Below are 72,089 nucleotides of genomic sequence, written 5' to 3' on the forward strand. Positions count from 1 at the left end.
GAGAGGGGGAGAGAGAGAGTGGGAGAGAGAGAGGGGAGAGAGAGTGGGAGAGAGAGAGTGGGGGGAGAGAGGGGGAGAGAGAGAGTGGGGGGGGAGAGAGAGTGGGGGGAGAGAGGGGGAGAGAGAGAGTGGGAGAGAGTGGGGGGAGAGAGGGGGAGAGAGAGAGTGGGAGAGAGAGAGTGGGGGGAGAGAGGGGGAGAGAGAGAGTGGGAGAGAGAGAGTGGGGGGAGAGAGGGGGAGAGAGAGAGTGGGAGAGAGAGAGTGGGGGGAGAGAGGGGGAGAGAGAGAGTGGGAGAGAGAGAGTGGGGGGAGAGAGGGGGAGAGAGAGAGTGGGAGAGAGAGAGAGTGAGAGAGAGAGGGGAGAGAGAGAGAGAGAAAGTGGCAGTTACATTTTCAAAGTGCAGGATGACACTTCCTCTCAGTGTGTCGGGGGGGAAGTGGAGCGTGACGGCTCTGCTGCTCTCAGCTCATCTCACATGCGGAGCAATTAGCACACTGGCACATCCTTTCCTTCCCTCGAATCCACTGGAATCAGACCGGCGGACTCTGTGACTCATCATTCAGAGGAACAGGCCCTCAGGAGCCTCTGCGCCTGCAGAGGGGGCTTAAGGAGCGTGGGGCGATGACTAAACACAGCAAAGCAATCTCCTTACAGGAAGGGGAGGACATCACAGAGAGCACCCTGCTCATCATGCTTATCACATCACAGAGAGCACCCTGCTCATCATGCTTATCACATCACAGAGAGCACCCTGCCCGTCATGCTTATCACATCACAGAGAGCACCCTGCTCATCATGCTTATCACATCACAGAGAGAGGACCCTGCTCATCATGCTTATCACATCACAGAGAGCACCCTGCTCATCATGCTTATCACATCACAGAGAGCACCCTGCTCATCATACTTATCACATCACAGAGAGCACCCTGCTCATCATACTTATCACATCACAGAGAGCACCCTGCTCATCATGCTTATCACATCACAGAGAGCACCCTGCTCATCATACTTATCACATCACAGAGAGCACCCTGCTCATCATGCTTATCACATCACAGAGAGCACCCTGCTCGTCATGCTTATCACATCACAGAGAGCACCCTGCCTGTCATGCTTATCACATCACAGAGAGCACCCTGCTCAGTATGCTTATCACATCATAGAGAGCACCCTGCTTGTCATGCTTATCACATCACAGAGAGCACCCTGCTCAGTATGCTTATCACATCATAGAGAGCACCCTGCTTGTCATGCTTATCACATCACAGAGAGGACCCTGCACTACACTCCAGCTCTTCACTGTATGTTAGGCTGAACTGCACTACACTCCAGCGAGGCGTGTCTGAAACGCTGTATGGTGTGTGCTCCACAAGCCATTGTTCCGTCAGACCCTCTGATTCGCAGTGGGTTGCCATGACAACCTTTCAGTATGGATGGAGATCTGTTTCTTTTCCAATAAGGACGATGATCACTTGCATCAGTGGAGGGGCATCGTTAGCAGGCGGCTAGCAGGCGGCTAGCAGGCGGCTAGCCCCTGGGGCTGTGTGATCACAGCCTGCGATGACACACAGAGGATGTGGCCTTTATCATCAGCAGGGCACTGAGCCGAGACAGGCCTCCAGGGGCTCCTTACCTGGATGCTTTTCTTCTCTCTCTCTCTCTCTCTCATGCATTCAGCCCCGCTGGTCTCTTAGGCAACAGTTTCCAAAGCCTGTCATTCAGCAGGGGCCCCTCCTCTCTGCAAACGAAGGAGAGAAACAGTGAGGGAGGGAGAGAGAGAGACAGAGAGAGAGAGCAGCCCACATTCCTGCCTGCCTCCCTCCCACATTTGACACCGTTCAGAGGGTTTAAAGAGCCTCCTGAGGTAGACACTTCCATGCTGGTGTCTGAGTGGAAAGATGAGTATCCTGAGGTAGACACTTCCATGCTGGTGTCTGAGTGGAGAGATGAGTCTCCTGAGGTAGACACTTCCATGCTGGTGTCTGAGTGGAAAGATGAGTATCCTGAGGTAGACACTTCCATGCTGGTGTCTGAGTGGAGAGATGAGTATCCTGAGGTAGACACTTCCATGCTGGTGTCTGAGTGGAAAGATGAGTATCCTGAGGTAGACACTTCCATGCTGGTGTCTGAGTGGAAAGATGAGTATCCTGAGGTGAGCCTCCTGAGGTAGACACTTCCATGCTGGTGTCTGAGTGGAGAGATGAGCCTCCTGAGGTGAGCCTCCTGAGGTAGACACTTCCATGCTGGTGTCTGAGTGGAGAGGTGAGCCTCCTGAGGTAGACACTTCCATGCTGGTGTCTGAGTGGAGAGATGAGTCTCCTGAGGTAGACACTTCCATGCTGGTGTCTGAGTGGAGAGATGAGTCTCCTGAGGTGAGCCTCCTGAGGTAGACACTTCCATGCTGGTGTCTGAGTGGAGAGGTGAGCCTCCTGAGGTAGACACTTCCATGCTGGTGTCTGAGTGGAGAGATGAGCCTCCTGAGGTGAGCCTCCTGAGGTAGACACTTCCATGCTGGTGTCTGAAGGGAGAGATGAGTCTGCTGAGCTAGACACTTCCATGCTGGTGTCTGAGCGGAGAGATGAGCCTCCTGAGGTGAGCCTCCTGAGGTAGACACTTCCATGCTGGTGTCTGAGTGGAGAGATGAGCCTCCTGAGGTGAGCCTCCTGAGGTAGACACTTCCATGCTGGTGTCTGAGTGGAGAGATGAGCCTCCTGAGGTGAGCCTCCTGAGGTAGACACTTCCATGCTGGTGTCTGAGTGGAGAGATGAGCCTCCTGAGGTAAACACTTCCATGCTGGTGTCTGAGTGGAGAGATGAGCCTCCTGAGGTAGACACTTCCATGCTGGTGTCTGAGTGGAGAGATGAGCCTCCTGAGGTGAGCCTCCTGAGGTAGACACTTCCATGCTGGTGTCTGAGGGGAGAGATGAAAGTGGCTCTGACAGCCTCGGCAGCGGGAGAGAATTTTGTCAATGGAAACAGAGATATCAAAACACATGTCAGTCTGCAATCCAAAGCACTAACATGGGGCTTTCTTCGTGCTTGCAATTGCCCTGGCAATTGTATCATGTGCGTGAAAGGTGCATTTACCCCCCCCCCCCCCCCCCCCCATATATTGATGTAATATGACATTCAAATAAAAGGTGGATGGCGTTAAGAGGTGGAGATGGGAGTGCTTGTCTCTCCTTTTTCTCTGCAGTAGGACACAGAGAGAGAGAGAGAGGCAGAGACAGAGAGAGAGAGAGAGGCAGAGACAGAGACAGAGAGAGAGAGAGAGAGAGAGAGAGAGACAGAGACAGAGAGAGAGAGAGAGAGAGAGAGAGAGAGAGAGGCAGAGACAGAGACAGAGAGAGAGAGAGAGAGAGACAGAGAGAGGCAGAGACAGAGAGAGAGAGAGAGAGAGAGAGACAGAGAGAGGCAGAGACAGAGACAGAGAGAGAGAGAGAGAGAGAGAGAGAGAGAGAGGCAGAGACAGAGAGAGAGGGGGGTTATGGAGCTATAGTGATAATAGGCCTATGTATGAATTAGGTAAAGTGCAGTGATTCGTCTGCTGTCCTTAACCCCGCCATGACAGCTCCTGCATGTTGTGAAGTCTGCCAGCTGTTCCTCCCCTCAGCTATAATAAATGCACAGCGCCATCAGGGCTCTTAGAGGCTGCTTGTGTCTGACCTTTATGTCAGCCAATAAAAACCTGCATTGATCCGATCAACACTGGCTCCTCTTTCTCTGACTCACTGCCAACACGTTCCAGTGGCTCGTCTGAGAAGCAAGGAGGAGAGAATAGGCTGTGAACAGACAGCCAGGCAGGATGTAGTGATGTCCAGGCTGTGAACAGACAGCCAGGCAGGATAGAGTGATGTCCAGGCTGTGAACAGACAGCCAGGCAGGGATGTAGTGATGTCCAGGCTGTGAACAGACAGACAGGCAGGATGGAGTGATGTCCAGGCTGTGCACAGACAGCCAGGCAGGATAGAGTGATGTCCAGGCTGTGAACAGACAGCCAGGCAGGGATGTAGTGATGTCCAGGCTGTGCACAGACAGCCAGGATGTAGTGATGTCCAGGCTGTGAACAGACAGCCAGGATGTAGTGATGTCCAGGCTGTGAACAGACAGCCAGGCAGGGATGGAGTGATGTCCAGGCTGTGCACAGACAGCCAGGCAGGATAGAGTGATGTCCAGGCTGTGCACAGACAGCCAGGCAGGGATGTAGTGATGTCCAGGCTGTGAACAGACAGCCAGGCAGGATAGAGTGATGTCCAGGCTGTGCACAGACAGCCAGGCAGGATGGAGTGATGTCCAGGCTGTGCACAGACAGCCAGGCAGGGATGTAGTGATGTCCAGGCTGTGCACAGGCAGGCAGGCAGGGATGGAGTGATGTCCAGGCTGTGCACAGGCAGGCAGGCAGGATGTAGTGATGTCCAGGCTGTGCACAGACAGCCAGGCAGGGATGGAGTGATGTCCAGGCTGTGCACAGGCAGGCAGGATGTAGTGATGTCCAGGCTGTGCACAGACAGACAGGCAGGGATGTAGTGATGTCCAGGCTGTGAACAGACAGCCAGGCAGGGATGTAGTGATGTCCAGGCTGTGCACAGGCAGGCAGGATGGAGTGATGTCCAGGCTGTGCACAGACAGGCAGGATGTAGTGATGTCCAGGCTGTGCACAGACAGGCAGGATGTAGTGATGTCCAGGCTGTGAACAGACAGGCAGGCAGGATGGAGTGATGTCCAGGCTGTGCACAGGCAGCCAGGCAGGGATGGAGTGATGTCCAGGCTGTGCACAGGCAGGCAGGATGGAGTGATGTCCAGGCTGTGCACAGACAGCCAGGCAGGGATGTAGTGATGTCCAGGCTGTGCACAGACAGACAGGCAGGGATGTAGTGATGTCCAGGCTGTGCACAGGCAGGCAGGATGGAGTGATGTCCAGGCTGTGCACAGGCAGGCAGGGATGTAGTGATGTCCAGGCTGTGCACAGGCAGGCAGGATGGAGTGATGTCCAGGCTGTGCAAAGACAGGCAGGATGGAGTGATGTCCAGGCTGTGCACAGGCAGGCAGGATGGAGTGATGTCCAGGCTGTGCACATGCAGGCAGGCAGGCAGGGATGTAGTGATGTCCAGGCTGTGCACAGACAGACAGGTAGGGATGGAGTGATGTCCAGGCTGTGCACAGGCAGGCAGGCAGGGATGGAGTGATGTCCAGGCTGTGAACAGGCAGGCAGGATGGAGTGATGTCCAGGCTGTGAACAGGCAGGCAGGATGGAGTGATGTCCAGGCTGTGCACAGGCAGGCAGGATGGAGTGATGTCCAGGCTGTGCACAGGCAGGGAGGCAGGATGGAGTGATGTCCAGGCTGTGCACAGGCAGGGAGGATGGAGTGATGTCCAGGCTGTGCACAGGCAGGCAGGCAGGATGGAGTGATGTCCAGGCTGTGCACATGCAGGCAGGGATGGAATGATGTCCAGGCTGTGCACAGACAGCCAGGCAGGATGGAGTGATGTCCAGGCTGTGCACAGGCAGGCAGGGATGGAGTGATGTCCAGAGGAAGCTGCTCAGCCCATCTGTTCATCTCTGTGTCCTCTCTTCCACCTCATCTCCCTTGTCTCACCGCTTTAGTGCTGACTGCAGACTGGCCACCGGCTGCCAATAGAGAGGAGAGATGCAGGGTGTGTTACAATGAGCTGCAAAATCCTCCTGAGTACCAGGCTTCTTCAACGGGCGGGGAGGCATGGAGGACGCTGATACCACAGCGCCCCCCTGGGGACAAATAAAGGTACGCCTCATCATCTCAGCAAACGATTCAGTTCCCCGACAAGTCAATGCACATTTGTTGCTTAGTTTCACACAAGCTTTTACACTTGTTGGTTGAGGCAATGTCTGCAAACGGCCACGGTCGGGAAGATGCTGCCTTTAACCCATTGATACCTGATGCAGCATTTGTGTGTGTATCCCTTTAAGACCGCGAACCGCGTGACGCGGTTCGCGGTCTTAAAGGGATACACACACAAATGAGGGATATACACGCAAATGCTGCATCAGGTATCAATGGGTTAAAGAGCACGGTGCAGGTTGGAGACCACATTGCATTAATATAAGGGTATATAGCGATGGAATATAATATTTCAATGGTGATTTATTTATTTTTCAATCACTGCTGCATCTAGACTCATTTTTGTAAACTGCAGGTGCAACTGTACACCTGTGTGATGTTAGGTGACGGTCACGTTTTTCGTCCCAAAATAGGTCTGCTCACCTTTTTCACTCTCCATGAGTTTGCATCCCTGCTATCAGGCCCAGCAGAACGTTCAGCAACAAGTGATGTCAGAGGTGTTACGTGAACGCCAACTTTTTCTCCAGATTTCTGCAAAGACCGTCTTTTTTTGCAGGTATTTTCATACTAATATCATGAGCCCAAATGCACCACGCTCTTAACATGCAGAGTGTCTCCCTCTGGCTCTTTTTGCCCTAGAGTCTGAATGCACTTAACTGTGCTCTGACATATGTGCCCGTCAGCAGCCAGCAGACTCTGCTGAGCAGGGCTTTCTCCTCTACATGCCGTCCTCACAGTCACACGCCACCTTGTGGCCAGACGCTTCACAAACACATTGATCGCCTGCCAAACCAAAACACTCATTGAAGGTGAAGGCTCGCTGCAGCCTGTGTGAAGGCGGCGGCCATTTCTGCCGTTTGTCAGGTGACCTCAGTTGAGACACTGGTCCAGAACACAACCGCCTGCCCTCCAGTACTTGTCTGACAATAAATTAATTATTCAGATCAATAAAAAGGCTAAAAGATTGTTGTGGCAGATGTGAAGTATTCACAAGACTATACAAATGACTGACCAGGGATTTAATGAAAGGGGAAAAAAGATGAATTTGTGTATAAAAACAAAACACTTTATTACAATTAGGCTGAAAAAGTCCAATGAAAACACAACTACTTTACAAGTACAAATGTTTTCCATTGTTATTTACAGGTTTTTTTGACATCAATAAAAAAAGACAAATTTATGAGAAAACACAAAATACTAAAGTACATGTTTACAGTGTATTTGTTACAATAAAAAAACATAAATGATGACTAAAGGAACGTGCATTATTTTCCATTCAATATCTATAAACAACAAGGGAATTACAGACATCATAAAAGGGACTACGCATGAATACACTTATTCTAACGGACAGTTCGTTCCCCCAGGGTAGAATTACCCATCGGCCCCGGCAACAGGAAATCTATGGAGCAATAACGTTTATAATCATCAAGGTGAAGGCATGACTCTTATCTCTCTCTGATCTTATGACGTTGTATTGGGCAGTAGATCGGATTCTGAAATAAGGGTGGGGAGAAATTTGAGTAAGATTGTGTACATTTTCAAGGAACGTTCCACATTTCCTCAAATGAGCAGAGATCAGAAGTAACACCGGTGACTCGGTTACGTCTTTCAGCGCAGCCACATCTGTACTGCATCAAAGTGTGAAGACTCTCCAGAGTTCCATTGAGCGTATCGGTGCCAGTGTTCCCTCCAGCCGCTCCTAGCCGCTCCTTCCAGCCGCTCCTAGCCGCTCCTAGCTGCTGCCCCCACTGGGCTTGGTGGGAGCTTTGGCCCTCATGCCACCCTGGCGAGCCTGACCCTTGGCGGGCTGCGGGGCCGGAGCGGGCTGCTGTACGGGGGACTCGGCAGCAGGGGGCGCCTGGGCGGGGCTGTGGGGGGGAGGGGTCTGGATCTGCGGGGAGGCGGCTGCAGTCACCACCATCTTCTGCTGCTGGACCACCTGGGCCGCTGCCGACCCGGCCGAGATCATCTGCACCTGGGCAGGGCCCGACGCGCCCGCCTGGGTCAAGGCCACTGTCTGAGGCTGCGCCTGGATCTGGGAAACAACCAAGAAGAAAAATAAAGATAGACCCCCCATTTACACCTGCCATTAAAATGTGTTTTGGGTGATATCAGTTTGCAATTGGATAGTGCTTGACCACATTAACCTGACTACATTTACACCTGGTATAAATGTGTCCATATTGAGATCCGATTGTGATCGGATACGGCAAGCTCCATAACGTAGAGTAGCAGAAAAACAGCGGTGACTGTTGTTGTATGTGGAATGAAAACGCATTTGCATTTCCACTTGTGTTCACTGTGGTCACAATGTGTCCATGACCTCTTCCAGAGGTGGTTTGGCCGATCAGATTACAATCTGTCCCCAATGTGTCTTGGATGAATTTACCCCTTTACCTTCATGTGGTCAGGCACTATTCCATTGCAATCTGATCACGCAAAACACATTTTAATGCCAGGTGTAAATGGAGTCATACAGATGCAGAGGTTTCACGCAATCTGATCCCACTGCATCGCAAAACCGCTCATGTGTCATGCCAGAGAAATAATACACCTTTTTATGGCAACAAATAATAACAAATCAAGAAAGCACCACAAGATATGAAGACAGTGAACATGATATGAAAGTAAAAACAATAAGGGTAAAGGGGGTCATCCCTATGTTCCCCGGGTCCTATGTTCCCCGCTTTTCCCAAATGGTGTCCACGCGCTATGCCGACCACCCGCAATGCCGACCTTAGGTTTAGGCGTGGGGGTGGGAGAGGTTAGGTTTTGGGTTAGGGTCTGGGGGAGGTTAGGTTTAGGCATGGGGGGAGGTTAGGTTTGGCGTGGGGGCTGGGAGAGGTTAGTGAAAAACGGGGAATATAGAACCCGGGGAACATAGAACCCAGGGAACATACCGTAGACATGATCCTGGGTAAAGGACATCTGGAGAAGTGATTTAAAACGATTCTCAACCACTGGTCCATCTACATGTAGTGGCAGTGCAAGACTAGAATGGCTCTGCCTGAGGCTGCACACCAGCTCATAAGGAGTTAAATGTCTGTGATATAGCTTGATATAGCAGACCTAACAGACAAACATTGCCCCCGGGAGTAACGCTCTGGCTAAGACGCTTACCTGCTGAGGAGAAGACACTATTTGCTGAATGTTGGCCACAGTGGGTTGCTGCTGCACTATCTGTGGGAGCTTAGCCACCTGATAAGAGAAGTCAACAAGAAAATCACAGATAAGCCTGCAACTCCACCATGTATTTCTCAATATGGATTGTGAGATGGTGACGAGGATGGACCTGGATCTGCTGGGCTCCAGTGGGTTTCTGAGCCTGGGCGATGGAGGTAGTGAAGAACTGCGTCTTGATGCCTTGTTGAAGCTGGGTGGTGGCAGCGTAGGTCACCTTCTGCTGCTGCTGGGCTGCCTGCACCGTCACCTGTAGGGTGCCAAGCTAAGGGTCACAACACAGACACTGTCACCTGTAGGGTGTCAAGCTAAGTGTCACAACACAGACACTGTCACCTGTAGGGTGACAAGCTAAGGGTCACAACACAGACACTGTCACCGCTAACTCAAGATTGACATTGACTGTCACTTCAGAAGAGGACACTGGACAAGTGCACGGCTCTGACAACAGGTGTGACACCATGCGAGTCAGTCTGCATCTGGAATAGAGATTCACTCCTAACAATCTAAAGCCATTGTTAAGGTACAGACCCTGCTGTGTCTGGCTGTGTGTGGCGTGGATACCTTCTGCTGGACAGTGGCCTGTCCTTGCTGTGTCTGGCCTGCTTTCTGCTGAGCTGCAGCCTGGACCTGCTTCTTCATCTGCAGCAGCTGCTGAACCTGCATCTGGGGGTAGGTGGTGGGCGTCAGCACAGGCCCACCTGACGAGAGGAGAGGAGGAACAAAGACACAAGCTCACATGGGGAACCTTGGGACATAGAAGGAGCTACAAAATCCACAGGAGTTCAAGGAACAGCCCACCAATTAACTGCCAGCTTTGTATCGTTACAAAATCAGTAGTATATCCGAAAAAGATTGAATCACTTTTGCAGGCATTCGTTTAGTTTGACAGTTATTGATTTCAAGATTTTTATTGTCACTCCGAAGTACAAGTATCACGTGTGAAATTCTTGTGCTGTAGACTCCGTTACAACATAGTGCAAAAATAAAATAAAACAATAATTAAAAACAAGAGGCAACAAGCAATAAAGCAGTAAGACACGCCACAGACAGTGGCACATATGTGCAAATGGCATGAACATACTTTAAAAAATAAATAGAGTCCGCACACTGAATTAAAGTAAGCTCCCAGGTCAGTTTATTTTAACGTTTCGACTACAAAGTCTTCATCAGAAACATGAACATACTTTAAACATAATTAAACATAATAACATTCTGTGAGAGTTGAATTGAGTTAAGTTGTGGACCAGTGATGTCATTCATGCACAAATGACATCACTGGTCCACAACTTAACTCAAATCAACTCTCAATAACTGTCAAACTGAAGGAATGTGTGTAAAACTGTTCACGCACAATAGTAAAATGTTTAGTCACAATGTTCTCTTACTTTTATAACACCACCGTTAACTATTATGAAGTTTGATAGCTCACAGGAAGAGAGGAATGAAAATAATCAGCAGCAGCTTTTTTCATATAAATAAGTATTTCTTTCGCTTTCTCCATCACCGAGTGATACCACACGATAGTGATTCAACCTATTCCCAGTTCATGAAAGCGTTTCCATTTGCTGTCTAAACATCTGATGTGTGGAAGGTCTTTCCCAGGAAAAACAAACAAACTAAATAAGCTTTTCACTTTCCCTAAGGTGTCTAAGGTGAGTCAATAAGACACCCACCTGCTTTCTGGGCCTGGCCAATAGCCACACTGATGCCTGCCACAGTGACTGGCAGTGTGGTGACTCCAGCAGTAGTGACGACGGCGGGCACAGAGACCACAGGAGGCTTGGTGAGGGTCACCTGGGCCGTCTGCCCCGCCTGGGCCTGGATCTGACCCTGAGTGGGCACTCGAGTCTGGGAATGGAAACGTCACCAGTATATTAGTGCGTTTCATGTTCAAGTAAAACAATAAATGGGAGAAAAAAGGTTGCATAGCTGACTTGCACAGTTCTAAATCTTTTCTGTGACTATAAATTTAGAACACAATTGTGTGAATGTGGTGTCTTACCAGTCTGGCCACCTGCAGGTTGGCCACAGTAGTGCCAGTCAGCACAGCCCCGGACCTGGGCGCTGCCACGGCTGCCAGCTGGGGATTGGCCTGCGCCGCCTGGGCAGGCTGCACCTGGGATGCCTGCTGGGCCCCCACTGCCCCCTGCTGGCCCTGAGCTGCTGCTGCAGCCACTGCTGCTGCTACCTGCTGCTGCTGCTGCTGGGCCAGCTGCAGCTTCTTCATCTTTAACAGCTCCTGGAAACACAACAGACATGTTCACCAGACGCTTGCTTTTTAAATGCCATCTGCATCCGGATAAGTTATTTGGATAAGGAAAAACGCTTGTTAATGCAAGGTGCAAAAGCCTCGTGATCAGATCTGCCTGACCACATCTGGAGGTAGTCTGGATCACATGGTGTTCATCAGATCTTTCACCCCATTCACACCTGGTTTTTAAATGCGAGCATTATCCAGATAACATGGCCGGATCCAGGTCGCATTTGAAAACCAGGTGTAAATGGAGAGTCACCCATATAATTCTGAATACGTCTGCCCTGTAGTTAAAGGCATACTACACAGCATTTTCAAAAAACAAATAACAAAAAAACAATGTATAGACTCATAAAAAAGAATCCCTCTCAATTATCACTTATGACCCACTAGAAGTGTGGGGCGGTGTATTTATTACATTACATTTACATTTACATTACGTCATTTGGCAGACGCTTTTATCCAAAGCGACTTACAGTAACACACTTTTTGTCAGCAATAGAGCAATCAACTATGGAGCACAGTCTATGACAACTACAAATCCTGAAGGAACAGTGGTACGAGTTTTAGTTTAGGGTTTTTTTTTTTTAATATTAAATAAAGAGAGAGAAAGAAGAGAGAGAAAGAAGTTAGATCAAGAAGGGCCCAGGTGGAGCCTGAAAAGGTGAGTCTTTAGTCTTTTCCGAAAGATCGGCAGTGATTCAGCAGTCCTGACCGAAGGTGGCAGCTCGTTCCACCATTGGGGTGCCAGGGAGGAGAAGAGTCGAGATCGGGATGAGCGACTTTTGAGCGCCCGTAGCGAAGGAGGAGCGAGGCGCCCTGCACTGGTAGAGGAGCGAAGGGAGCGGTGAGAGGTTTGGAACCTGCCATAGATTGCAGGTACAGGGGAGCTGACTGGTGTACTGCCCTGTAGGCCAGTACCAGTGTCTTGAATTTATCTGCCAAGACCTTTGGTCAGTGGGGCACGTGAGGTCTATAGCCCCGAGCCAATAGCAGAGTGTGCAGTCAGTTCTCATAGGTCATCACATACTGCAGCTTTGTCACGCCCCTCTGCGTCTGATACCGACTTGTACACATATGGAAAGGCATTATGCCTTTATAGGTATGATACAAAGTGGTTGTATTTCATACCTGAGTCTCTCCTCTGTCTGCCGTGTGCAGAGTGCTGCTCTGTGCACATGTAGCCGTGTGCAGAGTGCTGCTCTGTGCACATGTAGCCGTGTGCAGAGTGCTGCTCTGTGCACCTCTGTCTGCCGTGTGCAGAGTGCTGCTCTGTGCACATGTAGCCGTGTGCAGAGTGCTGCTCTGTGCACCTCTGTCTGCCGTGTGCAGAGTGCTGCTCTGTGCACATGTAGCCGTGTGCAGAGTGCTGCTCTGTGCACCTCTGTCTGCCGTGTGCAGAGTGCTGCTCTGTGCACCTCTGTCTGCCGTGTGCAGAGTGCTGCTCTGTGCACCTCTGTCTGCCGTGTGCAGAGTGCTGCTCTGTGCACCTCTGTCTGCCGTGTGCAGAGTGCTGCTCTGTGCACATGTAGCCGTGTGCTGCTCTGTGCACCTCTGTCTGCCGTGTGCAGAGTGCTGCTCTGTGCACATGTAGCCGTGTGCAGAGTGCTGCTCTGTGCACATGTAGCCGTGTGCAGAGTGCTGCTCTGTGCACATGTAGTCGTGTGCAGAGTGCTGCTCTGTGCAAATGTAGCCGTGTGCAGAGTGCTGCTCTGTGCACATGTAGCCGTGTGCAGAGTGCTGCTCTGTGCACATGTAGCCGTGTGCTGCTCTGTGCACATGTAGCCGTGTGCAGAGTGCTGCTCTGTGCACATGTAGCCGTGCGTTGTGTGTATAGCAGTTGTGTGTCAGATGCTGATGTACCTGGGGTTTGCTCACAGCTTTGATCTGTGGTGAGGCAGCCTGCTGCTGCGCCTGCTGCTGCTGGAGCTGCTGCTGACGCAGCATCTGGAGGTGTGCCTGTGTGAGAGGCTTGCCCTGGGACAGCTGCATGCCTGTGGCTGAGAGAGGGGAGAGAGAGAGAGAGGGGGAGAGAGACAGAGAGAGAGAGAGAGCGAGGGGCAAGGGAGAGAGGGAGAGAGAGGGAGAGGGGGGGAGAGAGAGGGAGAGGAAGGGGGGGAGAGAGAGAGAGAGGAGAGGGGGGAGAGAGAGGGAGAGGAAGGGGGGGAGAGAGAGAGAGAGAGGAGAGGGGGGGAGAGAAAGAGGGGGGAGGGTGCAGAGATTGGTCAGATTTGTATAAAGCAGTAATGCGAAGTGTCTGTGTGTGACTGCGCAGAAATTGTGTTCGGCCACAGCTATGCCATTTTATGTGCTATTGTGCTGAATCTTTCAGGAAGTGTAAAGAGCGCCCCCTGCGGGTGACCTAATGGAGCTGGATTTTTTAATTACGTAATTAGGGCCATCTAAATGGGCAAGAGAGAGAGAGTGAGTGAGTGACTGAGCTAACACGTGTGTCTTGTCAGATAAAGCACTGTGTTTGGTGCTGCAGTACCTGGTGTGACCTGCGTGACCAGTGAGCGAGTCTGTGACGGCACCGGGCTCAGGGTTGTAGATACCACAGCAGAAGCCGTCACGGGGGTGACGGCGCGGACCCCCTGTCCTGTAGCGATGGTGACCACCTCCGTGGGGGTGGTGGCAGCAGGAACGGTCCTCTGCTGTGCGTGGACCACCTGGGCCCCGGCAGCACCGGCAGGCTGGACAAACAACACGATTAACACAGACTCCAACACGTCTAATGATCAGTAAAACCCCCTCCAGTCACCATTGCTGTTTATGAAGACGTACATGGTAAATGGTAAATGGTCTGCATTTATATAGCGCTTTTATCCAAAGCGCTTTACAATCAGTAGATAGTCTACATTCACCCATTCATACACCAATGGCGGCAGGCTGCCACGCAGGGTGCCTACACATCATCGGGAGCAAGGAGGGTTAAGTGTCTTGCCCAAGGACACAGCGACAGCAGCTGGGAGGGAGCGGGGATCGAACCGCCAACCCTTGCGTCATTGGCCGACCCGCTCTACCTCCTGAGCTAAAGCCGCCCCACATGTGTGCATGGCTGCATCGACGCACGTCATCATTTGTGCCAAAGGACTTACTATAGCGTTGGAGAAAAATATAAGTTCCATGCCATTTCCTAATCAATAAGCTATAAGCTATAATTGCATACACATAATTAATGATATGAGTCATTAGTCATAAGACATCTCACAAATGCATATTTGCACTATGCAGAGACACATAACTAGCTTATCAAGCAGGAGATTTCTCCCCTTTGCTCTGGCCTTCAGAAACTCAGCATGACAATGGCCATGACACAGGAACACTTGCTGATACAGACAGGAGCCCTGTAGGCTCCAAGTCAGGTCAGAATGCACGACGCACACACATTTCCAAAGTTCATCACCCCTCCTCTCTGCCTTTCCTCTTCCTTTGCCTATAAAGCGTATGTCAAATTGTGACATCGCCGCTGAATATTTGGCTCTGTATAACGTATCTGAATGTGTACATTGAGATTCAGCCCTCTGACAATACATATTGACAGAGAATGTTATGGTAATAAATATACTTTCATTAAGACATCTTCCTGGACTCCTGGCTTCAAGTTCATTTGGTTTATATTGTTATATATACATTTAGCAGATGTAGAGTGGTTAAAATTCCATTCTCTATCAACTATAGAGACAAAGTGACCGCCTACTTCCTGCTTCAGCACTGTACCAGAGATTTTCATCCACCATTTATTTTTCCATAGACATTTCGTAAAATATATATACAAAAAGTTTTACTGGTTCAAACCAAACGTTCAGCTAACGCTATAATCGGGAGAGACCATAGAACATTTCACTCAGACCAAAACAAAAAAAAACATCAAAAAAATATTTTCTTCAAACCCGCATTTTCTTTACGTTTTGGCCCAAGTGAAATGTTATGTGATCTCTCCTGTTTCTAAATCTATCTGTACTGTTTGGTTTGAACCAGTATTTTACTAAATGTCTATGGGAAGATAAACGGCGGATGGAAATCTCTGGTACAGTGCTGAAGCAGGAAGTGACGTTCCACTTTGGCTCTCTATTCTGCACATGAGACCCTAAATGACATAGCTGGCAGGTTATTGTGGATTTGTGTTTCCAGGGGCTTTAAGTCTTTGAAGGTGTCGAGGCTGTTGTGTGTTGTACTTTATTCTAATCCAGAAGCTATTTGTGTCATGAACTCCTCATCAGTGGGAGGATGAGTTAAGCAGAGAGCAGTGGGAGGATGAGTTAAGCCAGGCGGAGAGCAGTGGGTGATAAATGAACATGACTCACAGAGCCTGGGATGACTGGAGATGCCAGGCGTTTGTTGGCCTGGAAGGGACTTGGAGGAACTCCAGCTACTGTGTTCACAATCACGTTCCCGCCTACAGTGGCTGCAAAGGAACAAAAGAGAACGGAGTTGACGCCTGGGACACCAACAGAGCTGTGTAATGTGAACCGTACGGGTGCCATGCAAACATACCAGCCTGGATGGTTGTGCCCGCGGTGGCATTCTTGATGGCTCCGGCCTGAAAACACATGAGACTCACTTTGTAAGAAGAAGCTTCTCAGAGTCAAACACACACACAGCTTTGTGTTGGACGTCACTTTGTGGTGGGTGGTGATGATGTTGATGCTCACCAGTACTGCTGCGTTGGGCACGGTAGCAGCTCCGCTCACTGTAGCAGCCTGGACCCCGGCTACCGCCGCCTGGCCCGGTACCACCGCCTGGACCTGGCCCGGTACCACCGCCGCCGCGGGAGCTCCAGCCTGTTGCTGCGCTAACTGCTGAGCTCTCTGCTGCTCTGCTGCAGCCTGTAGACACACACACACACACACACACACACACACACACACACACACACACACACACACACACACACACACACACAGACACACACACACAGACACACAGACACACACACACACACACACACACACACACACACACACACACAGACAGACAGACACACACACACACACACACACAGACACACACACACACACAGAAACACACACACACACACACACACACACACACACACACACAGACACACACACACACACACACACACACAGAAACACACACACACACACACACACACAGACACACACGCACACACACACAGAAACACACAGAAACACACAGAAACACACACACACACACACACACACACACACACACACAGACACACACACACACACACACACACACACACACACACACACACACACACACACACAGACACAGACACACACAGACACAGACACACACACACACACACACACACACACAGACACACACACACGTTCCAACTTTGAGTGCGCCAGCAGGAACACTGCTACATAGCAACATGACTGCACTTGAACGTCTCAATAGCCTACCTAGCACCTAGCACAGAGGTAGGCTGAGTGTGCAGGTTTTCATTTCACTACATGAGGTGATTCCTCCAGAGAAGACCTGAATACTCTGCACTCCACATGGCTGCCTATCCCTGCCTTAGCACAGTGCTGTGCACATTAGCTAACAGACTGTTATCAACACACACACACACACACACACACCTTCTGACAGACTGTTGTCAACACATTCTACACACACACACACACACACACCTTCTGACAGACTGCTGTCAACACATTCTACACACACACCTTCTGACAGACTGCTGTCAACACATTCTACACACACACCTTCTGACAGACTGTTGTCAACACATTCTACACACACACACACACACACACACACACACACACCTTCTAACAGACTGTTGTCAACACATTCTACACACACACACACACACCTTCTGACAGACTGTTGTCAACACATTCTACACACACACACACACACACACACACACACACACACCTTCTTCTCCTTGGCGATCCTCTCAGCACGCTGAGATGCCACCTGGATGGGAGGGAGGGGCTTGTCGTAGCTGATCCCACTGGAGAAAACACACACATATTACACTTCTGTCCTTTATGTGTGTGTGTGTGTGTGTACTGGCTGCTGTGCACGTGTGTGTGTGTGTACTGGCTGCTGTGCACGTGTGTGTGTGTGTGCGTGTGTGTACTGGCTGCTGTGCACGTGTGTGTGTGTGTATGTACTGGTGTAACCGAGGTGAATCAGCGCGGATACCTCGTGAGTCCAGTGTGGTAGCGAGTGGATTGGTTAAACACACTCCCCAGTATAAAGGCATGTTAATCAGCTCCGCCAAGGGAGCTAGCTCTCTTGGTGGAGTGGTTAGTGTCTTTGACTCACAAGCCGAAGGTCAGTGGTTCGTATCCACCCTGGGCAAGCCCTTAACATGGGTTGCCGTTACGCCGTGCGTGTGTGTGTGTGCGTGTGTGTGTGTGCATGCTATGATGTGTGTGTGTGTGATGAAATAAAGACAGGTTGAATCAGCAGCACACATGTAAACATCACATGTACCTTTCTGCCAGGACTGAAGCGTGTTTGGGATTCTTCTGGAAGGGGTTCATGCCCAGCCTGTGAAGTGACAAATACAACATGAACAATAATTAAAAGGACATTTTACTACATCTACTACACAACATCTGAACTGCACTTTGTGGAAAGAATCTTCGAGAAAGAATTTTGCCAGTCTGTATTTTCCTCCCAATATTTAATTTAATTTTATTAATTTTATTTAATCTATTATTATTAAGTCATCAGAAAATGCTGTATGTATGAGTATTGTCACATCAGAATAAGGCAGTCCATGTAAATGTAGTCATTGACTCAAACATTGTTATTGGTTACAACTTATGGGATGTTTGTGCAAGACGCTACGTAAATGTATCAGCTTTGTTTCTTTGGTGGTTTCCCTTTTAATGACTGAGAACCAAGTGGAGATTTCTTATCGAGCGACTAACAGCAACACATTCATGCTTACAGTGGTTTGATGGGCGGGCTTAATGCTTACAGTGGTTTGATGGGCGGGCTTAATGCTTACAGTGGTTTGATGGGCGGGCTTAATGCTTACAGTGGTTTGATGGGCGGGCTTAATGCTTACAGTGGTTTGATGGGCGGGCTTAATGCTTACAGTGGTTTGATGGGCGGGCTTAATGCTTACAGTGGTTTGATGGGCGGGCTTAATGCTTACAGTGGTTTGATGGGCGGGCTTAATGCTTACAGTGGTTTGATGGGCGGGCTTAATGCTTACAGTGGTTTGATGGGCGGGCTTAATGCTTACAGTGGTTTGATGGGCGGGCTTAATGCTTACAGTGGTTTGATGGGCGGGCTTAATGCTTACAGTGGTTTGATGGGCGGGCTTAATGCTTACAGTGGTTTGATGGGCGGGCTTAATGCTTACAGTGGTTTGATGGGCGGGCTTCTCTTGCTGGCAATGATCTTCATGAGTTCAAAGCGACTGTTGTATAGCTGAATGTGAGTGGCGTGGTCATCCTGCGTGTAGATCTGACAGGTTCGTAGAGGACGGCTGTTCTTAGACTGTTAAGAGTGCACACACACACACACACACACACACACAAACACACAAACACGTCAGTCAAGGGATTTGACATCAACAACATATCTTATCCGATGCAAAGAACAGAATAGAGTACCTTGTAGATGCTCTTGGTTTTCTTCTTGGGGTTGGCCTCATACACCAACTGAAAGAGGGAAGTAAGATGGTTTGAGCTAACAGTGTGGTGGGCAAAAGGCTGGTTTAGCTGTGAGCGCTTCATTCAGAAGTAGACTTTGTACTCGTTACCTTGCCCTCCTCTCTTACCTTGCCCTCCTCTCTGGGAATGATGACGTTCTCGTAGCGGTTGCGACACTGTTTTGGCGAGCGGTAGATGCGGCTGCAGGAGTTGACCACGTCGCTCACCAGATCCCAGTTGGGCGTGTGGGCAGGAGACACGATGGTCAGGTTCAGAGGCAGCTCCAGAAGCTGCTTCACAGCCTGCCAGTGACACAGCGATGATATATTGGCACTCACTATACAGCACTTTACCTAGAACATATTCATATGATGAACGAACGCACCAACCACCAAAACGCACACTGCAGGTCGATGGAAATAAGTGACTGTAAACGCACCCAGAAGTCAATTTATTCCCCGGCACAATGCACCCCAAAACAGCCAAATTGGCGGAAACACCCTATCTGGCAACCCGGCCAGTACCTGAAGCAGAGCCCAGTCCTCACTGATGAGCCATTCTGGGTTGTCCTGGCCGGCCTCCATGGCCGGCTTCACCAGCGAGGGCAGAGGCTTGGCAAAGGGTGCCTGCTGCTTCAGGGAGAAGTTCTTCTTCTGGTCCTTGCCCTCGCGGCGGACCTTCAGCATGCTGGCCTTCTCAAACAGGGAGCGTGGAGGAATCACCGTCTCCCCATGGCCCTTCTTCTTCTTCCTGGCTGCTGCTAGACACAAAGACATGAGCATGAACATACCAAGCAGACCTTCACTGAACATATCAAGATAGAGCTCTTGCTACAGAGAAGATGAGTAAGGCCTTATTGACAGTTGCCTGCACACCTGAGGGGTCCATCTTGAGTCTCTTGTGCTCCTTGCGTACGTAGATAGGAGGCAGCTTGGACTCCGGCATGGGCGTGGTGTCGTACATCAGGCACATCACAGAGTCAATGTAGATGTCATTGTCGTCCTGTGGCGGCGTGGGAGGAGTCCAAAGCTGCGTTGGAAAATCACAAGTCAGAACAGAAGCCAGAAGACAAAGAGGTATTTAACCATCTATGTGCCTTGATACGATGAGACCGGGGGAAGGGGGAAAGGTATTGTGAAGATTCAAAGTTAAAGAGCATGGTGCAGGTCAAAAAAATCTGGATTTAGATTTTGGGGTCATGATTAGTACAAAAATACGCCCCCCAAAAAAACAAAAAAATTCCCGGGCCCCCAGGGTAGAAATGTGGTGGAAAAAGCGGCATTCGAAATGGCCGTGTGACATCAAAAGAGAACGTTCTGCTGGTGCTGACTGTCAGACGTCACAAGAGGGAGTTCCGTGAAACGGAACAGCGCCCCCTGCAGTTTACAAAAGAGTCAAAATGTAACTATGTGTGATTTAAAAGATACCTCACCCCCCCCCAAATCCCATTGCTATATACCCCTCCAACATATTAATGCAATGTGGTCTCCAACCTGCACCGTGCTGCTCTTTAAAGTTGACTTCCTGGTATGAATGAGTTACTGCTCAGTAAAGAGCAGACATGAGTGAGTATAAATAGTGCTCAGTCTGTGTCAGACATCAATGATCCCCCATTAGAAATGAATGAAAGTAGAAACCCCCCCAATCACATTCCTGTTACATGAGAGGTTTTGATTGTGTCTTACTGGCATGATTTCTGTATGGCCATCCGCTGCATCAAATACATACTCCTGTTGACAGGCAGAGAGAGGGGAACATGTCAGAAGACAGAGAAGAAAAACAAACAAACAGTTGAAGGCAAAATAAGGCACATGTTGATGAGCAGAGATAGAAATGGCCGCCCACCATGTTGTAGGCATCCTCTCTGGTGTAGGTGAAGATATCTTCCTCTCCCTCTGTGATCTGCCTCTCCTCTTCCTCAGTCTTCAGCTTCTGTAGCTGTTGCAGCTCCCAGCCTCTCTTGGCACACTCCAACCGCTCCTGTGACAAACACCAGTTAGATGCATCAAAAGACTAATGCTATGCTGCAATGCCAACACACACACATATATATACGGAGCCAACATTTTTAGTTAGGGCAGATTAATTATGCTAATGCAGATTGCCCTAAGGCTGAGGCTATAGACCAATTATACGCCTACGTCACAATGACAACAAACAGCGTCAGATGCGCGAGACGGAGGCAGAAAGACAGACTCCGCGCAGCCCTGTCAAGTAGTTTTCCAGTCGCCCGAAAACTATTCGAGCTAGATATGTCTTCGTGTTGTACAGTGGGATGCCAGAATCGGAAAGCTATTGTAGGAGAGTATTCGGGTCCGCCTATTCACACTTAGTTAATAAAATAATAAACGATAGAGCCAGGCTGTAACGTTATAATTCACCTAATTCTCCCCACATATCCTGTTCTACGCAACTCGAGGGAACATACACAGCCTCGCACACACGCAATAGAACACAACACAACACTGAACAGTCTGTTACACTATCTACAAAGCAAGGACTAACGTTTTACCGAATCCCGTCAACTCATACTGCTTTTAATGCTAACCAAAGTGTCTTTGGTTGCAAGCCGAAAGAGGAAATCGTTAAAAATGCCCGACTTTGCAGTGCTCGCTCATTTCATATCAGGTAAACTGTAGTAGGCTGCAGCCACATCGCTCGGTTAGTTAACAACCAAGTAACGTTAAATAATGTCATTATTGAGTTGAACTGATTGGAACGAGGACATCATTAAAAATGCCCGACTTTGTAGTGCTCTTCATAATCAGGTAAGCTGCCTGAAACTGTAGGCTGCTCAACATCGCTCGGTTAGTTAACGGACCAAGTAACGTTACATAATGTCATTATTGAGTTGTGTGCATTATCAACATAACAATATATCTTTGCAAGTTACAGAATAATTATCTACGCTATCCCCAGTTATAAAGGAATGCACGATATGTATTGCTGGCCATAGGCTTGGCCAATTGACAGCGCCAGTGCGTATGGGTGGGTCTGTAAGACATATCCCATTAAACAACGTTAATTTCGATGCATAACATTGCTTATCACTAGGCGATAAGCTGTGGTAGTAAGCCGAGAACTGCATTTTAAAACTAAAATATAACTGTGTGTTGCAGATGGGCACAGAGCAGTCCTGACAGCGGGGCTTTCACACAGTTTTCACTGTCTGTCAATGCAAAGCTGACGGCTTTCTGCCTACACGATGCGCGCGCAGCTCAATGTTGACAAGCTGTATAAGGGGTCTATAGGTCAGTTCAGTTCATCAGTGATGATGTCATCAGTGATTGAATCAGTCTGAGGCTCACGAGAGAGAGAGAGACTGGAGAGAGAGGAGAGGGAGAGAGACTGAGGGAAAGAGAGAGGGAGACGTTCCGCGCGCACCAATAGGGCGGGCAAGGCCACGCAGCAGCCGAGCTGTGGGCGAGGCCACGCAGCAGCCGAGCTGTGGGCGAGGCCACGCAGCGGCCGAGCTGCGTACTGTATTGCAGCTGCAGGGCCAGCTCGGTGAGCTGCAGGACAGGGTGAGCCCACGAGATGCCTAGTGTATAGTATATATATATGCTGCTATACAGCTGCTGCTATTTTGCATAGCGTCTTAATATTGCAATCTATACTTTTTCATACTGACATTCATACATTTCTATTGACCATGTTTTAATGTGGAATAGTCAGCTGAGCATGTTAACCCTCATTCAATTTCTCCTTTTGCTATAAGCTGCTGCAGCAACATAATGTCCACACCTATTTTACCTTTATCTTAACAACAGATATTTGGCATTAAAGTATACGTTACCTTCAGAGCGCTTTCGTCATCACTGACATGAAGGCACTCCAGGTAGTGCAGGGCATACCTCTCGATCGGTGTGAGCTGTTCAAGGGGGAAGGGAAGGCAGAGATAAAGTCAAAAACCTAATTTCACCTCTGGCATTTGTTTTGCTGGAGGAATATAAAAGTGGTTCACTGACCTGTTCCATGACTGCGTTGAGTTCCTCTATCTGAGCAGGCTCTTGGTCCTCCTCTGTCCTCTCCTCACCTTTCACCTCCTCGGTCTCCTCTGGAGAGGTGGTGTCCAGGCTGATGCTGTGGAGGGCCTGGATGTAGGGTCGAGCCACTCTGGGAGAGATGGCCTCAGAGGCTGATGGCTCCTGGTGCAGCACCACAAACTCCTCCACCTTCTCCCCAGAGCCTGCCTCCACCTCAAAGAGATCCTGGATAGTGCGCTAGAAATGCACAGTATCATGGTCATTATTACTTTTTTAGTGTCTTAGTTCCATTGGTGCAGAAACATACTGATAACTGATCAATTCACAGTATACAGTATATTGACTTGCATATAGTGTTAAGGACAACCTCACATACGGTGGAGATAGCGTAAGAAATGCTATGTAGACTATGCATAACACTCCACACACAAACTCAATTTTCATAGTGACTGAGCACGTGTACCTTTCAGTAAGTAAAGTTGAACAGATGTGAGTAGCATTTGAGCAATACAAGGACATGGCTACGGCCAGGTCACGGTACCTGTGTGAGGAAAGCCAGCGTGTAGTCAGTACCCTGGGCAGCCACCTCTCTGATCAGGTCCTTGGTGCCGTTCTTCAGCAGCTTCTCTTCAATGGAGTTCCCACTCTCCAGCCTGGGTGGGACACAGCAACCGTTAGCTCACCAAACGTAGCACGAAATTCCCTCAACAATGGGATGTTTAGCCCGGAACATAAAAATGCATAACGAGTAAAGGTGCGTTCACACCGACCTATTAAAGTTTTTCGCTGGCATACAGTTTACATACAAATTCAATGCAAACGAGCGATTGAGCGTATATTCGCCCGGGGCGAAAAATCGCTGGGCGTCCGGGCGACAGAGACAGAGCGATAGGGCGAAAAATTCGCTCGTCGCCCAAGATGAAATATCCCAACTCGAGCGAAATTTAGCTGGCATCAGTCGCTCGCTGTTCAGCGCTGATTGGCTGCCGTGTGAGAGTGAGTCAAGGATCACACTGGCTTGGAACAAACCGCTGGTTTATTGTGTGGCAACAAACCGCATGACAGCTGATTGACAGGCTGACAGCTGACATGAAGTGAAGTCTATACTACCGGTATAGAGCTCGCATTAGGAGCACGCTGATAGGCTGATAGCTTGTAAACAACTACGGTGGCTCGTAGTGGAGAAACATCATGACATTGCTTAACTTTATAGCCCCCAGATGTCCGTCAATTCGTGTGCCTGTTGACGAGCGATTTAAACAGCGACAGAGCGATTCCAAAGGGTTGAATCAAGCGACAGAGAGAAATATAAATATAAGTATATTATATCACCTGTATATGTGTATATCCTTGGAGCGTCCAATTTTGTCGCACCACTCCTGCGTCCGGGCGTCCATGCTGGGGTTGAGGTCGGTGTCGTAGAAGATGATGGTGTCAGCGTCAAAGACGGTGCCCACGGCAGCACAGCAGCGGGTGGTCAGGATGCTGCACAACACCTGCCTGTTCCTGTTAAACCTCTTCATAGTCTCCTGCAGGGACAAATGTGTAAACACACACATATGTTTGTATGCATACATGTGTGTGTGTGTGTGTGTGTGTGTGTGTGTGTGTGTGTGTGTGTGTGCATGTACTGTATATATATATATATATATATACACACACACCATATATATATATATATATGTACACCGTATATATATATGAAAATACTTTATCTTAGTGTTGTGTGTTGATCAGAGTTGTGGCTAAAGGGTTGGGTGTGCCCTGGAAGATTTTCAGTTTTCAAAGTGGGCATTCTTAAGTTTGGGAATGACTGTGGCATTCTTAAGTTTGGGAATGGCTGTGGCATTCTTAAGTTTGGGAATGGCTGTGGCATTCTTAAGTTTGGGAATGACTGTGGCATTCTTAAGTTTGGGAATGGCTGTGGCATTCTTAAGTTTGGGAATGACTGTGGCATTCTTAAGTTTGGGAATGACTGTGGCATTCTTAAGTTTGGGAATGACTGTGGCATTCTTAAGTTTGGGAATGACTGTGGCATTCCTAAGTTTGGGAATGACTGTGGCATTCTTAAGTTTGGGAATGACTGTGGCATTCTTAAGTTTGGGAATGACTGTGGCATTCTTAAGTTTGGGAATGACTGTGGCATTCTTAAGTTTGGGAATGACTGTGGCATTCTTAAGTTTGGGAATGACTGTGGCATTCTTAAGTTTGGGAATGACTGTGGCATTCTTAAGTTTGGGAATGACTGTGGCATTCTTAAGTTTGGGAATGACTGTGGCATTCCTAAGTTTGGGAATGACTGTGGCATTCTTAAGTTTGGGAATGACTGTGGCATTCTTAAGTTTGGGAATGACTGTGGCATTCTTAAGTTTGGGAATGACTGTGGCATTCTTAAGTTTGGGAATGACTGTGGCATTCTTAAGTTTGGGAATGACTGTGGCATTCCTAAGTTTGGGAATGACTGTGGCATTCTTAAGTTTGGGAATGACTGTGGCATTCTTAAGTTTGGGAATGACTGTGGCATTCCTAAGTTTGGGAATGACTGTGGCATTCTTAAGTTTGGGAATGACTGTGGCATTCTTAAGTTTGGGAATGACTGTGGCATTCTTAAGTTTGGGAATGACTGTGGCATTCTTAAGTTTGGGAATGACTGCTCTAGGCTATTGTTTATGTGACTCCTGTGACCAAGTAGTTGCTTGCATCTCCTTACAACAACCCTCACTCAACCTAGTTCACTCAGCTCACTGACCCAGACAGAAAGAGTGTGTGTGTGTGTGTGTGTGTGTGTGTGTGAGTGTGTGTGTGTGTGTGTGTGTGTGTGTGTGTGTGTGTGTGTGTGTGTGTGTGTGTGTGTGTGTGTGTGTGTGGAGATGGCATGAAGGCAAAAGGTGAGTTCAAATCAGATAGAAGCATTCATGATCCCACAGTTCAGGCAGAGAAGGAAAGTTGAGTTCAGAATAGTCCGTGTCTGCATCTCTTTGGGCCCTGGAAGGAACAGCATCCAGCAGGGAGGGAAGAGAGCAACATAGTCTGTCCCCTTGTTGAGCCAGAACTCTGCACTGACTCTGGGAGGTACTGGTGTTAGACAGGGAGGAGCAGACAGAACTCTGCACTGACTCTGGGAGGTACTGGTGTTAGACAGGGAGGAGCAGACAGAACTCTGCACTGACTCTGGGAGGTACTGGTGTTAGACAGGGAGGAGCAGACAGAACTCTGCACTGACTCTGGGAGGTACTGGTGTTAGACAGGGAGGAGCAGACAGAACTCTGCACTGACTCTGGGAGGTACTGGTGTTAGACAGGGAGGAGCAGACAGAACTCTGCACTGACTCTGGGAGGTACTGGTGTTAGACAGGGAGGAGCAGACAGAACTCTGCACTGACTCTGGGAGGTACTGGTGTTAGACAGGGAGGAGCAGACAGAACTCTGCACTGACTCTGGGAGGTACTGGTGTTAGACAGGGAGGAGCAGACAGAACTCTGCACTGACTCTGGGAGGTACTGGTGTTAGACAGGGAGGAGCAGACAGAACTCTGCACTGACTCTGGGAGGTACTGGTGTTAGACAGGGAGGAGCAGAAAGGCAAGGCTGTCTATGAGAGTCAACTACGACCGTATCATGCAGAAGACATTGATTTGAGCGACTCCTCCACTCTGGTTGAAGGTGCGAACAGTGAAATCAGCTTGCTGTAGTCAGACTCCCGTGTTAACTGTGTATCCTACATCTGGCTCTTTTGCACAGTGTGAGAGATTCTGTTGTGTTTGTATCTTTGCGTGTGAATATGTAATGTGGAACGCTAAGCTCTTCATATCTGTCAGCTACAGCGTCACGTACATTTATTGTACTTTCTGATTCAGGTGATTCTGATTAAACTGGAGTGAATTTGACTTCTTACCAAGTATGGCTGGTTCTTATGGCTGGTTCTTATGGCTGGTTCTTATGGCTGGTTCTTATGGCTGGTTCCAGCCAATTCAAAAATGTTGTAAACATTACCTGTCGTTCCTCAAGCGTGAAGCTTTCATCCATCCGCACATACGTGAGCTGCCTGTGGTCAAGGAAGGCCTCCAGGATGTCCAGCATCTTCACCATCTGGGTGAAGATGAGGACACGGCGCCTCTCTGACCTCAGCTTCTGGAGCAGAATGGCCAGGGCCTCCAATTTACCTTTGGAAAAGAAAAATATATCAAATAAATCAACTTACAGCCCCAACTTATATAGACCTATCCATGCTTTTATCTGGTCTCGTTTGAGGTACTGCAACTTCCTCTATTCAGGGTCACAAGTCCTTCTCACGTCAGGTGTCCTGGTAGCTCAGTGGCCTAAAGCACCTACCATGCAAAAGGATTTGAACCTGGCCTTGGATCTTTGTCACATGTCACCCCCCACTCTCTCTCCCAGTCTTTCCTGTCTCTGTCCACTTGCAACTATCCAATAAAGGTTTACCTTTCAATCACATCTAGCCTGAGATCAAGCACTTTAAAGGCATTAGCCTTTAAAGTGCCTTTAGCTGCAGGTCAGGAGAGTGCTGTGCTAACCTGAGTTCATCTGCATTAGCTGCAGGTCAGGAGAGTGCTGTGCTAACCTGATTTCATCTGCATTAGCTGCAGGTCAGGAGAGTGCTGTGCTAACCTGAGTCCATCTGCATTAGCTGCAGGTCAGGAGAGTGCTGTGCTAACCTGAGTCCATCTGCATTAGCTGCAGGTCAGGAGAGTGCTGTGCTAACCTGAGTCCATCTGCATTAGCTGCAGGTCAGGAGAGTGCTGTGCTAACCTGAGTCCACCTGCATTAGCTGCAGGTCAGGAGAGTGCTGTGCTAACCTGAGTCCACCTGCATTAGCTGCAGGTCAGGAGAGTGCTGTGCTAACCTGAGTCCATCTGCATTAGCTGCAGGTCAGGAGAGTGCTGTGCTAACCTGAGTCCACCTGCATTAGCTGCAGGTCAGGAGAGTGCTGTGCTAACCTGAGTCCATCTGCATTAGCTGCAGGTCAGGAGAGTGCTGTGCTAACCTGAGTCCACCTGCATTAGCTGCAGGTCAGGAGAGTGCTGTGCTAACCTGAGTTCATCTGCATTAGCTGCAGGTCAGGAGAGTGCTGTGCTAACCTGAGTCCACCTGCATTAGCTGCAGGTCAGGAGAGTGCTGTGCTAACCTGAGTTCATCTGCATTAGCTGCAGGTCAGGAGAGTGCTGTGCTAACCTGAGTCCACCTGCATTAGCTGCAGGTCAGGAGAGTGCTGTGCTAACCTGAGTCCACCTGCATTAGCTGCAGGTCAGGAGAGTGCTGTGCTAACCTGAGTTCATCTGCATTAGCTGCAGGTCAGGAGAGTGCTGTGCTAACCTGAGTCCACCTGCATTAGCTGCAGGTCAGGAGAGTGCTGTGCTAACCTGAGTCCACCTGCATTAGCTGCAGGTCAGGAGAGTGCTGTGCTAACCTGAGTCCACCTGCATTAGCTGCAGGTCAGGAGAGTGCTGTGCTAACCTGAGTCCACCTGCATTAGCTGCAGGTCAGGAGAGTGCTGTGCTAACCTGAGTCCACCTGCATTAGCTGCAGGTCAGGAGAGTGCTGTGCTAACCTGAGTCCATCTGCATTAGCTGCAGGTCAGGAGAGTGCTGTGCTAACCTGAGTCCACCTGCATTAGCTGCAGGTCAGGAGAGTGCTGTGCTAACCTGAGTTCATCTGCATTAGCTGCAGGTCAGGAGAGTGCTGTGCTAACCTGAGTCCACCTGCATTAGCTGCAGGTCAGGAGAGTGCTGTGCTAACCTGAGTTCATCTGCATTAGCTGCAGGTCAGGAGAGTGCTGTGCTAACCTGAGTCCACCTGCATTAGCTGCAGGTCAGGAGAGTGCTGTGCTAACCTGAGTCCACCTGCATTAGCTGCAGGTCAGGAGAGTGCTGTGCTAACCTGAGTTCATCTGCATTAGCTGCAGGTCAGGAGAGTGCTGTGCTAACCTGAGTCCACCTGCATTAGCTGCAGGTCAGGAGAGTGCTGTGCTAACCTGAGTCCACCTGCATTAGCTGCAGGTCAGGAGAGTGCTGTGCTAACCTGAGTCCACCTGCATTAGCTGCAGGTCAGGAGAGTGCTGTGCTAACCTGAGTCCACCTGCATTAGCTGCAGGTCAGGAGAGTGCTGTGCTAACCTGAGTCCACCTGCATTAGCTGCAGGTCAGGAGAGTGCTGTGCTAACCTGAGTCCACCTGCATTAGCTGCAGGTCAGGAGAGTGGAAAAGGCGTCTGGATGCCAGGCAGTGGATGTCAGTGCTGTGGGGGGCGGCGGCCTCCTGGAGCCTACGACCAAAGGATTTCCTCTCAAGGCTGTAGGGAACCGGGGGATTGGCTGCATACAGGTGAGGAGGCGGGGCTACAGCTGAAGGCACCACACATGACAGCCTGGGTGATGGACAGAGAAGGGCAGATTCTCAATCATTAGGACAGTTTCATGCGTAACAGGTAAAGACATAAACAGTCCCTCCAAGAAATTGCAATTTTGCCATCGTAATAATTAATGCAAATTCAACCAATCCAACCAATATTTGCAATTTTTCAATATTCCCGTGATTTCTCTGCAAGAACTTTGAGCAATTTTACAGAAAAAAAAAATCTTGAAATGAATGAAACTTAAAAAATTACATTGCAAGTTTTGGGAATAGTTGCCATTAGGTAGTGGTTAGAAAAAAAGGTTTCCTCAATTTGCAATTTTTGTTAGTTCCCACAATTTTACAGCAAAATAATCACCTGAAACTTCGCAAATTACATTGCAATTTTCGAGAAAAGCTGCTGCAAAATCAAGCATTTTGATGGCAACAATTACAAAAAAACCGGAGGGACTTGTAAACATACACATTTCAATGAACTGAACCAATCAGTGCTTTAGACCAGCAGTTCCCAACCTTTTCCGACTCATGGCCGACTTCAAAATCTCAAAAATGTTCGTGGCCCACATCTGACCGTAAACAGTAAGGAGGCTAAACAATGTGTTCTCAGACAGAGTATGTTTTATTTTAATGATAAAAGGAGCTGTTCATCAGCATCACACGTAGATTTTTCATACATTTTCATTAACACGTTCACGTATTAATACGTCAAAAAAAATTGATTTTTTTTTTTGACGGTGGGATGTGCATCTAACCCTTTTACATCTCTTATATAAGTATTGGACGTGTACAACGTGTACAACCCATTCCACCGACCCACTAAGTGGCGACAAGGAAGGAGGAAGGCAAGCAAAAAGCAGTGTGACGAAGCCATTCTCATGAAAATGGATTGGCGAAAACGCTTTCGTTTTCGCGCTGATTGCTGGCAGTGCGGGATTGCAAATTTGCATAATAGATCACGGATGGAACACACTTTGAAACACGCAGCATAAATATGACCAGAATCGCAAAAGCTTGATCAAAGCTCTCAACCAAAACTCCAAGAAGCGAGCGAGTCCAACCAGACTTCCTCAAAGAGCGGCCGCTCAGACAGGCACAGCCGCACAGCAGCTGCAAAGCAGTGAGACTGGTGACAAGCTTGTGACACGGCCGCTGGCTGCAGCCAAGAGGAACGCCCACGGAGGGAGGAGTTGGAAGCAGAGGGGAGTTTCCTGCTGTTATGGAGGAAATTACTGTTCAAAACTATTGTTTAGGTCTTACTGATGCCAAAAATGAATGGTTAAAGTGACTGTTCTATCGAATTTCACAAAAAAACGTTTATCTCTGAATAATTTTTCTCACGCTGAAACCATGCTGTATTCAACTGCTAATGCTTACATAACTACTAACTCTACAAACTAACTATTTTAGACAGAGAAAGCACACATTCTATTAGTTGTTTTGAGATATTGTGTGTTCACAAAATCTTAGCAGAAAAGAATCCTCGGCTCTTGTAAAATGAGCCAGAATCCTCAAAAAAAAACCTGGCAGAACCTACCTACAGCATTGAAAAAAGGGCTGGCAGTCAATGTGTTAAGATCTTAATAGTTTGCAAATGATTTGGCAGCCCACTTGCAATACCTTCGTGGCCCACAGGTTGGGAATGGTTGCTTTTAGACCAATTGGAAGGATTGAACAATGAGCTGAGGTACCTCTTGATGAGGCTGTTGGCGGCGTGCAGGCGCTCCTGGACAGAGAGCAGGCTGGACTGTAGGGTGGAGGTAGTGGCGACGCAAGTCCTCTGGGCCCTGAGGCAGCTCTCCCTGCCCACCCACCTCCAGCCTCCAGCGCTCAGAGCTGAGTGGGCAGGCTCGCAGCTCACAGCGCACGCCTGCAGCAGCTCCAGGCCGTACAGCACCCGGCGGCCACAGCGCCGCTCGTTGGCTGCAAACAGACGGCTCAGACGTTCCTTCACCTGCTGGCTCTTCTCTTCTGAAGACTGCTGGACATAACGGTGGAGAGAGAGAGACAACACACATGCATGAGGATTCATCAGTCAAAGAGACGTGCTAACATACTTGGATCACATCCTTAGAAAGTGAAATAGGCCGATATAAACACCTGAGGAGCAACGTGAGCCGACTTGGAGGCAGCTGCTGTGGCATTTGTGTTCACTCCCAAGGCTTTAAAAGAGAAACATAGGAAATAAAAATCAGTTGGATGATAATCACATGGAAAACATGAAGTCAATTAACAATAATAAAAATCAGTTGGATGATAATCACATGGAAAACATGAAGTCAATTAACAATAACTACAATGTTTAGGTGTATCATGCCAGTGTTCGGCTTGGATAACTTTTTAGCAGAGCAACAGTTGTGGTTATAGGGATGGTCTGATCCCTATATCTGTCTGCCGAATGGAACAGCCAGATATTTTCTCTAAACCTGAGACACTTTCAAGATACACTGTGTGTCAATAAATCAGTGCTGGCTGATGTTAGTTAAACAAATGACTGAGTGGTAGTTGCTCAAAGATCTAAATTGCTATGTGATGCGTGTGGATGAATGACCTTGTTGGGCTGCAGAGGTGGCAGGTTGAGGTGTGCCAGGTGTCGTGGAGTTGGAGACAGGAACAGCTTGTGGCAGCGTCTGCATGACCATGGAGCCCTGCGGCCTGAGGATCTGCTGGCCTGGAGCCGACACGATCTGCAGGATGTTACCTAAAGAAACACACCACACAGCAGAGGGCCGTCACACAGCTGTTTGTGTTGATCAGTAAACAGGATATTACCTAAAGAAACACAGCACACAGCAGACGATCGTCACACAGCTGTTTGTGTTGATCAGTAAACAGGATGTCTCTCAAGTCTTAGCAAGTTCAATTCAAGACTTCTTAAAAGCTTTTAATGCCGGCTCGAATGAAAACAGAAAGTGTAATTTAGGATTGTGGGACTGTGCTGATATCTCAATGGATAACAAGTAAAGTAAAGTCCCAATGATTGTCACACAATGTGTGAAATTTGTTCTCCGCATTTGACCCATCCCCTGGAGGAGCGGTGAGCGGCAGCAGCGCCGCGCTCGGGAATCACATGGTGATCTAACCCCCCAATTCCAACCCTTTGATGCTGAGTGCCAAGCAGGGAGGCAAATGGGTCCCATTTTTATAGTCTTTGGTATGACTCGGCCGGGGATCGAACTCACAACCTCCCAGTCTCAGGGCAGACACTCAGACCACAAGGCCATGCAGTACGGGCACACATCTGCCTGCAAGGCACTAACATGAAACGTTAAGTTTACAGGCAGCTTGGACACTGCATGCAAGACCACACTACTCCCTAACAACACAGGGAGGAAATCGCAACATTATGACAACTACTCAAACCAAATTTAAGACAGAGAATGCTTTATTTAACTTTATACCATGGTCTGGGTGAATATTCGTTTCCGATTGGCTGGCAGGTGTGCATTAAAACCATATAACGCACACGTAATCCGGCGGAGTCGTGCATTAAAATCGTATAACGCACATCTAGTCGTCGATTATCCCTTAGGTATTCAAGGCCATTTAAAGCCTTGACTCAAGGCTTGAGTTGAGATGAAACCATTTAGCTTCAGATATTTTAAGCCTTTTTTTCAGGACTGACAGTAAGTGTCTGTAATCTGATATAAACGGACGATTCCTGCATTGGAATGAGGACGATAAAAATGTCAGGAGACTTAAATTACGTCAAAAACGTCAAAAGGAAACGTGGCCCGAAAACGTTGGAGAAAGGAAGGGAGAGAATTGGATGAGAGTAAAGAATGACTAGGGGGTGTACATTACCGAGTGTACCTTGGAGCTGCAGGGGCTGCCCGGTGGTGAGCTGGCGCAGCTGGCTGGGCGACAGCGTGAACTTGTTGCCCTGGAACTGCAGCGTGACAGGAGTCTCCGGCTGGGAGATACGATTCTGACCGCCTGCTATGTTGGCCAGCTGGGCAATCTTCACCACATCTCCACCTTCAGCAGGATGGAAGAACACACACACACAAACAAACACACACACACCTCATCAAATACAGCATTCAGTCAGTCAAGACCTCTGGCGTACCAATAGTAGAGAAGAAGCTACTATGCATCAGTTAGTTCCAGGGTGAAAAGAGAGCAGACATGCAGAACCAGGGTGGGTTAAAAGGTGGAGGGAGCAGAGCTGCCCTCCACAACAGAACCAGAGCCGCTCAGATACTTTACAAAAGGCCTACAGGGACAGTCAGTCCTCAGGTGGGACAGTCAGTCCTCAGGTGGGACCTACAGGGACAGTCAGTCCTCAGGTGGGACCGAGAGCCTGAAACAAACACATTCATTTGAAAGCAGTGGACTCTGCACTTGACTGCCCTTTCAAAGGCAACACACCCGTCATGAGGACATATAGTTATGATTAGGGATGGGGTTAAAAAAAGAAAAGATTTTGAGGTGTTGAGGTCAATTTGAAGGTAACAAAAAGTACCCAATGGCGTTCTAAAGATCAAAATGTATTCTTTGAATCTACATTTCACATTTTATTGAAATTAGTGTGCAGAAAAACCTTAACGTATGTTAAAAAAATATTGCCATTATCTAACATAATTAGATGTGCTTGCATTTTTAAATAAAGGTGATTTCAAAAAGTATCTTATTAGAACTGTATTGAGTTTCAAGTATCAGTATCAATTATTAGTATCAATTAGTATCAATATTTTTTTTTTCAATACAATGACCATGGCTGTTGTATATTATTGTCCTTTTTCTTTTCTCACATAAAAAATACATAAAATATTGTAAGTATGTTACGTAGAAGTATAAACAGGTAATGTAAATCTATGTAAAAAACAAACTGAAATCTTGCAATAAAGTATAAAAAAAAAAAAAAAAAAAAGTATCAGTATCAAGACATTTCAACAACCCCAAGTCCAAGTTACAATGTTGGAAATTTGGAGGGGTAATAAAACGGTTTGTCCCTTTGATTTGTTGGCGCGTGTGTGTTGTCAGTGAAAAGGTTCCTCTGTTGAAATGTGAGGCAGGGGGCGGGGTCTCAAAGCTGGCAGCACATGGGATCATTCTACATGCTTGACAGCGGTGCTCACCATCAGAGTGAAACCATAACGTCCGCAAACTCAACTCAACAAACAAACATATAAAACAACCAAAGCTTTGGGTTGACTTCCTGCAGCTGGGCTGATGCAAGAGACAAAAGAACATTAGTAAACTGGGAGAAAAAAGAAAATAGAATCATGTTTAAAGAAGGAGGGAAGGACATATAATTAGATTAAAATAGTAGTGTTGTGTATAGTGTATAGTGTTGTGTGGAGTAAAACATGCAGGTTTCAAGAAGGAAACTGGGGAATACTGAGGCTGTGGAGATGCTGCTGATATGGCTACAGTGGTGATATGGCAAAACTTATAGATTGTGACAGCTGAAATATAAATGGGCCAAATCAACGTTTGACAAATATTCCTAAATGAACATGACTGATGTGTCTGTCTAAGTATCTATTCATCCAGATGGATTCCACTTTATAGAGAATGTACAAAGCCACTAGTTGGGTTTCCATCCAAATCTATCAAATTTCCAGAAAATCAGCAAAAGAAAATGCGAGATTATGCGCGTTTCCATCCACTAGTATTATGCAAACGTTAGTGCCTTGCAGGCAGATGTGTGCCCGTTGTCTTGCATGCAGCGTCCGAGCTGCAGGCAGATGTGTGCCCGTTGTCTTGCATGCAGTGTCCGAGCTGCAGGCAGATGTGTGCCTGTTGTCTTGCATGCAGTGTCCGAGCTGCAGGCAGATGTGTGCCTGTTGTCTTGCATGCAGTGTCCGAGCTGCAGGCAGATGTGTGCCTGTTGTCTTGCATGCAGTGTCCGAGCTGCAGGCAGATGTGTGCCCGTTGTCTTGCATGCAGTGTCCGAGCTGCAGGCAGATGTGTGCCCGTTGTCTTGCATGCAGCGTCCGAGCTGCAGGCAGATGTGTGCCCGTTGTCTTGCATGCAGCGTCCGAGCTGCAGGCAGATGTGTGCCCATTGTCTTGCATGCAGTGTCCGAACTGCAGGCAGATGTGTGCCCATTGTCTTGCATGCAGCGTCTGAGCTGCAGGCAGATGTGTGCCCATTGTCTTGCATGCAGTGTCCGAACTGCAGGCAGATGTGTGCCCATTGTCTTGCATGCAGTGTCCGAACTGCAGGCAGATGTGTGCCCATTGTCTTGCATGCAGTGTCCGAACTGCAGGCAGATGTGTGCCCATTGTCTTGCATGCAGCGTCTGAGCTGCAGGCAGATGTGTGCCCATTGTCTTGCATGCAGTGTCCGAACTGCAGGCAGATGTGTGCCCATTGTCTTGCATGCAGCGTCTGAGCTGCAGGCAGATGTGTGCCCATTGTCTTGCATGCAGTGTCCGAACTGCAGGCAGATGTGTGCCCGTTGTCTTGTTTTCTTGATTATCCACAAAGCTACACGATGAAATTGATTACCAGGCGCCACTCTTCAAGTCGGCATACATACAATCCAGCGAGCATTTATTCTAAGTGAAGAAAATGTCAATTCTAGAAGTGAGTCGCCTGTTAATCCCACAGTCTTCAGTTAAAACACAGTGTGACAGGCGGAAACCTGAATTCAAATTGTGCCCATTACGTGCTGCTTATTGACCTTACTAATGTATTTGGTGTATGCAGACATGTATCGTGCATCATCCCAGTACTGATTCATCCCAGTACTGATTCATCCCAGTACTGATTCGTAACAAGCTTTCGTCAAGTTTTATGGTTTGGCAACAGTTTGGTTTGGTTACCTGAGAGATTGTTAACCAGACAGCGGAAGATTCGCTTAATCCGTTTCCACTGCACTAAATCGCCTTTACATTTGATCGACACAGCAACTTTTCCACCTCCCCTAAGCGTAAAAACGTGTTTGCCATATTTTGAGTTTTTTTCCCCCTCTGAATTCTGCAATGTTTCCAACTCAGGTTTTTAATGCACAAATCGAAAATGCTCATAAAAACAGGTGGATGGAAAGCCCACCTACTGTCTATTTGTTTAGTAAAGTCCTGAGACTGAACACACACATCAGCAGTGCCCCAGGAGAAGGACTCATCTCAGATCAGCCCATTCTGTTGTGCCAGAAAAATTGGAAATGTGGAGAGGGAGGGAGGGAGGGGAGGGGAGGCCACTTACTAGGCAACCGTGCCTGGGCCTGAGATGTAAGAACCAGCCTCTGGGACAGCAGGCTGGGCTGGACAGCATGGCTGGGGGCCAGAGCCGGCCTGGGGACCTGTGCTATGCCAGGCTGGCTGATGGGAGCGGTCTGGCCGGCCCCCAACACATGCTGCCCCAGGCCGCTGCCCCCAGAGGAGGCGGCAGTGTTGCTGCTGCTGCTGACAGAGGAGGTAGTCTGGCCTCTCAGAGTAGCTGTTCCAAACGCTGTGAAGGACAAGGGGGATTGGGCACGGGGCTATGTGTTAGGGGGGAGGAGCCAATAGTCAAATCATCAGTACGATGTCAGGTGGTGACAAACAACAAAAACACAACATCATCTTAGTCTAACTTCCACAGAAAACACACAAATGAGTATGGGTCCGATATAGACATAATTAGTGCTTTTAGTATGATTACGCTTAATGCAGTCACTGCTGAGGCAAAAAGGCTTGTAGAGGAAAACACTGTGGCCAGCCAACCACTATTGCACAATAAGTATAAATGTAAAACACATGAAACCATAAGTACACTGGTGGGCTAACTGGCCAAGCAAAGCATGTCTGCTGTTATAAGATGTGACCAGTGAAAAGGCAACCGGGTCAGCGGAGTAGTAAAAAAAAATCGTATCTGCAGAACTGAGGTTTGGTTTGTAGTGTTGTCCAATATGTCTATAGAAGTTTTAAAAATAATTTATTTTTAAAAACACTGGACTAAAGAACGGTAGAATAAAGACATTTCGGTGTTCATCCAAACACCATCATCATCAGATGTAAATGCAGCAGGAAGTGTTGTACATACTTTGATGACATGCTACAAACACTCGTGTTAAAAATGACAGTGGACACAGAGCGAATTAATTATTCAAGCAAGGCGGGGGAAATCATGTGCATTAAAAGCCACTCAAAATAGAATGACACTCACGCAGCACAACATTTTACACTGCAAACATTCCAAATGTAAAACCAGGATAAACACGATAAGAAATTACCATAAATAATATATTCATAACTAAATCTTGAGCAGTGGTTGGGAAGCTCAAGCTGAGCTGTTTGGACCTGAGCCAGAGGGGCTCAGGTCCAAACAGCGATTTAAACGATTAATCAGAGTTCTTTAGTATACTTTCATATTGCCGACACTTTGTGTCCTGACTGAGTACAGCACTTGCTCATAAAACTGTGCATCTTCGTTTGTTGCTGGTGCAATATAGGGAGTTCAGGTGGGAAGTTGTGGTCTCATCTGGTTGTAGTAGTGGTAGTGGTGAGGGGGGGACTTAAGGTCTTTGCACACACAGTCCGATTGTTTTCGTATGCGTGTTTTTTAATCCGTCATCTGAAAACACAGACGGGTCCCAGCTCGCAAAAATCTATTGACTGATGCGAAAAACGCAGAAAATCGAACCTCGTCCGAAATTGTAATTGTCGTAATTGTCGGACTCGGTGTGTCAATGACGATTGACACAAATGAGGTTGTATTCTTTTTTCTTTCGTGCGTCAATTTCGGACGAAAATACAGACTTGGTGTGCAAAAGCTCTTACCCTGAGAAGTGGTTGTAGTAGTGGTAGTGGTGAGGGGGGACTTACCCTGAGAAGTGGTTGTAGTAGTGGTAGTGATGACAGGGGACTTGCCCCTCGTCTGGGCTGGCTGGCTGGCGGTGGTAGTGGTGGAGGTCGTGGTTGGAGGACGCTGGCCTGCAGCACTGCTGATAGCAACCAGGCGACCTTCTGGCTTTGTCCCATACTGCACTGGCTGGAACAACCTAACCAACCAAATAGGAGAAACAAGGAAAACAAGTTGTCTCAAAGCCACAACATCCATGTCACAAATAACAACCTTCCATTTTAAGGCAATCACAAAATAGTCCAAGGAGTCCAAAGCAAACGATATCCTAATGTAGATTTATAAAAGGCAAAGAGAACAGCGCTGACCTCATGGGTTTGATCTTGCATGGCCGGGGCCGAGGCGGTGGATCCGGAGCAGTGTAGATCTCTTCTATGAGTTGCTTTGTAATCTTGAGCTTGGGAACTGCCTCGTTAGTCTGATACCTCGTCAGTCTGTTCTCGTTGCTGATCAGGTCAAATATCGACAGATCCGCCATCTGGGAGGAAAAGACCAAAGACAGCGGCAGACATATACGTGATCAAAAATATCATTTACAATGACTTCCTGACAGGAGCTAAAAAGACTGGCAGGGGCTCAAAATAAACAAAGGAAAAAAATATAATAGAATTAAAGTTCAAGTTCAAGTTCAAGTTCAAGTTTATTCATATGTCCCAGAAGGGCACTTTGGGTTGCAGCAGAGCAAAAAACAAAACAGTCATAAAATCACACAAGACTCGAAATAAAAACATGAAAACAAAGTGCAGACACAAATAGACCATAAAACTATAAAAACCATAAAAGACCATAAAACCATAAAAACAAAATGGAGACACAATAGACCACGACCTAGTGCAAAGTAAGTTCAGTTCAAAAGTGCCAGTGTAGTTTAAAGTGCATTAGAGACCGATAAGTGCAAAATGCAAGGCAGTCTAAGGACCCCCCCCCCCTAAAGGAGGGGGGGGTCACAAGATATAGGCAGGATGATAGCATATTCAGGGTTTCTACGGGTTTCTGTGGGTCTACCATATGACCTCAGAGCGTACTTGTACCTGGGATGAATCTTTGTGCAGCACTCCCAGCACCAGTGACGGGGTGTTGTACTGCAGAGAGGAGCAGGAGAAGGAGCTGCTGGTGTGTCTGGGAGCCACCAGCTCAGGGTGGTTGCACACCCGCTGCAGCTGCATCAGGACCTGAAGCACGCTGACAAAATGACCCGTCTTCAGCGCCTCCTGGGCTCTGGAGGTGGACACAGAAAAGACAATAGCCCTGCACCATACTGTATGAAGCAAATCTCCCATGTGCCATAATAACATTGTTCAATATTGCGATGATGATGATATGACTTGCAATGAAGAAATATTGAAGTATGCATATTAGCTATACAGTTGCGATGTCTTTCTACTGTTAACATAGACCAGAGTCCTGCACCGGGTCGGGGTTCCGCGGGGCCCCACCGGGTACCCGCAAAAAAACGCGGGGGGCGGGTAAAAAATACACTTCTGTAAATTGGTGGGTCGGGCGGCGGGTAAAAATTAACTAAATGCGGACGGGGGGCGGGTGGAACAACGACAACGTATGAGCCATGTATGTTTTTCTGTTGCACTCAGATGGAGGCAGGGGGTGTGTCTGGCAGGGGGGGGTGTGTCTGGCAGGGGGTGTGTCTGGCAACTGGTCTGACTCGAAGAGGAGAAAAGTTTCTGACGCACGTTTTTCGCTTTGTTTACATAACCGGCATCGTTTCAAGTACCGTAAATTCCGGACTATAAGCCGCGGCTTTTTTCCCGTTTTTTGGCCTTTTTTGCCCCCTGCGGCTTATATAACGGTGCGTCTTATCTATGGATTTTTTCCAAAAAAAAAAAAAAAACTCTCTTTTTTAGCACTCTTTCTAACTATAAATCCACTTCTGTTTTAATTTCCTCTCTTGCCCTCTTTTAACAACATAACATAACATAACATAACACAACACAGGTAAGCAGAAAGAAAAAGACGAAGCAATCACGCCATGAATGAGGAAATGACTCACCTGCTGGAGGCTGGAGATACACCGCTTGGGCTAAACTTTTACTCCGTGAAACACTATCGATTAAGTCCGACATCGCTCAGAGGTTTTGAGCAGCTTGAAAACAAGTTTGAAAACGTGCAGAAGTCCATCCACTCACTCACTAAAGAAAATAATGCAACCGTGAAGAGTTTCACTCGTGTCCAGCCATCTGGCCGAGTTAGAGCCGAAGTCCCGAACACAGTGAGAAAACCTCCCGAAGCTGCTGCTGCAGCGGGGTGCATATTGTCCGGCCAGCCGACCGAGAGGCATGCGAGCCGGGCACTATTAAACAGTTGGGGTGTGTGAGGTGGCTGGCTGTGGAGGTGGCGGTTTCTCCTCCTCCTCCTTTCTCCCGCACACCGGGCGCCTCGGCCACGTCCAGACCCCGGCCTGCCACCGAGGGCCATCTTCATCTGCCTACTCCGCTGGCCCGACCGTCAACTCATCCTCCAGGCTGCGGGGAAGAAGCCCCTCACCTGGGAGGGTACGCGCTTTTTCGTCCGCAGGACCTCTCCGCGTTGGTGCAACAGAAACGCGCAACATACAACAGCATCATCGAGTCAATGGATATCGCTTTGGCGTACTGTACCCAGCGAGACTCGTCATAACCAGACCGGACTATCTTTAGCACTCTTTCTAACTATAAATCCACTTCTGTTTTAATTTCCTCTCTTGCCCTCTTTTCACCACACCGCGGACACTGTGTGCCCAGCGGCGGAACAAGAGCTCAAAGTGAAACTGCCGAATATCTTTTGAGTTGGACTGGTCAATAGTACTGTGAGTAGCCTAACTAAAATAAAAAAATAAAAAACGGAATTCTCTCTTCTTTAGCACTCTTTCTAACTATAAATCCACTTCTGTTTTAATTTCCTCTCTTGCCCTCTTTTCACCACACCGCGGACACTGTGTGCACTGTAAAAAAAACAAAAAATACCACAATGTGTGATTTTGTCTGGGGATTAGTGACCTGACTTTTGTTTTGTTGAAATGTTAATAAATGGGAGCTTCCCCAAACAGCCATCTGTTCCCGACAATCCCCTCTGTGCACGAAGCCTTACATATGGTAATTAAACATCAAAACACCCGCGGCTTATAGTCCGGTGCGGCTTATAGAAGAAAAAAATAGTCACCTTTGAAGGTGCGGCTTATAGACCGGTGCGTCTTATAGTCCGGAATTTACGGTATGCGCATACTGTGCATTGTGTGACGCTATATGGACTGCACAAAACATTCAAAACTCAGCTGTGGTCAAGGTGATTGATTGGAGACAATACGAGTCGGACAGATAATATAGTAGGCTAACGTTAGCCTCCACTACAGTCAAACATACTGTTGCTGTTTTCATAGCAACAGGCAACAACATGTCATGGATGGATAGCATGAAAGTGGAGAGGTTTTACGTTCCAACAGCAATCATAAAGGCAGTATGGATTATCCCGGACATATTGGAAATAGCTGGTAAGTCACTTTGCTTGCTGTAACTGTCTGTGTGTGTGTCTGATAGCAGAGCTATCCAGCTGGTTAGTGAGCTAGCAGCTGCTAAAAGCTAATTAACGTACATCAGCTGACGAGTCTCGGCCAGAAAGACTGCTGTTCGCCTCCCGTGTGAAACGGTGGCAGTTTCGTTAGGTTCACTACAAAATGTTTGCACTGCAGATTAACGGTTATTATATATATGCGGTTCCGGAGTGCGGGTCTCATGTCTGCGGGGCGGGGTGGGTTGCGGTACTGATTGATCATATGTGCGGCTTCGCGGAGCGGGGTCGGTACTGCACGTCGCGGGGCCGGGCGGAACCGGGTCTTGAAAATCAGACCCGCGCAGGACTCTGACATAGACCCCAAACATTGTGTGAAATCACAATGACTATCTATGTGGAGCAATGGTCTCACCCTGGTTGCGTGAGGATGTCGTCGTAAAGGCTCTTCTGCCTGCTGGAGAGGCGGCACTTCAGAATGTGCTCGTACTTCTTGGGCATCTGCTTCTCCACGTCCCTTTTGGAGCGTCTCAGGATGAAGGGCTGGATCATCTACAGGTAAGAGGAAGTGTGTGAGGATTCCACATATAACCATCAATTAAGCTTATATACCATGGTCTGAGTGAATACTCTCTTCTGATTGGCCAGGAGGTGTGCGTTAAGTAAGGGATAATGTATCGTGAGCCGGTGATTACTGGCGAAATAATGACCGACAGGTGAATGATTGAGCCCGACGCGCAGCGGAGGGCTTAATCATTCACCTGAAGGTCATTATTTCCAGTAATCACCGGCTCACTATACATTATCCCGCTTAGAACACGGCCTACAACTAAATCATTCAATAATCTGACAAAAATAATGATTCAAATAGATTTTTTAATAGCGTTTTCAATGACAAAGCGGTTTCATTCGTAATTGGCACACAAGACACCACAGCTGCAACTGGTTGGCCTAATTAGTAGTGTTTCCTGACAAAAGGCTCTTATCAACTGATTAATCCAGGTGTGGCAGAGCAGCGGTCGGTTGTCGAGAAATAATGACCGGTGAATCTTGTTGATTGACCAATCAGAATCGAGTATTCAAGAGAGCCGTGTTCTAAAACGGTTTAATGCACACAGTCTGGCTCAAGTTGCATAACTTGTTCTAAATTCAAGGTGCAATGCAAGGTGATACTTCACATCTCCTATGCATATCCCATTGGCTACTTCAGGCCGGCTGCAGCCGACAGAGCCTATCTCATCGATCATGACGTTTTTTTTGGTTTGTTTTTTTTACTTTTGGGACAACAGGATGGCTGGATGATAGCTAGCTTGTCTTGTTGTTAAACATGTCAATTATATTTACCGTTTGTCAACATCCCTATCATCATAATCAACCCCTAGGTGTGCGTTCAATGGATTTTAATGCACTCTTGCTCACGCTGCGCGTGGGGGCGGTTCTTCGTCTCAATGTCGTGCATTAAAATAGTTTTTCGCACACCGAGGAGTTGATCGTCCCTTACATAAGTCCATGTTTCACTATGGCACTGTGGGGCTGGCAGGGGCAACACCCACCCTGTGCAGGCGGATCACTAGTTTGTGGCAGTAGTCCTGGTTGTGGTCCGTGCCGGCCTTGACAGGGAAGTCCGAATAGGACCTGGTGAGTCCTGGCAGAAGGAAGTGGATCATGGTCCACAGCTCCTTCAGAGTGTTCTGCAGAGGAGTGTTGATGAGGAGGATCCTCTGTTCACTGAAAGACACACAGAGGCAAGACTCAGAGCTCAGTTGTAGGCATCTAACAGCATGTTAAAGGGTGATTTGGAAAATGGGAAGAACATCACTGGAACGCTGCATGATGATCAGTTAAATAATATGAAGAAATACTGGACTGACAAAGGCACATTTGTGACACAGCTCACCTTTTGAGGGTAAAGATGGTTTCCCAGTGTTTCTCTGTCATGTTTTTGATGTGCTGCACCTCGTCCAGGACCAAGTGCCTCCACCTTCTCCTCAGGAAGTGGCTCTGGTCCTTCAACAGCAGCTTGTAGGACGTCACGCATATATGGAAGCTATTGGCTTCCCCCCACCACTGGAGATCAAAGTCACGGGTCATAATTCATCCGTATATTTGGGGAAAACTTTTACATTCATTTCATTTTGCTTTTTTCCACTTTGACAGGAAATAGCTTTTTGCTAAGACAAAAAGAAACCAAATAAATGTGGCAGAAATTACCATTCTCTTAGATCTGCGCTCCTGCCTGTTGCCCAGGTACAGCAGGATCTTGAGGCCAGGACACCAGCGCTTGAACTCCATCTCCCAACTCACCAACTTGCACGTTCTCACCACAATAAGATGCGGTCCCCAGATGCCTGTGAATCCAAATAGATGGTGAATCCGCCATCTTCATTCTTATTCTTGTTATTCCCCTTAAACAGAGGCATACCTTCTTAAACAGAGGCATACCTTCTTAAACAGAGGCATACCTTCTTAAACAGAGGCATACCTTCTTAAACAGAGGCATACCTTCTTAAACAGAGGCATACCTTCTTAAACAGAGGCATACCTTCTTAAACAGAGGCATACCTTCTTAAACAGAAGCATACCTTCTTAAACAGAGGCATACCTTCTTAAACAGAGGCATACCTTCTTAAACAGAGGCATACCTTCTTAAACAGAGGCATACCTTCTTAAACAGAGGCATACCTTCTTAAACAGAGGCATACCTTCTTAAACAGAGGCATACCTTCTTAAACAGAGGCATACCTTCTTAAACAGAGGCATACCTTCTTAAACAGAGGCATACCTTCTTAAACAGAGGCATACCTTCTTAAACAGAGGCATACCTTCTTAAACAGAGGCATACCTTCTTAAACAGAAGCATACCTTCTTAAACAGAGGCATACCTTCTTAAACAGAGGCATACCTTCTTAAACAGAAGCATACCTTCTTAAACAGAAGCATACCTTCTTAAACAGAGGCATACCTTCTTAAACAGAGGCATACCTTCTTAAACAGAGGCATACCTTCTTAAACAGAAGCATACCTTCTTAAACAGAGGCATACCTTCTTAAACAGAAGCATACCTTCTTAAACAGAAGCATACCTTCTTAAACAGAGGCATACCTTCTTAAACAGAAGCATACCTTCTTAAACAGAGGCATACCTTCTTAAACAGAGGCATACCTTCTTAAACAGAGGCATACCTTCTTAAACAGAAGCATACCTTCTTAAACAGAAGCATACCTTCTTAAACAGAGGCATACCTTCTTAAACAGAGGCATACCTTCTTAAACAGAAGCATACCTTCTTAAACAGAGGCATACCTTCTTAAACAGAGGCATACCTTCTTAAACAGAGGCATACCTTCTTAAACAGAGGCATACCTTCTTAAACAGAGGCATACCTTCTTAAACAGAGGCATACCTTCTTAAACAGAAGCATACCTTCTTAAACAGAGGCATACCTTCTTAAACAGAGGCATACCTTCTTAAACAGAGGCATACCTTCTTAAACAGAGGCATACCTTCTTAAACAGAGGCATACCTTCTTAAACAGAGGCATACCTTCTTAAACAGAGGCATACCTTCTTAAACAGAGGCATACCTTCTTAAACAGAGGCATACCTTCTTAAACAGAGGCATACCTTCTTAAACAGAGGCATACCTTCTTAAACAGAGGCATACCTTCTTAAACAGAGGCATACCTTCTTAAACAGAAGCATACCTTCTTAAACAGAGGCATACCTTCTTAAACAGAAGCATACCTTCTTAAACAGAAGCATACCTTCTTAAACAGAGGCATACCTTCTTAAACAGAAGCATACCTTCTTAAACAGAGGCATACCTTCTTAAACAGAGGCATACCTTCTTAAACAGAGGCATACCTTCTTAAACAGAGGCATACCTTCTTAAACAGAGGCATACCTTCTTAAACAGAGGCATACCTTCTTAAACAGAAGCATACCTTCTTAAACAGAGGCATACCTTCTTAAACAGAGGCATACCTTCTTAAACAGAGGCATACCTTCTTAAACAGAGGCATACCTTCTTAAACAGAAGCATACCTTCTTAAACAGAAGCATACCTTCTTAAACAGAGGCATACCTTCTTAAACAGAAGCATACCTTCTTAAACAGAGGCATACCTTCTTAAACAGAGGCATACCTTCTTAAACAGAGGCATACCTTCTTAAACAGAAGCATACCTTCTTAAACAGAGGCATACCTTCTTAAACAGAGGCATACCTTCTTAAACAGAGGCATACCTTCTTAAACAGAGGCATACCTTCTTAAACAGAGGCATACCTTCTTAAACAGAGGCATACCTTCTTGACCAGCCAGATGGGCCATGTAAGCCACCGTCTGGACAGTCTTGCCGAGGCCCGTCTCGTCAGCTAGGATGCCGTTGAGGCGTTTCTTGTGCAGGTTTGCCAGCCAGTCCACACCGACCTGCTGATACTCTCGCAGCGAGCCATGCAGCAGAAAAGGAGCTGGGCTGCGGGTCTAATATAAAGAACAATATTACAATAATATACAAATAAATATTCATATATAAATAAATAAAAAGTAGGTAGGTATGTGTTCCTTCCTTAACAAACACTGACCGGATTTATCACTGACACCTTTAACACCTGGGGTGTGTAGAAGACTTACAGACGAGGTGGTCCTGGCGACGCCCTTGGGCAGGATGAGTTCTGTGGCCGCGGCCACTTCAGCGATATCTTTGATGGGCTTGCCATCAGTGTGAGTGGAGCTGGACTTAGTGTGGTACTGGTCCACACTGAGCAGGGAGTCAATCACCACCGCCTCGTGGGGACTGCCCACCGGACACTCCATCCCTGGGAAATACAGAATGTCAACCATTTTTTAGAGACATGTCATCCTGGCAAAAACAGGTATGTGGGTTAGGGTTATAATGTTAGATGATGAAGATGATGAGGTACCTTGCGTCTCCTCCATGTCATCTTCATCACTATGAGGACTGGGCTGAGGCCACTCAAAGCTGTCCGCATAGGCGCCAGCATACTGCTTCACCAGAGCATCCAGAGGCATCTCAGCTAAGAGCCATATGACACAAGAGGCAGGAGAGTAAGCAAGACATATACATTATCTCACGCTAGTACTTGTCGTTAGGCTACAGCTAACTCACTAACGATGCCATCAGTCTCTCTGCCTGCTGCCACAAGTACCGGTAAGTTCTTTATTCATTGATTTTGCAGTCTAGACATAGCCACATATGTGCAAGTCAACATGGCTAACATTAAGACTAACAAAAACACATTTATTTTAGGTTTACAGATAATATAAATATGTGTATAATATCTCACCACCCTATAATTGGGAGCGCAGGGTGGCGTGGCGCACAATTGCTCGACAGTTGAGCAGGCAAGGCCGTGTAGCGGCCGAGCTGCGGGCGAGGCCGTGTAGCGGCCGAGGACGAGACACGGTAGGCTAGAAAGGAGCGCGCTCTGTTTCTAGTGTGTATAAATAAGCATGAACTTTTCTCCTCCTTAGTGCAGATATACACAGAAGTCATGTGAGCAACTGAAGTACCATCTTTGGCCAGATCAGCCAACTCTGCCTTGTGGTCTGCTGCCTGCTCCATGTTCTCCTGTTCCTCCATGGTGCTCTCTTCATCTGGGACTAGACAAGACAACAGACATGATGACACAAAGCCAACACTTGCTGCTCCAGCTGTATCGTTTCTGGAGGCTAAATCTGTACTGTCAAGGCAACGCCACAACTGTTTAAAGCTCTATAAAGATCCAGGTTTTGCAGGACACATGAAACCTGAGTGTTCATAGATCGGCACATACCTTCTTCGTCAACATACGATTTTCTTTTCCTTGTTGAAGCGGTTGCCTCCTGCAAAAAGACAATATTGTAAAAAATCTATCAAAGACGATGCTTTGGCATTGAGATGAATGAGCATTCCGGTGTAGCACCTACGTCTTTGTCAGCTTTCTCTCCCATCAACTGAGCAGCTCCTGAAACACAAACAGGATTTTAATTCAATGCACTCGCTATGCATGATAGGTCACTGACAAATGAGTAAAAGAAGGACAGAAAATACAATATACAACGTTGTGATTGTCTTTTAGTTATTCTCCTACGTCTTTATCTCTGTATATCTGACCTGACTGCTACGCTGCATACAGTACAGACACTAAGACAAATTCCTTGTATATAACTTGCATACTGTGGCGATAAAAGTGATTCTGATTCGAGCTGACCACTTGTCATCGAATCACCCAAGACGCATATTAACACATTGAGTGCCAAGGACGTCTCTGGACGTCCTAAAAAAATGTAACGAGGAGTGCCAAGGACGTCTGTGGACGTCCTAAAATCATAATTCATATTATTCCATAATTCTGCTGTTTAAGGTCGTACCTAGCCAGTGAGCATGAATCCCTTCAAGGGATCACACGGCGCCACCTTAAACATCGTCACGGGAGCTGCGCCACCCACCTCAGATCCTTTACTTTGTGCAGGAGACAGCAGGGAAAGACGTGATCAAAGTGGAAACCGATGCATGCTTCAGCCAGAGCCGTATAGATTGCTCTGTCTGCAGCGGAGCGGACAGTTGGCTCGGCTGCATCCGTGCCCACAACTGAGCTCTTCTGCTTATATCTATCTTCTATCTATCTGTTTCTCCACACGATTCCCTGCCAGAAAGCCAGCACCCGAAGCCGAACGGCCAAGCCCTTTTCGTTCAGTCGCGTTTGGCATTTCCTTGTTGCGCTAGGATCCGTCCGGGGCAAAAACGGAGTCAGACTCTGTGCGTGTGGGGAGGAGCCCGCAGCTCAGAGGTGGAGAGGGGGGGGGGGGGGAGAGGGGGGAGGGGGAAACAGGCTGCACAGAAACCACACCACGCCACCACATCAGAAAACACCAGCCAGAGTCAGTGAATGTGCTCGAAATTAGAGTGCAAAAAGTATTCATAAAAGTCACTATATCTTGAAAAGTAAAAAAAAACGGCAGAAAACCCTTGAAAGTGCACTTCTTACAGAGGCTGTCATTTCATAATGGAACTGTCTAGAAACAAAATTTCTTCTTTGGAAGAAGCAGGAGTGTTCAATGTTTCATTAGAGTCCAGCCCTCTCAATATAGCCCTAATAGAAAAAATTCTATAGCTGTTTTCAACTGAATGGAAGTGAATCTGGCACAGGCTCCAGACAATTTTACTGAAGCGCTGTGGCACTCAATGTGTTAACTCATTGAGTGCCAAGGACGAGTATGTTCGTCAATTCGTTTAGTAACGTAGAGTGCCAAGGACGAGTATGTTCGTCAATTGCGTTTTTTGACGGTGGGACGTGGATCAAAGCCTCAGGCATCTCCTGTACAAATATTGTAGCTATTGAAGGTGTATAACCTATTTTACGGACTCATTAGGTGGCGACAGTGCTCTCCAGATTAGAGAAAGGTCCGGACAACAGCAGGAAAAAGCCCCGTGATGAAAGAGAAACCGCTCATGCTGCAGCCAGAGCCATATAGATGGCTCTGTCTGCAGCTGACGTTGGCTGCGAACAGCAGTCAATCCGCGCCCACAACTGAGCCTCTCTGTCTCTGTCTGTCTGTCTGCATAGTTTCTCCACACGATTAGCCGCCAGAAAGGCAGCACCCGACGCCGAAGGGCCAAACCTTTCCCTGCAGTCCAGGTTGGCATTTCCGCGTCGCGCTGGGAGCCGCCGCACAAAAATGGAGCGCTCCGAAAATAGACTGGGTGCGTGTTAGGCTGTGTGTGGGGAGGAGTTTGCAGCTGAGGGGGGGAGAGGGGGGTGGGGCACGCAGGGCACCACACAACTACACCACGTCACTACATCAGAAAATATTAGCTTCAGACTCAGTGAATGTGCTTGAAATGCTTCATTTCACAAAAGGCGGAATAACTCAGCTTCTAATTTGAAACGTGTCTTTTTGCTCAAAACAACCTATCTTCTCCAGCTCATAACTAAAGAACGGAAAATGGTATCAATAAACTTTTTTTTGCAGATGATAGAAGAGAGTCTCATCGTTCTTTGTGCGTGTTCGGTGTTTACATAGTAATATCACACAATATTCTGTGGGCCTCGAGAAATCACTGAAAACGCTCTGAAACTCTGGCACTGGGAGCGTCCGTTCTCCAAAAGTGGCTGTCACTCAATGAGTTAATACGAGGTTTGAACAGGACCAAAAATGCATTGTGTTTTATTTTTTTGTAGTTATCTTGCACCTCAGAATTGCTCCAGAGTTGCTCAGTGGAACGTACCTTTGCCTGAGGCCTTTTGCAGGCTGAGCACTTTCAACCTCTTCTGATAGATTTCAAACTGGAGTTTAATTTCCACAACCTGGGGAGGGGGGGGAATAAAATAAATCACATCCCAATGGACTGTTGCTGATTATAAACAGATTACATGAGATTGTCATTCGTTAACACACAAATCCATACCTGCTCAATGTTAGACCAGAAGAATTCAACCTCCCGGGCAATTGTGCTGGCAATGTGACGAAGACGAATTTCCTCCTCCTTCTTGGACCTCTCTTGGCTTTGTTTCTGTTCTTGGTGGTACCGGGCACAGGTGCGAACAAGCTGCAGTGGGTTCACATCAGAAAGACGGGCTTTCAACAAGACCCTAGTTCAACTTCTGCACTAACTCGTTGATTTTTGTTGTAGCACAGATATGCCCTCACACACAGGTCTCCCACATAGTCCCAACAGACCCATACCTTCTTAGCAGCTGCCTCTTTCCACCTCCTCTCCTGGGCAAAATCAGCCGCCATCCACTGCATCTCCTCCAGAAGGTAGTCCCAGTGAGACTTTGGACGCGATGCCTCCATGAGCTTGGGGAGCCTACTGGCTGACCACTGGCCTTCCTTCCTCAGCTCAGAGATGCGTTGATGCACCTGACTCTCCTGGGGATTAGAAAAAAATATATATCAAAAGAAGACCTTAGTCTGACCCTCATCCTCGATTTCAAAAGACCTGTAACTCATCTGAAATGGTATTTAACAGCCAAAGGCAACATTGATCAGTATGTAAGACATTTAAATTAAAGGCCTTGAATATGGATAAATCCATTTAAAACATTTTAAGACTTTTTAAAAACGGAGTACATTGCTGTGTTTAGGGAAATAAAACTCACCAGTTTGGCCTGCTCCACTTGCTTATCCTGGGAACCCTCCTGTGACGACTGCATGGCTGCGCTGTGACCAAAGCCCCCGATTTTGACGGCGGAGATGCCGTTGGTTCCAGCCAGTTTTGACGGGGTACCTGGGTTGATGTTGGAGACAGGAGGGCGGAGAGGGCTCACAGTATGGGGAGACGGAACCGAGTTGGGAACAGAGACGGGGGCAGGAGACATGGTGGACATGGATAAGGAGTTGGACATGATCCTCTGGACAGGCTGGTTTGACTCTGTTCCAGGGCGAGCAAGGGCCACCGTCTGTGGAAGAGGGAGAGAGAAGAACTCTTAGTTAGGGGTGGGCGATATGGCCTTAAAATAAAAGCACGATATTTCAGAGATAACGATATTCTTGCCGATATAAAAAAAATGATGAAAAATATTTTATTATTAATTTCAAGAACATACAATAAAACAAACAACAATAAAACAAAACAAAAATGATAAAGAGAGTTGGCTCTGTGCTGGGGACCACTGTGGAGCACCTGGAGGTGGTTGTGGAGAGAAGGATGTTGCACAAGCTGCTCAAAATAATGGGTGACACGACACACCCCCTACACAACACGACACACCCCCTACACAACACGACACACCCCCTACACAACACGACACACCCCCTACACAACACGACACACCCCCTACACAAGCTACTGGCTGGACAACAGTGTGTTTTCAGTCAGAGGCTCGGTCAGCTCCCCTGCAGTAAAGACCGTTACAGGAGGCCTTTCGTGCCCACAGCAATAACCATAATATGGTTATTACATCAACAAGTCAGAATATTGCCATTATCACAATATTAATTTTTGATGATTATGATAATGAACTGTAACGATACATCCATAACGATAGGGCACGGCACACCCCTACTCTTAATTGGTCTTACATCTGAAGCATCACATGTTGGACATAAAGCTGAAGGAGGCAAATGGTATTTGTATGGTTTTGAGTAGACTGACCGCTTGTCCTCCTGCCTGGAGCATGACCTGCTGGGACTGCTGCTGAGCCTGCATCTGCAGATGGAGTCCAGGCTGCATCTGCTGCTGGAGTTGGGCCTGGAGCTGAGTGTGGGGGTTGACCGAGGCCAGGAGGGGCCCCGCTGCCTGCATCTTCAGCTGACCACCAGGCTGCTGCGCTATACTGTCCATTAACTGAGGCTGCTGAGAGAGAGCCATGGGCAGGCCCGTCATGGGTAGGCCGCCCTGGGGCAGCAGCCTGCCCGGCAGCTGCGGGGGAGGGGTGTGCAGGCTGGCAGCGTTCTGCACCGGTGGCCCTTTGGACGGGTCGTACTGTTGCTGGATGGGCTTCTGTCCGGGAATGTGGACCGCCTGGGGATTTGGCGGCATCCCGCCTGGGGTACAGGAACCAAATCAGAAGACAAACCAAAGAGTGGTATAGAGAGCGAGACAAGGGGAGAGGAGGCAAACATCAGCTTGTGTGTTCATGTTGTCATCTGAGCTTGTCTTCAAAGTGCACTTGCTCAAATAAAAGGGTATTAAATGCCATGAGATGTTTGCTAGCTTAGCCTTAAATATATTGATGATGAGAAAACCCTTTAAAACAAGCTAAGTCGTTTAAAGGGCCCATCCTTTGCTAATATAATGTATTATTATTTTATTGTCGGCCTCCACTAGAGTAGCTTATTGCATCATAATCCTTTAAAACAAGCTAAGTCTTTTAAGTTACTTGTATTGGAGTAGATGAGGAATGGAGTACATTTAAATGGACAGAAAGGCTATGTTGTTAGCTTCAGCTATTTCAGCTCCTCAGTACCTGGCTTTCATGAACTGGATGTATTGTATGAATCAACAGCAGTGTACTACTACTACTACTTACTGCTGATGGAAGAGTGGAAACTAATGAAAACCACACAGCAACAATGATTACAGAAGAACTGAAATCAATGTGATAAATCTACATGTTTCTCAAATCAAATACTACTTTGATTAATGCAAAAACCAAAACATTGCATTTCAAATGTTGAGAGAATGTGTGGTTAAAAACATCACAAGGTAGTCATGCGAGTAGGTTTTCAGAGAGGTTTCAGGAGAAGGAAAAGAGAAATGTTTCAGAAGAAAATGAATGAAAAGAACATTGAAAATAAAAAGACAGGGGAAGAAAGGGGGGGAAATACAGAGCAGACACTCACAAAACCACCATATGTTTGTCATGCATGAAGCAATGTGATAGAGAGCCAAAGTGGAACGTCACTCACTTCCTGCTTCAGCACTGAACCAGAGATTTTCATCCGCCATTTATTTTCCCATAGACATTTCGTAAAATGCTTGTAAAAATTGTTTTACTTGTTCAACCAAACGGTTCAGATATATTTAGAAACAGGAGAGATTGCATAACATTTCACTCGGACCAAAACTAAAGAAATGCGGGTTTAAAAGAAATATTTTTTCAATGTTTTTTTTTTTTTTTTTAGTTTTTGTCCGAGTGAAATGTTCTATGGTCTCTCCCGATTCTAAATATAGCTGAACCGTTTGGTTTGACCAAGTAAAACCATTTTTATAAGCATTTTATCAAATGTCTATGGGAAAATAAATTGCGGAAGAAAATCTCTGGTGTACAGTGCTGAAGCAGGAAGTGGCGTTGACTTTGCCTCTCTATTCTAGCAGTAAGGAAGGCATCTGAAGGCCTCTGCGTTAGTGAACAACAGTACATAGCGACAAAGCACAGAGGTGAGCACTGAGCAGGAGGACACACATGGGGTGTTGCAGACAGCGGGCCTGAGCGGAGCTGCACTGAGCAGGAGGACACACATGGGGTGTTGCAGACAGCGGGCCTGAGCGGAGCTGTGCACACTAAAGCAGCGCCTGCCCTTACCTCCCTGCCCGTCAGACCACCTTGCCATCAACACCTGGCCCTGACACACCCACACCACCACCACCACAACCTCCTCGCAAAAACCTGTGCCGTGTGCTGAACACAACTCCTCCACATCACTCCCCTCCTACTTAGACTGAGGGAAAGAAGCCAAGTCAGAACAAAATGCCATGGAACAACATGGGGGGAAACCAACAAAATGTGAACATGGATTTATAAAAGAAAAGACAAAACACTCTTGAAGATGTAACACGTGAACTTGAGATTGAAATGACTTTGGATCCGTGTTGACAATGCGAGGACGCAGAACCGGAGAGGGAAAGAAGCGTGAAGGAATGACAATGAGAAAGCAAAATGAGGCACGACAAGTGGACTCAAAGAATGTGTGTGAACACGCAAACGCCACTGGAAAGTTAGAGGAAATGTCTTTTTGGTTTTCATTTGGCCTCCCAGGGATCCCCCCTTTCTGTGATCCACCTCCAAATGAGCTGAGAATCCATCAGCACAGGAAGGTCCGTCCAAATAAAGACGATTGAGAAGAATGAACTTCAGAAAAGAAGAGATGGATAAGGAGGACAGATGATCAATAGTTCAACCAAAAACGTAAAAATCATAAGAAGAAGACATGGCAACTTCCCATTGGGTGGCTACACTTCTTCAGATTTGGATTGTCTTCTTCCCCATTTTTCCTGACAGAGAGACCTGGTGCTGGCAGAGCTAAGCCTGAGCTTCCTGCGGCTTGCTGGGAAATCCAGCGGATGGATGAAGATCTGTTTGTTGATGCTGCTTGGATTTTTTTTTTTTTTTGTAGACGATGAATGTTGGGATTCAGTTTTTCTACCTCCTTCGTGTGAGGACTTGGATACGTCCAGCAGCATCGAACAGAACACAGAACGTCCTGGTAGTAGCACTCCTACCTTGCGCAGTTGGCATAAGCTGCTGGAGTGGAACGCCAGGATGCTGGAAAATCAGCCCATGGCGACCAACGTCAATCCGGCACCTCTTAGCCTGATCTGGGATTTAAAACACACAATACCCTCGTAACGCAAAAAAAGAGCACTCGTCACACAGCAATGACCTTCTGTAAACCTTAGAGGTCACCTCTCCTTCCTCGGGTTAAGACTTCTACACAGAGCGCTAGCAGAGGACGCCAAATATCTACAAGCAGAAGCAATTAGAGGGGAGAAAAGAAAGAACAAAAAGGAAAAGCAAACGGGGAGGAAACAACGCAACAGAGGAGACACAGGAGTGTACGATCCTTTCCCTACCTGCTTGCACCATAGCCTGTTGCCTCTTAAAGACATCCATGTCTCCGGGGTTCGTAATGGAGCCTGGGTGACACTGCAAAGACAATCTCTCAAGAAGTTAGTTAAGTTACTTCCTCATTTCAGAAAGTCTAAAAGGGCATTCAACAATTAAACGACAGATAAAAAGGGCATTTAAAAATTAAACTACAGATAAACATTCAGGGCTCAACATTAAGGCTTGTCCGCTTGTCCGGGACATATGTAGGACAAGTGAAAGACATTTACTTGCCCGCAGGACAAGTTAAAAGTCCAGTGTCGTAGACTTTACTTGGGTGGGCCGGCCCACTCGGGTATATTAATGGCCATTGGCCACCCAAGTATATTTGGCTATTTTAGCATTTTCTATTCTGCTTTGTGAAACATGATGGCAAATTTATCAGAAGAACTGAGTGAATTGTGATTTTTTTTTACCCTGAATTTTTATCTGGATAAGTGACTTTTGTGCCTGGAGAAGTGAAAGGTAAATTTACACCTTTTTTTAAACGTAATTCTATCAAGGAGTTTCGAGTGTTGCCACCATCACCTGAAACTGCTGCTGGGTAGAGAAAGCTGCAGAAACATTGGCTGGAAGCTGTGTTGCTATGGCAACTGGTGTCACTGCTTGGCCATCCTTTCCGGTGCCAACCTTCACCTGAAAGAGGCACACAAAACCCATGGGATGAAATGCACATGAAATTCTCTCATGATGAAATCCCTACTTAAACACTTAGTTGCCACAATAGGGGGAAAGCAAATGCCATACCTCATCATTAATGACCTCAGACTGTTCTTCCTCCTCCTCTTCGTCGTCAAGGTCCAAGTCGTTCTGTCTCAAGTAAGTATACAGGGGAACACAGGGTTTCTTCTTGAAAGCCAGGTAGTCCATCATGTTCCCCTGGAGGTGCTGGAGAAAGAAAAGCTCAATCAGGTAGTCTTTGAACACCTCCTTCAGGCTGTCCATCTTCTTGGCGTGATGCTCCAAGCACTGTTTCCTCAGCTGGGCAACTTCTGGGCTGGAGGGGGCAATTTCCTCTAACTTCCTGGGCATCTGCTTCTTCATGGTGCCCATGGCCATACTGGTGGAGGACGTAAGAGGGTTGTTGGAGAGCCCTTGGGGGGGATTAGTGAGGGATGGGCTGGAGGGTGGGATGGAGGAGGGTATACTGAATGACGCTGTGCCAGATGTTCCTACTCCAGCAACCATGCCCTGTGCAGTCTTCTCAAATATCAGAGGGCGTGCCAGCTGTCCTTGAATGATACTGCTGATCTGTGGAGGTAGGTTGGAAGTGGTGATGTGACCTGGACTGGCCAGAGTGGGAAGAGCCGTGCCGGTAGCCACAGGGCTCTGAGGTCCCAGGTGGTGGATGGTGCCTCCAGTCTGTGAGTGAGGCTGAGAGAGCCTGCGTTCCCTCACAGAGCCAGGTGCTCCCGGGGAGGACAGCTGTACCTGGCCAGGTGTGGCTGAAGTCAGCTGGGCCAGCCCTGTCGCGTCTTGGTAAACAAAGTGGCCACTTCCAGTTGGACTGCCTAAACTGATTTGCCGCACCAACATACCGGCGTCGACAAATCGCGTCGGACTCTGTCCACACACACCTAATGCTGTTGCAGGGGCTCCTGGTCGTGTAACTCCCTGCAGGGGGACGGGGCTATGCTGCGTGGGACTCTGGGGTTGCATGGGCTGGGGTACAGGTGAGGTGACCTGGATGTAGGAGGATGGAGCGTGCTCAAACCTCCACTGAGGGGTGGTATGCTGGAAGCCAGGGGACGCTGGGTTCTGGAGAGGGAGTGGGGTTAGGGTGATCTGCTGGTTACCAGCCACCATCTGACCCACATTCTGTAAGGTGATGTTCATGTTCTGGCCAGTGACTGGACTGCGACTCATGATGATCTGGTAGTTGGGGGACTGCGGGGCTGAAGGGCTGGCTGCAGAGGTAAACGTGGTCACAGGAGATTGAGGGTGGTTGACTGCAGAGGTAAACGTGGTCACAGGAGATTGAGGGTGGTTGACTGTAGCTTGCTGCTGAGTAGCTGCCATGGTTGACTGCTGCTGCTCTTCCACTTCCGACGGTCCGCTGACAGACTTGGATCTCTGGAGTTGCCGTTGCATGTTCTGTGATCCACTTCCATGGTGCATTGCGTGACACTGTTACTATGCCTAAATACAATAATCTGCGGAGAAGGAATAACAGAACAGAACAATCTTAAATCAGTGCTTCTAACTATGGCCTGGGAACCTCAACAGATTGCAGACCTTTTTCTGGTGGATCACCCCGGCCTATAACAATTAATAACGTATACAGTATGCATGAGTAATCCATGGTCCTTCAGAATGGACTAAAGCAGTGATACTCAACCCGAGGCTCTAGTCTAGAGCATGGGTAGTTGGGTAGTTATGGGTTATGGGTAGTTGTGGCTCTTTTAAGTCCTACTTAAAACAAGTAAAATAAAAATATATTAAAATAATGGGAGGAAATTGGCTTTTTGGATTGTGGCTCTTGCAAAGCTTTTTTTTTTGTCAGTGTGGCTCCTGAGTAGGGCAAGGTTGAGTACCACTGGTCTAAAGCACTCCAATTTGGGCTCTGGGTTCCAACACCTTAACGTTTTCTATGTTAAAATATGCAAATGCGATGGTTTATATACACAAATGCAAATGAAATTACACTAAGTAATCTAAACATGTTTTGTTTAACGTTAGGGACTGTCCGATATTTACGTGAGGTGGGGTAAAAAGTATGATATATAATTTTTTTTAATCAACTGCCCTCCCTGATCATTTAATTATGTTCTCTCTTCCTTGCACATGTAAAAAAACAAAACAAAACATATATAGTGTAGGATAAAAGCAAGCACGTGGACCTTAGCTAAAGGGATTGTCCCTTTTTTTTTCTTTTTTTTTTACCTTTATTTATACAGGGGGAGTCTCACTGAGAGCAATGCTCTCTTTTTCAGGAGTGCCCTGTTCACATTCACACACACATTCATACCTGGAAGCTGACCAGTACAACCACAGTCTGATCTGCTGGCCACTGATCAGCTCCCTTTAGCTTGATGGTTAACGTGTTGGGCTTGTAAGTTGGAGACTCCGGGTTCGCGAACGGCCTCGCCTGTGTAGTTACATTGGTGTCAGAAGTGGGATAGGATGGCCGCGCGGTCATCGGAAGGCACCCCCGAATGGGATGCGTGAGGGAGCCGAAATCGTCCGCCAGTTGCTGCACCAAGCTGGTGAGGCATGGAGTACGCTGAAGCGCAGGGGCTGTGCTTCCCACAGGTGGAGGTAGTGTAGCGAGCCTGGGTCTGTGAGGATAAAAGCAAGCACGTGGACCTTAGCTAAAGGGATTGTCCCTTTAGCTTGATGGTTAACGTGTTGGGCTTGTAAGTTGGAGACTCCGGGTTCGCGAACGGCCTCGCCTGTGTTGTTACAATATATACTGTATATATATAATAATATTAGCCTGATTAGTTGGTTTCATAGGCTATTGTTTCAGTTTGTTTCAGCTTTTGTTGTTGGGTGATCGGTGGACACCTTGTAATGGTGGATGGCCCAGGCCATTACCTGCCTGCCAGCACCTAGCAGGCTGACCTGCTGAAATAGTTTGACCAATAAGCAGAAACCATTTGCGTGGGGGTTGGTGGATATAAAACATATGGGCAAAATACCTTGCCCTCCCCAGTACTCAAAATAAAATCCAAATGCCCCCCCCCCCCCCCCCCCCCCTAAAAATCGGACAGTCCCTTGCATCCTATCAGAGTCAGACAAAACAATTCACATTTGACAGGCGGCACATCAGACATTCAATTAAACCGCCATCTATTGGGTGGCATTAGCTGATGATAAAAGAATATAGACAGCCTCTAAATTAATACAATTCCTGATATTATATCCTTTGATATTTGCACCCACTAAACACCTGCGTGCCGTTTCCAGACTGATGTTGCCAATTTTGTAAGTTTACACAATACACACCATGAACAAATATGACAACAACAATAATTACAGATATAGGCTACTGATTGTTTACTGGCAAAGAGTGTTTGAGTGACTAGCTGGAAAATAGCCCAAGCCATTTACATGTCAAAGGCTAGTAATGTTAGCTGTGATAAGGTTACGGTTGTTGTAGTTAACGTTATTGGCTTGCAATAAATCGCATTAGCGTTATGGCAATCAAGAGTCAATTTCACAATGTCTCTATTTATACGGTTATATGTTTATAACGTAAAAGCACAACAGTCTGCACAGATTAAGCACATCTTTCTGGGTTCCAACTACTCCTTCTCGGTTCCGACTAACGTTAGAGAAGGTTCATTGTTTATAACGACGTTACCAAAGCATCGTCTCAGGGCGGAACGGTAGCTACTAGCTGTACGGGTTTAGCATCAACATTAGCTAGTAACATTAGCTGTGTAACATTAACTATAACGTTACACTAAAATTGGACAACGTTAATACAAACACAATCAGTAGTCTGTAGATATGAACGTGAACGGGTCACTTTTGAAATGATGCCGTCTCTGTGCTGTTTCAGCAATTACACCGAGCCTGGCTACGCTACGCGTGCTAGCTGATGATGCTAACGTTAGCTTCTCTTGCTAGTAGGCCAGCTCCCAATGAATAAACACATTATTAACGTTATCGCCTCACCAAGGGAACTTACGGGGAATGGAGCTTCTGTAGTAGTTTCATGAATCCTAAGTCATATTTACAAAAAGCCACAAGCTATAACAAAAGCTATTAGGCGAAAAATTAAAATATCGATATTGCTAGTGACTATTCAATGTTTTGGCTAATCTCATTCAGAAACATGGCGACGGCGGTGACCTTTTGTGTGACCTGGATGTGCTTCTGTCTATACAGGAAGTTGTAAAGCCATAATAACGTTGGTCTCGATAAGACACCGAGATCCATTTGGACGATTTGGACCGAGAACTGTCTTGCAGTATCAAGTACAGACCCTGTCTGAATGCAGGGTAATAAGGTAGGCCTACTAATAAGTGGTAAGACTGAGCTGTTCTCTGCTGATCTCAAAATGGGAAGGGTCTGGTTGCAGCCAGCCTGCGGAATGATGCGGGGTCTATTGAGACAAACAGCACCATCTGCTGGACGACTGTGAGTAAAAAAGAAAATCCTAACCCATTTTGACACGAGTGCTGATGGGGCGGTTCTAGGCCGTTTTTGGGTGGGCTTTAGCCCACCCAAAAATAGTCTCAGCCCACCCAAAAAAATAGAGGCAAAAAAACTTTTTTTTTTTTTTTTTTTTTTTTTTTTTTTTAATCCCTCTCCAAATCCATGGTGGTCATTAGTAGCAGTTTCTGACTACACTCAATGCGCTGTGTGCATGTTTCCCCCCCCCCCCTCTATGTTCTTAGGGTGGGCTGAGACGAAAATTTAGGGGGGTTCAGCCCACCCGAAAAGTTTCTAGAACCGCGGCTGCGCAGGCGCTCCCTCCTCCATCTATCTGCCTAATCCAACATCACTTCACACAGGTCACACAGTACAGCAGCGAAGTGGTCCTCCACAGTCCACACAATCGTTCTCCCCACTCATGATCAATGAAACTGAGGTGAGCATTGAGCAGTCAGAGTCGTTAGTAGTTACTTAATTAGCGCATATTGATATGCAAATTAGCACGTAACGTTGTCGTAGGCTAAACAAAATAACTTGTCGCTGTGCCTGCCAGACAAACAGGTGGACTGGAGGAAGGTAGGTAGGCTACCATGGCACCAGCCAGCCATGTCATGCTAGCTCGCAGTAAGCGGGTGTAAATGGATGTGATGTTTTTTGAGAAACATATGGGCATAAGTGACAAACATTTTCAAACGGGTCCCTTGTTATCTGAATGAAATTAAGCCCTTCAGAATTGCAAGTGGCTGCTTTACACAGCCTGTCTGATGTGATGATGACGATAGCTTAACATGCGTGCATGGCATCACTTATGTCTTGCTGTGATGTTAGTTCAGTATCTCAATAAAAGTTCTTCTTGCAGAGATACGGCCCGCGGGCCGGATCCGGCCCACGGGCAGGTTTCATCCGGCCCGCAAGATGTTTTGGAATATTAAAAAATATATATATATATATTATTATTATTATTAAATTCGCACCCCATTATCATGAACTACGTGTGGCTAATAAGCAAGCTAAGAGTTCATTCATAAGTTAATTAACCTGCACTACAAGGAAGTATGTCAGTAGGTCATCAGGTGTAAACAAAGCCGCCATGATGCCACGCTGGAATTGAATCGCGCATTCAGATACCTACCAAAAAACAAAAGAATCAACAAGATCAGGCACGGACTGCATAATCGGGCATGTCGGGCAAATGCCCGGTGGCCTGGCCTGGCCTGCAAAAAAAAAAAAAAAATTGTGCCCGCAGTCAGGCCACTCACTGAACAGCAGGCCAGGCGCCGCCTACTGGTTTACTAGTGGTTTTATTACTTTATTCAGGATTAAAGTGGGTGCATCTCATTGTAAAATTGGACTTGGCCCAAATCTGGCTTTAAACGACCCAAATTGGGCTTCAAACGGCCCACATCTGGCTTCAAACGGCCCAAATTGAGCTTTAAACGGCCCAAGTTTTTCTGACGCCGGCACGCGCATCGGCCCGTATCGGCCTGGCCTGCTTGGTATCTAATGCCCGGCCTGAATTATGATCCCAGTCCGCCCCTGAACAAGATGCTGTCGAAAAAGAGAAAGGTTGACACGGAATGCAGGCAGTTTCAAGAGAAATGGAAAGAGCAGTATTTCTTTTGTGAAGTAAATGGGTAAATGAGTCGAATTGATTTTAGTAAAAAAAAAATCCGGCCCCCATGAGGTCTCAGTTGAACAAATCCGGCCCTCTACCTAATATGAGTCTGACACCCCTGCTCTAAGGGAGTGCAAGGCAGATATTTAAACAGCCTTGTTTGTGTACAGTACCAGTGGCATGGGAGTAATAAAAAGGGATTAAGGACCAGGACCCCTGGTGGTCAGTAAGATGGGCTGGTTGAGCCAATGTTAAAATGATCTTTATTTATTATTTATTTTTGCTTTAAAACTATTTTTTAATTTTCTGCTTAAAGTTCATGAAAAAAGTGGCATTCTTGTTTTTTCACACAATAATTTCATAATACCATTTGTAATGCCACCGTTGTAGTGCTGTTGTTCAAAATTAAAGTACATTTTCTCAGATTTATTGGTGTCTTTCTAGTCACACAATTTAATAGTCAGTGTTTCCCATACACTGATCTATTTGTGGTGGTACACCCTACATAGATTTTGACCCCCACAAATACTGCCACATATTAATTTCAACTAGTTGACTGCAAACTCCTGCTTTAGTGCTTACAGTATATTATTATCTTGTCGGAATATTATTCCAGCCAATAAGTTAGGAAGTTCCCTTTTGATTTAATTTTACTTTTGTTTTGCCTACAAAGCAAAATGTTACTTTACTTGAAACTCCCCTGAAGTGATTTTGGTATTATTTATGCAAGCATAATTCTACCTATAGTAACCTGTATGCAGAATATATATAGTATATATAGGGAAACAATTATTTTTTCATTGCTGTAAAACCACAGAACGGTAAAGAAGATATTGATGTGTGTAGTTCTTCATAGATCTAGTCTCTTCATTTTGATCTCAAAGTGCGCCAGTTTGATCCATTTTTACTTGAAACTGTACAAAATTTTCTTCCGGGGGGGCATGCCCCCGGACCCCCCTAGGGGTTCAGTGGTCCATGACCTTTGGGTGGGCTGAGCCCACCCAAAGCTCTGATGCTAAAACCGCCCCTGGCTGATAGAGTGATTGATAACAGAGTGAAAACTTGTCTTTTCATTTATGTTTTATTGTGATAATTCCCACAACTTTAACACTACATGTAACCGGTGAACTTCTGCATTGTGTGAGGTTAAGGAAGGACCCAACAACCGGTTGTCTTTGGACCTGACTCCCATTTTATTCTGACTGACATGATGAAATCAGGAAAACAAAACAATACAATACAGTGTTCCAGCTCCTCTCCCAAAGGGAATCTATTGTCACCACACTGGCTTATGATGCTACACAAACATACAGTGGTACTGCAAGACTTAGAAGATAAAACAGTAGTGTACCTGACATATGAAAAACAAACCAAATCCTCAATTCAGTACAGTGTTCCAGCTCCTGCATAAATTAAACCAAGGAAAAAGGCAGAAAGTTAGCTTAACTCATATAAACCCATCAAAGAAAGTTTGGAAATTTGTGTTTGGTTGATAATTTCTCTGTTGTTATCTGGAAAGCGTGTTCATTTCCCTTTACAATGATGTCCCATTTGTATGGCTCGTGCATTTGTGGGATGAGCAGCACAGCTGAGTATGTGCACTGGTCCCAAGTGAAATGTGTCAAATGTCCCTGCCAATGTCAAACAGTGTACCCTCCTGTTGGTATCGACTCGATTGTTGCCCTGGTCTCCAAACTCTGCATTGGCCACTAGCACAGTGGTTCCCAACCTCTGGAATTCAAATGGGTTTTTCTTATTCTTTCTTTAACACCACACACAATTTAAAGCTACCAAAGAGAATTAGGGCCACTTGTGAATTATAATAATAATAATCATAATAATAATAATAATTATTATTATTATTTTGCTTTGATTTTTTTTTAGTTCTGAGTTTAAGTGAGGATTCTGAGAATAAAGTCAGGATTCTGAAAATAAAGTCAGAATTCTGAGATTAAAGTCAGATCTCTCAGATTAAAGCCAGAAATCTGAGGTAAAAGGTCAGCATTCAGATTTTAATGTCAGAATTATATGAGAAGAAAGTCAGCATACAGTACTGTTACATGTGACACATTACCGATGTCCCGCAATTTGAATGTGAATTGTTGTGACGTCACAGTGGGGTTACACAAAAGAAAAACAGCTGGGAACCCCTGCTCTAGCATGTACAGCAGTGATACTCAACTTGCAGCCCGGGGGCCAGAAGCAGCCCGTGACAGGGTGCAGAGTGGCCCCCCGACCATTTTCTAATAATTTCACGTTAGTTTTTATTGTGAATTAGAATCTAATTCACAATAAAAACTAACGTGAAATAAAGTTTGACTGAGCGCCGTCTGCTCGCTACCCAGGCACATGTATGTACTTAACCTAACTAACTTAACCTAACTAACTATCCGGTGTGTACAACATTGTCAGACTAAACTTCAGCTGACACCCCAAAAAGCTACAATCCGCTACCGAAAAATGTATATTGTTTGTTTATTAAGTGGCCCCTGGTCTCCTATCATTTCACAAAAGTGGCCCCTGGGCAAAGCAAGTTGAGTATCCCTGACATACAGCATGCCTGAGCTGATCCCACAAGTGTTCAATTGGGTTGAGGTTGAGGTCTGTATTCAGGTTGAGGTCTGTAGTCAGGTTGAGGTCTGTAGTCAGGTTGAGGTCTGTAGTCAGGTTGAGGTCTGTAGTCAGGTTGAGGTCTGTATTCAGGTTGAGGTCTGTAGTCAGGTTGAGGTCTGTAGTCAGGTTGAGGTCTGTAGTCAGGTTGAGGTCTGTAGTCAGGTTATAACCCTGGCTTCCGTGGGGGTGAGCGTTGTCATCTTGGAGGATGGCGTTAGGTCCAAGATTATGGAGATATGGGATCGCCCCTGGTTGCAGAATCTCGTCCCGATATCTTACTGCATTGAGATAGCCTTCAATGGTGACAAGCCTTGTTTTGCCAGTGATGGAGCCCAGAAGCCCAGAAGCTTCAAAATAAAAGCACACAACCTTCAAAATATAAGCACACAACTTTCAAAATCAAAGCACACAACCTTCAAAAAAAGCAAAAGCTCAAAACCTTCAAAATAAAAGCACATGACCATCAAAATAAAGCCCAAACCTTATAAATAAAAGCCCAGAACCTACAAAATAAAAGCCCATAACCTACAAAATAAAAGCCCAAAACATTAAAAAATAAAAGCCCAGAGCCTTCAAAATAAAAGCCAATAACCTTCCAAATAAAAGCACAAAATCTTCAAAATAAAAGCCCCAAACCTTCAAAACAAAAGCACAGACTCTTCAAAATAAAAGCCCCAAACCTTCCAAATAAAAGCCCAGAACCTTCCAAATAAAAGCCCAGAAACTTCCAAATAAAAGTCCAACGACCTTCAAAATAAACCTTTCCAATAAAAGCCCAAACCTTTAAAGCCCAGAAGAGCGGCTGTGGCTCAGGAGGTGAGCGGGTCGTCCACTAATCAGAAGGTCGGTGGTTCGATCCCCGGCTCCTCCAGTCCGCATGTCGAAGTGTCCTTGGGCAAGAGACACTGAACCCCAAATTGCTCCCGATGGTTGTGCCAGCACCCTGCGTGGCAGCTGGCCGCCTTCGGTGTGTGAATGGGTGAATGTAAGCACATTGTAAAGCGCTTTGGATAATAGCGCTATATAAATGCAGTCCATTTACCATTTGCCATTTACCCAGAACCTTCAAATTAAAAGCCCAGAACCCTCAAAATAAATGCCCATACACCTTCAATATGAAAGCCCAAAACACACACAGACCTTCAAAATAAAAACCCAAAACACACATAGACCTTACACATACACAACACAACACAACACAACACAACACACACACACACACACACACACACACACACACACACCTACAACCAGGCCGGTTGTTGTTGTGTGTCTGTTGTACCGTGCTGGAGTCCCACCAACGCAGCCTGATCATCTTCTAGTAGATTAAAATGTCCGTGTTTTACTGCCGCTATTTATTGCACACACACACACACACACACACACACACACACACACACACACACACACACACACACACACACACACACACACACACACACACACACACACACACACACACACACACACACACACCAGAACTGCTACTATTTTAAGATGATTTAAACTACTTCAAACACTAAAACTACTATAACTGTTGTAGTAGTACCATTGCTACTACTCTTACTATTGCTACTTCTGCTTTCCCCTTTTGCAACCCAGGTTCCTGAAGACGAGCAGTTAGTCCCAGTTTTCCAGTCTGATAACTGTAAGTAGCAGCTTATCCTGTTATATTTATGGAGGTGGCAAGAGTCCCGCAACAGTGCATCAACACTTTGTGGAATTACACACATCCTTTATTTATGTCTATATGTTTCTGAATGAGAGCACTGAAAAGACGGCTCTGTTTCACCATAACAAGCAGATCTTTTTTGCAGGTGGAACCACTCAGCGTGCGATCACCCCTACAGCTTATTTTCTTTTGGTTTGAACCATCGTAGAATAGTTCACGCTCTATGCACTTTTGTATTTGGGTCGTTTAAATTCACACTGCTTGTAAACTAAGGTCACATGGATTTGCAGAGAAGAGGGAGTGTGTTAGGATGATGTCATCATTCCTACTATGATGTCATAGATCTCTGATGATGTCGCAGACGGTGATGATGTCATGATTGATAAGTGTCTTAAATCATGTCTCGGGTGGCCTTACTGATGATGTCACTACGCAGTGTGATGTCATAGTCGGGACCTATAAGATTGTGCTCTGCAAGTCCTCTGTAGTTGTTCATAGACTAATCTCATGACAACCTTCTGCAACAGTTCCCATCTTCGAACCTTGCAGACTCAGCTATCAAGTGCTACAGCGTTCCTAGTTATCGAGACTTCAGTTACCAAGTGTGTCTTGGACATGTCTCACAGCAACCCTAACAGGGTGTCAAATCTGATTCCCTTCCCCGTAACTTGAGCTGCTGGTCATGTAACTTGAGCTGGTGTCATGTACACTGTAAAGGTTAAACATCAAGCAAGCCTGCGGTGGTGGGTGGAAGAGCACCAACTAGGCCTAAATAATGGCAGTTGATGTGGGCCCACGAAAGCTGTGTGTTATAAAAATGACTTCCTACCAAACTAGCTGTGCACTAACGAGATCAGATAAGGGAGGGTGGGAAAATATTAGTAAGTTAAGCGGTTTAGACATCAGTGCTAAACAGCAACTGTAATGTGTATTCAAACATTACCAATAGAGAGGCAAAGTGAACATCACTTCCTGCTTCAGCACTGTACCAGAGATTTTCTTCCGCAATTTATTTTCCCATAGACATTTCATAAAATGCTTATAAAAATAGTTTTACTTGGTCAAACCAAACGGTTCAGCTATATTTAGAATCGGGAGAGACCATAGAACATTTCACTCAGACCACACAAAAAAAACGACATCAAAAAAACATTTTCTTTAACCCGCATTTTTTTTTTAACATTTTGGTCCAAGTGAAATGTTAAGCGATCTCTCCTGTTTCTAAATATATCTGAACCGTTTGGGTTGTACAAATAAAACTATTTTTATAAGCATTTTACAAAATGTCTATGGGAAACTAAATGGCGGATGAAAATCTCTGGTTCAGTGAAGCAGGAAGTGACGTTCCACTTTGGCTCTCTATACTGTCATCATTGCATTATACCAATGAGAATCTTGCGAGGCCATGCTCATGTAGGAGTCTAAATAAAAGTGCTTGTGACATGACATCGCACGCTTTGACTTACAACTGAACATTTAGAAAATAGCTACATATACAGTATAGCCTATATCGAGTATCATGTCATTCAACCTAAAAATACAGAGATATAATTTTTGATCCATATCGTCCAGCCCTATATGGATGAATGTATGAATGAATCCTTCAAATGAGAAGAAGTATTCCCATTACAGACGTGGATGGCTTGTGGTCGTGACATCATCATCTTCATCATTATGAGCATCATCTTCACCATCCTCTCTAACCGTGCTGCTCCACTGTTACAGAGACCTTCACTGGTAAGATCTTCAGAGAGTGTTCATTCAGAGTGTAAATGTTTGGAAACAGCGGCTCAGTGAATCTGTCTGTGAAGGTATATATGTGTGTGTTATTAACAGGATCAAAGAATGCCAGCTGTCCTCTGTTCCAGTCCAGGTGCACCCTGATCCTCTGGATCTTCTGCCGCACTGGGAGACCAATGGCTTGATGTGGTGGACAGGCTGCTCTGTATTCACCATCATAGAACCATATTCTCCATAATCCAGACAGTATGTCTCCCTTCCTCTGGGCTGACTCTGCTGCCACACCCACCATCCACTCTGTACTGTCTCCAACCTCAACATCCCAGCTGTGAGTTCCTGAGTTGAAACCCTCAGATCCCACAACAGAGTAGGGGCATAACCTCTCTGGGTTGTCAGGACGCCATTGTCTCTCTCCACAGCTCACACTGGTCAGATCTTCAGACAGGGTGAGGCTTGCATGGGCAGTGTTTGGGTCCAGAATCACAGGAGAGTAGGAGACCATCTCCTTCATCTTGTTCCAGACTGTGAAGCTCAGGTTGCCCAGGTGTTTGGCCTCGTCTATCAGAGTTCCTGAGACCCCCTGTGGATCCTCCGGCAGGCGCTGGACTCTCTCCGCTGTAGCCTTGTAGCTCTTCAGGAACGGGATATCCTGAGCTTTCAGCTCCTTCTCTATGTCTCTCAGTGTGTCTGAAAGAACTACTATCTCTCTCCTCAGAACCTCAAGGTTCTCCTTCATCGTCTGACTCTTCTTCTTCTCTTCCTCCCTCAGTGCAGCGATCCTGACCATCTCTTCCTCTTGGAGAAACCGGTGAAGCTTCTTAAACTGGTCCTTAATCTGCGTCTCTGTGCATCGGGCCTGGACCTTAATGTAATCCGCTGTTTGATTACAGATTCCTCTCACTCTATTAAACAGCTTCAGTTTCTCCTTTAAGGACTTCAGTGATTCCTTGATTTCCTGCTTGTGATCCAGTGCAGCTTCGTCGATGGGCTTGAATATGTGGTTGGTGTGTGTTCCTGAATGCATACAGACGACACACACTGGCTGCTGATGGTCCAGACAGAAGAGCTTGAGACTCTCAGAGTGCAGACTGCAGAGAAGCTCAGATCCTGCTGACGTCATTTTCTTTCTGAGTGAGGCTAAAAACAAAACAGACAAACAGCTCAAACAGGAAGTTAGTCGTGGCACCACTCCCTCTTCTACAATGTTCTGGAAAGTTACGATGGTTTGTGTTTCTTCTAAAACTCCTGAGTCAGCAGCAGGTTGAAGTGTCAGTATTCCAATATGTTGCTGGTCTCTACTCTACTACTTGGCCATGTCTGCTGAATAGGTTTGAGCTGACTCCACTTTATCAGGAGGTTAATATAGTTTGTCTACTCAAATGCTGACAGGTAAGGAGTTAAGAAGCTTCTTAAGGAGTTAAGAAGGCTCCAAAGAAGTGTTTCCCAAACGCCTTCTTAACAGCCTTCTTAACACATCGCTAAAGAAGGCTCTTAAGAAGCATCTTAACTGGAGCTGTCCACCATCTCGATGTGAGAGGTCCTCTGCGGCCCACTAGATGGCACTCTGAGCACACCAGTGGGCCACGACCCAGTGGTTGAGAAACACTGTTGTAGAATAACCTAATCGTGGTCATGTTAAACAAGAACTTCTTCTATTAAACATTATTTATTTCAGACTGCAGTTCAAATTACTTTATATACACAGCATACAACAAAACAGAGAAACACTACAGAATTTAAGCGACCTTGGGTTCTGTGAAAGGTGCTATATAAATCCACAACATTCTTATTATAAAAGGAATCCATTCTGATTAGAGGAATATAGCCTACGGTAAAACATTTAAAACACAAGTAACCATACATAGAGGGGAGATTTTCAAGTGCTCCCCAATTTTAAACACTAAAGGGTGCATGAAAGAAAGGAAAAAGGGAAAAACACAAGAGGAACAGTGGACACAAGTATCTCCTTTTGCCTGAAGCGGCTGGATCTGCCAGTGTTTCGTCATTAAGAAGGTGTTAAGAATGCCCCAGACCCTTCTTACAAAACCTTCTTAATGAAAGGTCATCTTAGCGCTAAGAAGCTTTTGGGAAACGCAGCCTTCTTAACGAAAGATAATTTTAGGCTAAGAAGCAATCGGGCAACGCGTTGGCTTCGTTGGCTTCTTACGGGAGCCTTAAGAAGGGTCAAAGAAGCTTCTTAGCGCTAAGAAGCTTTTGGGAAACACAGCCCTTAGTAGTTAACCATGATGTTTTGACAACTGGATAAATAAAGTTGGTTTTAGCGTTGCACCTCTCCAGTGCTTTCTAGATGTAGTATTTTTGGCCGCACCTGCTCACAGCTGGTTGAAGGGCTGTCCTTCCCTCTCTACACTGTCCCAGTATTCCCAGTATTACCTCCTGGAGCTGTCCTCTCAGTGGAAGTCGTGAGTTTGCTCTGAAGGTGAGTGTTGTCGTCTGTCTCTTGGTCTGAAGGTGAGTGTTGTCGTCTGTCTCTTGGTCTGAAGGTGAGTGTCTGTCTCTTCTCAGTGAGGAGCAGAGCAATAATCATCTCTGTTTCCTGGCTTGTCTCCGGTAACAGGTAACGTAATTATCTCCGCCCCCACGGCTCAGATAACCATCATGTTGCAATCATGGGTTTAGTGGGAAATACAGAGGTGACGTGAGTAAACTATCCAAGGTGAGTAGTTTACCAACCTTGTGTCCCTTCATTGTTTTATATAGGTGATCTGTAAATAGGTGAGTAAACTATCTGCATCATTTCAAAGAGGTGGATAAACTGCGTTTACTTGCATTTACCCTCCACTACGCCCCTGGTTGCAATTACATGTTCCAGCGGACGGTTTAATCCCAGTCAGCGAGGTATGTCAACCAGGGGTGGAGCGACCCTATCAGCCCAGAGGGGGTAAGCTCTTAGGGGGGCCCCATCAATTTTTTTTTTTTTTTTTTTTTTTAAGGCCAGGGCAGGCTGCGAAGAAAAATTTGCCTTTTCTGCATGTTTGAATCGGTTTTAGCCATATTTAGACGAATATCTCATTTTAAACACACCAATGTTATAGAGGGTATGCACACCCACTGGAACACGCCCCCTCAATCGGGAATGAGTGTCAAAATGAGTGTCAAGTTCCTCCCTGAGCAGCAGGTGTCAGTTATCTAGGCTGATTACTGCATTCAAGCTCAGTCTTGCTGTGACTCAGTGGGCGTGACCCTGCAGTGACTTCTGCCTCTGTGACATCACATGCATACCCTCTATTGTCTATTGATTGAATTCCTCTCACACTCACACCACTGACTTTATTAAATAAAGTAATTTGAAGTCACAACTGTAAAATAGCTGATAGCCCCTATATCCGAAAACACAATTTGTCACTCATTGAGCCAAGTAATATTATGTCCAAGAAAGACTACAGTGAAGCCACTTTACAGACAAGCTTGTTCTGAAGAAGAAAAATAAAAACACAGGTTGCTGGCCTGCAATTTGTTTTTCTTTTGATGGGGCCCCCCTGCCCCGGTGTACGCTCCGCTACTGATGTTAACTATCAAGTCTGAACTCTGAACAACCCCAATGTGGAAAAAGCAGCATTTTGTAGGCCTATTGCAAGCCTGTTGCATTCTTTATGTGTCTGAAGATGGCAATCTTAATTAGTGTTGGGGGTAACTCATTACAAAAGTAACATATTACTTTTAGCAGTAAATCAGTAATATAACTTATTACTTATAGGATTTCAGTAATATTATCCCAGTTACTTTGTCAAGTAACTCAAGTTACAAATTGATTACTTGCCCAACACTGATCTTAATATACAGTATGCTGACAGACCAACTGTTACAATCCTATTCTTATAGAGAGGCAAAGTGACCACCTACTTCCTGCTTCAGCACTGTACCAGAGATTTTCATCCGCCATTTATTTTCCCATCCACATTTTGTAAAATGCGTATAAAAATAGTTTTACTGGTTCAAACCAAACAGTACAGATATATTTAGAAACAGGAGAGATTGCATAACATTTCACTGGGACCATAACGTAAAGAAAATTCAGGTTTATGTTGTTTTTAGTTTGGGTCCGAGTGAAATGTTCTATGGTCTCTCCCGATTATAGCGTTAGCTGAAGCGTTTGGTTCGACGAAGTACAACTATTTTATACGCTTTTTTTTAAATGTCTATGGGAAAAAAATTAATCTCTGGTATAGTGCTGAAGCAGGAAGTGACGTTCCACTTTGCCTCTCTATTATAATTTGACAAGTGTCCGTGTGCGTGCGTGTGAGCTGAAACTTTCAGGGGTTGTAAAGAGCACCCCCTGCAGGTAGTCTTGCAGTGCCAGCCGTAGATGATATCTTCCATCGCTGGAAGCTTGATGATGTCGACGGGGGTCTGACCACGTGACGTGAGACTACCGTACGGGTGACCTGACAGAGACAGATTTTTTAATTAGGTGATTGCCCTGATTACCTAATGATGTGATGTCATCAGTGATGTGAAAACTTGTCTTTTCATTTATGTTTTATTGTGATAATTCCCACAACTCTAACACTACATGTAAC

At 46.6% G+C, this 72,089-nt stretch overlaps 1 protein-coding gene across 8 annotated transcripts; it reads right to left on the reverse strand.

The window, feature by feature from the left end:
• Positions 1-6,905: 6,905 nt before the first annotated feature.
• Positions 6,906-56,920, reverse strand: ep400 (E1A binding protein p400; the record flags this gene model as incomplete). Of its 8 annotated transcripts, none has more annotated exons than XM_083645006.1 (52): positions 6,906-7,859; positions 8,945-9,022; positions 9,117-9,254; positions 9,569-9,705; positions 10,681-10,855; positions 11,010-11,246; positions 13,125-13,261; positions 13,753-13,954; positions 15,569-15,669; positions 15,759-15,804; positions 15,917-16,090; positions 17,145-17,223; positions 17,712-17,768; positions 18,595-18,731; positions 18,848-18,895; positions 19,015-19,188; positions 19,411-19,643; positions 19,762-19,915; positions 20,572-20,616; positions 20,732-20,866; positions 22,683-22,757; positions 22,855-23,109; positions 23,414-23,525; positions 24,205-24,401; positions 26,864-27,033; positions 29,051-29,253; positions 30,929-31,215; positions 31,338-31,399; positions 31,789-31,938; positions 33,051-33,215; positions 36,395-36,640; positions 37,996-38,171; positions 38,341-38,510; positions 39,064-39,250; positions 41,946-42,082; positions 43,084-43,258; positions 43,428-43,597; positions 43,742-43,878; positions 45,833-46,010; positions 46,161-46,345; positions 46,451-46,564; positions 47,061-47,150; positions 47,324-47,372; positions 47,457-47,494; positions 49,759-49,837; positions 49,939-50,079; positions 50,217-50,402; positions 50,633-50,932; positions 51,628-52,019; positions 54,769-54,841; positions 55,331-55,438; positions 55,550-56,920. In XM_083645006.1, the coding sequence occupies 52 exons, from the start codon at positions 56,918-56,920 to the stop codon at positions 7,557-7,559; spliced, it is 9,168 nt and encodes a 3,055-aa protein (XP_083501132.1). In that variant the 3' UTR covers positions 6,906-7,556. The 8 variants fall into 8 exon arrangements, with proteins under 8 accessions (XP_083501132.1, XP_083501131.1, XP_083501128.1 ...); XM_083645005.1 differs by having other exon boundaries at positions 13,125-13,255; positions 19,411-19,646; XM_083645002.1 differs by having other exon boundaries at positions 19,411-19,646.
• Positions 56,921-72,089: the final 15,169 nt, after the last annotated feature.

Source organism: Poromitra crassiceps (assembly GCF_964638095.1).
Source record: "Poromitra crassiceps genome assembly, chromosome: 10".
NCBI lineage: Eukaryota > Metazoa > Chordata > Actinopteri > Beryciformes > Melamphaidae > Poromitra > Poromitra crassiceps.